Source organism: Sorex araneus, chromosome 3, assembly GCF_027595985.1.
Source record: "Sorex araneus isolate mSorAra2 chromosome 3, mSorAra2.pri, whole genome shotgun sequence".
Taxonomy (NCBI): Eukaryota; Metazoa; Chordata; class Mammalia; order Eulipotyphla; family Soricidae; genus Sorex; species Sorex araneus.
Genome location: NC_073304.1, coordinates 124,281,236 through 124,352,501, shown reverse-complemented (window position 1 = coordinate 124,352,501; position 71,266 = coordinate 124,281,236). Strand labels below are relative to the sequence as shown.

Below are 71,266 nucleotides of genomic sequence, written 5' to 3'. Positions count from 1 at the left end.
ACATTGTGTTGCTATCTTGCAGGGTAACTTTACCAATGACTTCCTTTTAACCTCATTGCCTATTTAAATATCCTATCACCTTGGGCCAGAAAGAGTACAAAAGTGGGTAAGACACTTGCCTCGTATGCAACAACCCGGGTTCCATCCCCTGTGCCACATATAGAACTCTGAGCACTGCCAAGAGTGATCCCTGATGGGCTGGAACAATAGCACAGCGGGTGGGGCGTTTACCTTGCATGCCACTGACCCGGGGTTCAATTCCCAGCATCCCATATGGTTCCCTGAGCACTGTCAGGAGTAATTCCTGAGTGCAGAGCCAGGAATAACCCCTGTGCAAAGCTGGATGTGACCGCCTTTCCCCCTCCAAAAAAAGGAAAAAAAAAAAGAGTGATCCCTGAGTGCAAAGCCAGATGTATACCCTGAGCACTGCTGGGTGTGGCCAGCAAACAAAAAACTAATATGCTCTACTAAGAGACCTTCAATTTTTGAACTTGGGAAGAAGGAACAGAATTCAACTCGTAATACTGGTTTCTCCCCAGCCTTATTAATTGACATACTTCATTGTATACATGTAAGATGTGAAATAAAATAGATTATGAAATTATTATTTCATTTCACTGTCACTGTCACCCCATTGTTCATCGATTTACTTGAGCAGGCACCAGTAATGTCTCTATTCCTCCCAGCCCTGAGATTTTAGCAGTCTCTCCTTACTCGTCTTTCCCAGCGATTGGAGGCTATTTCAGGGTCAGGGGGATGAGACCTATCGTTACTGTTTTTGGCATATCGAATATGCCACGGGTAGCTTGCCAGGCTCTGCCTGTGTGGGCGGGATACTCTCAGTAGCTTGCAGGGCTCTCCGAGAGGTGAATATATATATATATATATATATATATATATATATGCATATTACTCTCTATGATTTGTTGCCTACTGCCTTAACTCCACCAAATATGGTATGATAACTATGGAAAATGGGTATGAAATGTCTTATAAGTGTCTGGAAAGCTGGGCTGGAGGGATAGCACAGCGGGTAGTGAGTTTGCCTTGCACGGGGCTGACCTGGGTTCAATTCCCAGCATCCGATATGGTCCCCTGAGCACGGCCAGGGGTAATTCCTGAGTGCAGAGCCAGGAGTGACCCCTGAGCATCGCTGGGTGTGACCTAAAAAGCAAAAAAAAAAAAAAGAATGTGTCTGGAAAGCAGCCTGGAGAATGGCAGTGGTTGTGTAGTGGAGGTCCGCTGCCGGGGCTGGGTCCCTTGGGGCGGGAAGGGTTCTCAACCCCCCCTCTGGGGCACCCTGAGTGATAACAGCCTGGCGTGGAGTCCCAATTACTTCATTTAATTCATTCAATTTCACTTAATAGGTTTAGAGAGCATCTATTGTTACATTATACACATAAAATGAAGAACAAATTTTTATGATAATAATTCTTACTATCAACCTTACTTTCTTTTTCCCCTTTTTAATTGCATTTTTCCCATCATAGTTTAAGTGCTATGCTTACACTAGTATTAATGTTTATGGTCTTGATATACAAAGTTACCACACCTCACCCCGATCAAAGTGCTCAAGATCCTCCACCACTGGCCTTGCATCACTTCTAGTGCTCCTCTCCATTCCCTCTCACCCCTCCTCCCACTGCTTGGTGATCTGAGTTTTGTAAAATCTGCTGAGTTTTGTAATCCAGCGCCAAGGGCCTGTCATTATTCAAGTTTCAACTCTCTTAACGACTTTGCCATGTGCCACACAGCTGCATTAGCCACCGTTAGCATGTTGTCTATTATATGCTACGTTATCTCTAGTATTTATCTTGTAACTGGAAGTCTGTACCTTTTAACCACCTTCCTCCACCCCACCCCACCCCAATGAGCACAAATCTCCTCTCTTTTCTGTGTTTGAGGGGTTTTCTTCTCCTCCTCCTCCTCCTCCTCCTCCTCCTCCTCCTCCTCCTCCTCCTCCTCCTCCTTCTTCTTCTTCTTCTTCTCCTTCTCCTTCTCCTCCTCCTCCTCCTCCTCCTCGTCCTCCTCCTCGTCCTCGTCCTCCTCCTCGTCCTCCTCCTCCTCCTCCTCCTCCTCCTCCTCCTCCTCCTCCTCCTTCTTCTTCTTCTTCTTCTTCTTCTTCTTCTTCTTCTTCTTCTTCTTCTTCTTCTTCTTCTTCTTCTTCTTCTTCTTCTTCTTCTTCTTCTTCTTCTTTTTCCTGAACTGTATTCCACTGTGTGACCTTCCCATGATTTATATTTATTCTCTTAGGATGGGTATTTGAATTATTTCCAGTTCAGGGATGCCACCACTTTCTGATAACAACCTCTCTAGTATGTGACTTTGGGTGCACAATCTCCATCATTTCCAGCACATATATGCCCAGGAACCAAATCCCTGGGTCAAGAGTAGAGGGATGGGGCCTGTATTAAATGGTGCCTGTTTTCCCTGTAGATGCTCTGTGTTGCTGCACAAACCCATCAGCAGTGTCAGAGAAGACTGGTTGCTCCACATCTTTGTCAACTCTGGTATTCTCACTTCCATTTATTGACTTTCTTTTTAAAATCCTTTGAGGATATGTTGGAGGTCCACAGGTAGTGACCCTGAGGTGCTTCTTCCACTCCATTGCTCAGGAGTCACTGCCAGTGGTGCCCGGGGACCCTGCCATGTTGGGGAGGGGGATCCCATATGCAGAGCATGCACACTAACCCTTTGATATCTTCCCTCGGTGTCTCATTTTTTTCATTTCTCAGAGTCTCTTAAAGATGGTTTCAAAACAAGACCATCTGGGAAAAGCATGATCCTGGGAACTGGGAAGGGATTTGACATAGAAAACCGTGGATAATTCCAATATCCTTTGTGTCAAAAGTTCTGATCATCTGTTCTCAACCCACTACTTCTCAGGAAAACCCTTGTTTTGAAATGTTCATGGGAAAACTCTCTTGTAGGCTCTGTCATGGGTGAAGAACTGACAGAGGCCTCGGGCAGGAAGGACAGAGGAAGAGAGGATGCAAACCCAAAACACAGTCACCCAGGGCATAAAGGCTGTTTGCACCTGTAAGAAAGAACTGAGACAAGTACAGGGAGACTAGCTGATGTTTCCTGGTTGACAACTCTGGCCAAGATTTTGTTTTGTTTTGTTTTGTGGGGCCACACTCGGATCTGTGCACAGGGATCACTCCTGGCAGACTCAAGGGCCAAATGGAGTGCGGGGATAAGACCTGGGTTGGTTGCATCAAAGTAAACACCCTCTCTGCTATACTATCTCTCTGGCCAGTGGCTAAGATTTTTAATTTTTTTAAATTGAATCACCACGATTCACAATAACCAGAATCTGGAAACAACCCAAGTGCCCTAGAACAGATAGGATAAAAAAAAAATCTATGGTACATCTACACAATGGAATAGTACGTAGCCATTAGGGGGGAAATGAAGTTATTAAGTTTGCTTATAGGTGCCTGTACACAGAGAGTATCATGCTGAGTGAAATAAATCACAGAGAATGAGGCAGACATAGAATGATCACACCCATTTGTCAAATTAAAAAAAAAGTCATATGAGAATAATACTCAAAGGCAATAGAAATGAGGGCCAGAAGGACTGGTCCCTGGAATGAAACATGGCTAAGACTTTGAGAGAAAAAACCCTCACATCCTAGCTCCACAAGGAGATTTTCAGAGCAGGTCCTGAGGGTCATGGATGAGTCCAGACCCTCAATTCCCCAACTCTCTTCACCACCCCCACCTTCCCCTGCCTGGAAATTCCCACAGAACAGCATCCCGTTGAGTCACACATTGTCTCCCTGCACCCCCACCCCTGACCTCTCTCTCCAACCCTACAAAGACTAACCGGATGAAAAGGACACAGGAACCTCCACACAGAATCTGTTGGGGAAAGCATAAAGCAAATCTGGTTCATATTCCTTCTGGTTCATATTCCTTGGACCAAAACAAAATACAATGAAAGAAAAAAGAATTTTTTAACTTTCCTGCTTCTGATCATTTATCTGAAAAAAAATGAAAACATTAAGACAAAAAAGGTGCCCCCTCCTACGCTCATTGATGTAGTTTATCATAGCTGAGATATGGAAGCAGTCTAAGTGTCTATTTGTGGATGAATAAAAAAGAAACATAGTATATATGTACATAACCATATATACACATATCTATTTATATATACATACATCATCGGTGGAATATTATTCAGCTGAAAAAAAGAAAAATTACAATTCTAGCAATAAAGTTGATTAGATAACAAAGCAGCAGTATAAAACGCAATAGGTATAGAAAATCAATTTATTTGAAAATTGTTCTATCTGATTGCAGGAGCATTAATTCCTTGTGAAAACATTTTAATGTGAAAAAAAGGAAGAATAAAACTTTAGAGGAAAACTGGTTAATGTATTTATAATTCTGGAGTGCAAATTCCTTTCTAAATGAAAGTAAAAGCCCAGACGTTGAGGATCAGAGAGAGAGAATAAGGACAAGGGCAGTTACCTTCCTCAAGGCAAACTCTGGTTCAACCCCCCAAACCACATGTGGTTCATGAGAACTGACAGGAGTAATCCCTGAGCACCACTACATGTGTCTCGAACTCTGCCCCTCACTCCCTAAAAAAAGCCCAGAAGCCATAAAGGAAATAATTGATACATACAATTACATAAAAGCTAAAATGGTCCCAGGCATAAATATATGATATACACATATATTCAAGAAAGGTTAAAAGGTAAACAGAAAACTGGAGGTAAAATTTGCAAAGGACTGATTTCTCAAATTCACACAAACATAAGCACTCTACATATCAGAAATCGCCTATAACCCCCCTAGTTATGGAGTAAAAGTGAAAGACAGAAGATTATCAAAGATAAAATGTAGACATCTAGCACACATAAGGAAAAAATATGCCCCTTAACTATGAATTATTAAGTGAAAACTAGAACATAAGATATATTTTTTAAGTGAAAGTGTTATCAGAATATAGACATAAAGCAGAAGTAATTTGCTGAGAATTTTTGGAAATAAGAATGCACATGCTCTTTGAGGGGTATGTACTTCGATGGAGCCCTTTGGAAGACAATTTGGCAACAACCCCCCCCCCATCTTAAAACTGACAAAACATTTCATTCAGAAATTCCACTGTTCACAATTTAACCTCCAACACATAGATAAAAATTAATGATGCACATGGCTGAAGAGGTACAAGAAAACTCTGCATTGTAGAAACTAAACATTGGAAGTCATTATCAGGAAATGAGCAATAAACTATAGTATAACTACTGTAATTGAATAATTGATGCTTATAATAGCACTGTAGCACAGTCATCCCGTTGTTCATCGATTTGCTTGAGCAGGCACCAGTAACGTCTCCATTATGAGACTTGTTACTGTTTTTGGCATATCCAATACACCACGGGTAGCTTGCCAGGCTCTGCCACGTGGGCGGGATACTCTCGGTAGCTAGCCGGGCTCACTGAGAGGAACGGAGGAATCAAACCCGGGTGGGCCGCGTGCAAGACAAATGCCCTACCCGCTGTACTATCGCAAATTTGGCAAACCTGTGATAGTGATATGAATAAATCTCCAGGCTATATTAAAGTGAAAATCCATGAATATTTGAGTAATGAACAATAAGTGAGGCTTTGTATAGACTAAAAACCCGATGAGAGATAGTAGAGGGGCTATGGCAGTTGCCTTGCACACAGATCCCCCGCACCCCCTCTAGTGCCCTGATCACTTCCAAGAGTGATGCCTTGAGTACAGAGCCAGAAGTAAACCCTCACTACCTCTGAGTGTGGTCCAACAACTAAACAAAAGCAAACAATAAAGAAAGAGCAGAGTAGGAATGATTTTAGCAAATCTGAGAGTATAGTAGGCATGATTTTAGCAACAAATTCTTCAGAACCTCAGTAAAGGTGACTTTAAAAGTGAAGATGTTTTCTGTGGAATGTAAAATAACAGGGGGAGACTAACACCCAAGATTTGTAGAGATAAGGATTAGGAGGTCTGCCCCATAGCTCGGAAACTGGCCTCACATGCTAGGGGAAAAGGCAGCTCAGATAGAGAAGGAAACACCAAGTAGAGGATGTCGGGGGGACCCATTTGGATTGGAAGATGCGAGCTGAAAGTAGACTACAGACCGAACATGAAGGTCACTCAATACCTCTATTGCAAACTACAACACCCAAAAGGAGAGAGAACAAAGGGGAATGCCCTGCCACAGAGGCAGGGTGGGGTGGTGGGGGTGGTGAGAGGGATACTGGGATCATTGGTGGAGGAGAATGGGCACTGGTGGAGGGATGGGTAAACAGTCACTGTATGAGTAAAATGCAAACACAAAAGTTCATAAGTTTGTAACTGTACATCACAGTGATTCTCTAATAAAAAAAAATTTTTTTTAAGTGAAGATGTTTTTAACTGACTCACAAGAAAGCTAAGGAATAGGTATTCAGTGGCGGTAACAAAAGCATAAAGGACCCATCTCTCTGTTACTCCAGCTCCAGGATATTTGATCTTTAATTTTTTTTTCTTTTTGGGTTACACCCGGCAATGCACAAGGTCACTCCTGGCTCTGCACTCAGGAATTACTCCTGGCAGTGCTCAAGGGACCATATGGGATGCTGGGAATCGAACCAGGGTCGGCCGTTTGCAAGGCAAACACCCTACCTGCTGTACTATTGCTCCAGCCCCAATATTTGATCTTTTATTGTCACCTTTTGCTACAAAAAGACTACCTCAGCTCTAGGTACCATGTGTCTAAATGCAAGGCAAGGAGGACAAAGAAAACTGGCTGTCAATGAACACTCTTCTCAGGCTTCTCTTACTCATACACGTTGGCCAGAACTTTGACCACCCCCAGCCCCCTCCACCATCCAGTTGCCAGAGCTTTGGAAAAAATGAGCATCTTGCAAAAAAATTAAAAAGGAAACGCTTACTAAAATTGGCTTAGCTATCTATGATTTGCTTTCTGAAACTAGGCCCACTGCCACCCTAAACAAATTCCATGGGGATTATCATGGTGATAATCAGTACTTCATTATAATAACAGCCAATTATTTTATGCCTAATCATGAAAATGTTTTAAATGAATAGATGACTAACCCCACTAAATGGGCTAGAGGTACGGTCATTTTATTGACTTTATTGAGAGTCAGAAAACGTTAATTACATTTTTGTTGGTGACCTCTGGTGGGAGCAATTTAAAGGATCTGCCATAAAAAAAAAAAAAGTTGGGGGCCGGAGCGATAGCACAGCGGGTAGGGCGTTTGCCTTGCACGCGGCCGACCCGGGTTCGATCCCCGGCATCCCATATGGTCCCCCAAGCACGGCCAGGAGTAATTCCTGAGTGCAAAGCCAGGAGTAACCCCTGAGCATCGCTGGGTGTGACCCAAAAAAGCAAAAAAATAAACATCATTGGTCTAAAAAATAAAAATAAAATATTAAAAAAAAAAAGTAATTTTTCTCCAAAAGGTGCAGGCCTCATGAGTTCACCAACAAGACCCAGAATTCACCAGTAGCCTGGATCTTCTGCCAGGAAGACATGAATTGGACCCACCTCTCTTCCCATAAGTGCTGGCCCTCCCCACAAGGGCCCAGGTAAATGAACGTGGAATTACCCAGGGTAGTTCAGCTCTGGCAAACCGTGGCTCGTGGCCCTGCTGGAGAGGAGAATGCTGCCACAGAACACACTGACCCCAGGCGGGATGTCCATCCTGGCCGGCTTCTCATGCCTTCTAAAGAGCCTCTACTCCTGGGGCGGCACCGGACCCGCTCGCCTCCGTGATGTGATCCTGGGGGCCGCACATGTGCAGCCTCTCCGCACCTGCACGAGCATGACTCCAGAGGCCAGCTAAACTACTTTTAGTATGGGCAGCTCCTTGCAGAATGTCTCCAGACTGAGAACTAAGCCGCAGCCCCATGCCTGCCCAGGAGGGGAAAGGTAAAGGTATTTCTCTCTCTCTCTCTCTCTCTCTCTCTCTCTCTCTCTCTCTCTCTCTCTCTCTCTCTCTCGCCTTGTCCTTGCCGGGGGGGGGGGGGGGGGGTGGGGTGAAGGGCGTGGCGACCGCCATATTATGAGGACCACAGATGAGAGTTACAAGCTTGCAGTGATCCAATATCTGGAAGAAATCTCCCGAACTTAATTGCTAAAATACAGAAATACAAAACTGACCTCATATCTCTTCACAGCAGGTCTGACTCTAGTGGGGAACTCCGAACAATAATAGTGTGGTTTTTGTTGAAATATTGAGTGTAACCAAAGTAAAGATAAAGTAAAGTGAAATTTATCAGTTCGGGGTTGGGGGGCAGGATGGGAGGTATACTGGGTTTTTGGTGTGTTGTTTTTTATTTCTTTTTTGGTGGTGGAATGTGGGCACTGGTGAAGGGATGGTTGTTTCAGCATTGTATAACTGAGACTTAAACCTGAAAGCATTTTAATTTTCCACATGGTGATTCAATAAAATAAATTTTTTAAAAAGGAGCCTCTTCTCCTGAAAGACAGTCATTTTCCTCTGGAGTAACATGGGGACATGGATCCAGCGTCTCAGTGGCCCCTCCCAGCCAGGCAGCAGTTCTGAACATTCTTCCTCAATCACTGACTCTCTGAGAATCATTTTCAGAGATTCTCGGTGACGTTCAGAGCAAATCCCAGCTCCTACCTTGTTCCTTGACCTTTGTCAACTTACTGAACTCTGCTGTATTCATTTACTCATACAAATAGTAGGGGAAAATAATACTTCTCCGGAGGGAGGCTCACCTGCTTTCGACTCCATTAAACCTGCTTTCTGAACTCTCAAATGACCCTCACATTGGCAAGCCCCAGTGGACACCCTTTTGCCCTTGTCTTTCCCCTTTGTCATCTCTGAGCGTCCCTTCCAGCCTTCTCCCCTCCTCGAAGTCTCTCCCTCCCTTTTAATTCCCAGTCTCCTGGTTTCTGCCTCCCCCCCCCCAGCCCTGCTTCTCATTCGCCCTGATGGGATCTTCTTCCATCACCCTTTAAATGCCAATGCTTTTAAGCACATAAAAAGATGCTCCACAGGCTTCCAATAAGAGGAATGCAAATTAAAACAATGAGAGATCATTTTTTCCCCATCAGATAAGCAAAGCATGAAGACTTCAGCAACAGTCTGAAGACTCCTCAGGCTGAGATGGGGAACAAGCATTCTTGGGGATTGAAGACATATCATTGTAAAACTCGGGGTGATGGGACTGTTTGACACAATCAAAGCTGTAAATGCTCACAAGAGGATATAATCTAGCAATTCCATTTAAAGAATTTATACTCAGGGCTGAGGAAATAGCACTGAAGTCAGGGGTACATGCTTTGCATGCACAGGACTCCAGTTCAGTTCCTGATACTGCATGCCTTAGAGACCCTTCTATTCGCCCAATATCTCCCTGGAGGCCCTTGAGTACCAAAGGCACAGGGGTGTTGGTGGTCCCCTGAATCGCAGGGCTCAAGCAGCATTGCATCCTCAGGTCCTAACATTGAACCATCCAGGCTATTGGGTCAAGAAATTATAGGAAATGACATCAGACCCCCTATTTCGCTAAAAATAAAAAGTTTGTACTAGAGGTTTTGGGGGCTTTTTTTTTTAATCTACTAACCATCAACCTAATGCCCATTCTCTCCTTTCTTGCAGAACCTGATTTTGGGGGCAGAGAGCAATCAGCCAAACTAAAATACATTCCCAGTCTCTCTTGAGCCAAGGATGGTTGTTCTATAGGGTCTAGACAGAGAAACGTGAGCAAAAATTCACTGGAAGGGTTTCCAGGAAAGATTTTTAAAAGGATAAGACTCAGTAGAGGATTTACTCTTTCCCCCTTTCTGTCTTCTCTTCTGCCTTCTGTCTGGGATGTAGATGTGGTGGCTGGATCTGAAGCAGCCATCTTGTAGTCATAATGAAAAAGTCATGGAGATTTTTCCATGATGTCACAGAGTCCCTCAACTAATGCCAGTGTTTGCCTATCCCACAAGTTGCATGGCATGAGAAAAAAATAAACCTCTACATTGCTTAAACTTTTGTTGTTTATGTTTTCTTTGACATGCCAAAATTAATCCCTAAATGATGTTTATATATACAAGGATATTTTTGCAGTATTTGTTTATATGGCAAAAGGCTAGAGACATTCAACTCCGATTTGCAAGGAACAGGTTAAAAAATAATGGTTATGACTGCAATGGAATATTAAGCATCTGTATGAAAAAGTGAAACCGATTTTTAGAACTCCTAAGAACTGAACACTAAGACGGCTTAATGTTAAAAGATATGGAAAGGTAAAAGCAGAGCACTCACATTTATAGATTTAGAACCTTTGCAAAACATAAGAAATCAGCATGTCTCAAGCGACTGGGTTTGAGATACAAACTAGACTTATAAGCAAGAAAGAAACTCTCAATTCATTCACCGTCTACACCCTTGAACCATTTGAATGTTCATCCTGTTCACCATGTGTATATTTTGTCTTTCCCAAAGTTTGTTGACTAGATTGGGAGGAGGAGGTGGTGCTGAAAGGTGGTAGATTGTTATGTATAAAACCCTATCCGCAGCAGTACTGTAAAATACAGTGAAAAAAACCTTTTATTTTTCAGTTTCTTTTTGTGTGTGTCGGGGGAGGGAGGGGGGAGGGTCACACCCTGGCTCTGCACTCAGGAATTACTCTGGCGGTGCTCAGAGGACCATATGGGATGCTGGGAATCGAACCCAGGTAGACTTCATGCAAGACAAATGCCCCACCCACTGTACTATCACTCCAGCCCCTTTTTATTTTTTTAAAGAGCCTCTAGCAGAAGCAGACTGGTGGATGGGAGCCAAACGGGGGGGAGGCATTGATGGAGGGAAGTGGACACTGGTACAGGGATGGTTGTCAAAACACCGTATGCCTGAAATCCAGTCATGAACAACTTTGCAATTTCACGGTGACTAAACGAAATACCAAATAAAGTTTGTTGACTAGACTTGTGGTGTTTTTTGGCAGAAGGCAGGGATAGAGAAGAGAGAAAGGAAACGAAGATAATTTGGGGATCATTCTTTTCATTTTTATTTTTGGTGGGGGGGAGGGAGTACCTGCTCCTACACGGTGGTGCTCAGAATTTACTCCTGGCTCTGTGCTCAGGGGACCATATGTGGTGCCAGGGATTCAAACTGGAGCTGGCTGCATGCAAGGCAAGAGCCTTACCCTGGGGCTCTCTCTCTCTCTAGCCTCTTGACTCATTCTTCTCCCTTCATCCTTTCACCTTGACTACATTGTCTCTATTAATGAACCCACACCCAAACATTCAATAGTACATTCTCTGATGAAAGCCATGACCGTCCAACGACCCTCTGCACATTGCCTGTGAAGGAGCCACATTTAGCAAGATCGAGCCCCTTGCCGCCCTTCCCACTATATCTTTGGGAAAGCGCCCCTGGTTTGACTGGTGGTGCCCACCGCTTTCCTCTCCTACAGCCCCGAGGGACCCCCAGCAGGGCTCAGTGAGCTCCTAAAGCCCCCTTAACTGCTGCCTTTCCATCACTCCTCAGCTCCCAGGGCCCTGCCACAGAGCTGCTGCTCCAGCCACCTGGAGGCCAGGACAGGGTCTAATTCCTTCACTGTTTCCCTTTAAATCTGAACCATGACCGAGATCAAAAAAATAAAAAATAAAAGCCACCACAGGAGAGAGTAGGGAAGCACAGGAAGGCCTTCTCAGCTGCCTCCAAGTCTGTCAGGAGTCTATCCAAGAAGCTTTAATTGGTCAAACTATGTGTTTTTCATGGGGGGGGAAATGCTATTAATGAAAGATGATTCACATTTGGCATCATGGGATAGGGGAGAGAAGGAGCCTCCAATGTGTCAGGGGAGATGTAGACTCCTCCCTAGGGGCCCCTGGAGTCTAGGGCCCGTGTCAGGCCCCGCTGGTCTGCACAAGGTCCTCACTTCCGGGCTGGATGCCCAGCACGGCGTGAGCCCTGCCCGGCCGCAGCACCCTGGGTATGTGGGAGGGGGGCTGGGGACCAGGAATCAGGAGGGCCTCCAGCTGGTGGGGTTACATGAGCCATGAGCGGGGCTATCTCCTCCCCTCATCTGCTTTCTCTGCTCCTCTCAGCCTCTCTCCCTGCTTGAAGCCCTTTCAAGACCCCGGATGCTCCCTTCCTCCTTCCTGCAAGACTTAGGGATGAAATCTGTGCACACGAGACAACGGGGGGTCAAGCCAGCCTATCACTAGGGTCCCATCACCTCTGGCAACCTTGAGGAGCTCCAGACAAAACTGTCATCTCACACAAACCTGCCATACCTGACAGAGTCACAAGCTCCTGTCCCTGGGCAGGAATCCAGTCACTTGGGACAGGGTCAGTCAGCTTCCTAGAAAATTCGAGTGGAGAGAGTAGGAAGGGGAGCCAAGAGCCCTGGAGATCCACCAACAGCAACAGGAGGATGGTGGAGATAAGGTGGAGGTGTGGGGGCTGGGGAAGGGGGAGAAAGGAAGAGTCCAAAGAAATAGAAAGGAAACGAGGGGTACCACCACCCAACCAGCCTCATTTCTCTGAATGTCTCAGCCTGGCCTACATGGCCTGAGCTGGAAGAAACACTTCCGGGTGCCGGGGAGGGGAGTCAGAGAGCCAGAGCTCACGCCTTCCCTGCATGAAGCCCCAAGTTCCAGCCCCAGCACCTCCTTGTTCCCCAAATACCACCAGGATGGGGGCCCCCCCATAGCATCATATGGCCAGGCCCGAGCTTTGACCTCTCAGCCTGGCTGGGTGAGTCTCACAGGGAATGGCAGACCCCAGACTCCCAGAACGCTACCTGGAAGCGCCCTGCTCCCCACATGTGAAATAAAAAGACTTCCTGGGAGAGGAGGATTCTGGGAGTCCCCCACAGGAAGGGCTGCAGAAAGCAAACATTCACAGGACAAGAGAGGAACACCTGCCTGAGGAGAATCCTGTGAGCTCAGTTGCACGTCACCTGAGGAGATGCCAGAGAGATACTTGATGTGAGCAAAGAAAGCCTGCTGCCCAGAGGATCCATGGGCAGGGGTTCCCCCTGGGACCAAGGGAGTGGAAAGGGGAAGCCAGGAGTAGGAGGTCGTCAGCAGGTGGCAGACAGACGAGTGGGCAAGAGGGAGGTCAGCAGGCAGGAAGGGTGCGGAAGAGCCCTAAGACTGCGGCACTTGCCCACTGACAGATCCAGGGATGCTCATGGAAGACAAGCAGGTGTGGGGCCTGCAGGCTTGCTCATGTGACCATGGGGACCTGGGCCCCTGTGAGTCTCAGGTTACCTCAGTTCAGCCCCTTCAGAACTCGATTCTCTAAGCCCTCAGGACCTTCCCCAAGTGAATGTTCTGGAGTCTCTGCCGAGTCTGTTGCCCCGTGGGTCCCCCCAGAGAGCTCCTCACCATCTCTTCCTCTCTCAGTGTCTCTCTCTCTCATGACCCTCACCCCAAAAAATGCGGGAAAAAAAGTCTCAGTCTAGTCAGGCCAGGAGCCAAGTCCAGACCTCCAAGTTTCCCCTAAGCTAAGTGGCTTCCGTGTCCCAGCCCAGCCAGCCTCTGTCATGGTGAATGGAACGAGGCCCGGGTACGGCGAGCGCTCTGGAAGCGTTCCCCTGCGAGGAAGGTTTATTATGATTATTATTCATGTCTGATTTTGCCGCCTCTGTGGAGCCCCAGCTCTGGCTCGTGCCCACATGAGGCCAAAACAACCAGTCACATCTGTCAGAGTCTGTCAGGGCGGGCGGGGCTGCGGCGCACTGACAATGTGTAGTGGGTTGCTCTAGACACTGGCTTTTTTTCCTATGACTTCCCCCCCCCTTATAACCTCCCCCTTCCCCAATAAACAGAGTGAAGAAGGAAAAAGTCAAGCCCAGGAATGAGTAGGGCTGCAAAACTCTAGGCTGAGGGAAGAGATATAGAAAGTCTTTTTTGGTTGGATTTTTATTTGTTTTTTTTTTAACTTTTTTCTCTTTTTTTAGGTTTTGGGGACATACCCGGCAATGCTCAGGGGTTATTCCTGGCTCTGTGCTCAGGAATCACTCCCGGTGAGTTGGGGGACCGCATGGGATGCCGGGGATTGAACCTAGGTCAGCTGCATGCTAAGCATTCTATGTCCTACCCGCCATACTAAAGCTCTGCCCGGATACAGAAACTCTTGCCAGGGAGAGCCATTGCACTCTCAGCCCCAACCAGTTCAGCCTGTCACAGGTCTGAGAATTATCATGTGTGGGCAAGGAGCCTTTCTCCAGCAGTGCACCTTACCCAACAGTGCTCAGGGCTCCCTCCTGGCTCTGGGCTCAGGGATCACTCTTCGCGGTGATCTCTTCTGTGCAGTGCCAGGGATTGCAAGGGTTAAGGAGGGAAAAAAAACAAGACCCAAGGACAGTCTGCCAAACCGAGCTGATGCCCAGGACACAGGCAGACAGGCAGAGCTGGCATCTGGTGGGGGAAGGTTCTGAGATGTTTTTACAACATAAATTCCCAAGGTGGTGGCTTCAGCATGGCGATTAGCTCAAGACACTTCCTTTTGCTCCCTGCGGGTTGTTTTCAAAGCCAAGTATTCTGCTGGGCTGAGGGAGATGGAATTTGTTTGTCTGTCTGTTGGTCTGTCTGTCTGTTTGTTTGTTTGTTTTATTGCAGAGCTGGAGGTGTAACCCAGGAGCCTCAAGCCTCCAATGCACGTGCCCTTCCACTAAGCTGCTTCCCTGGCCCAGAATCTAACTTTTCTGAGCAGGCTTGGCTCTCCTCCATGAGTTTTATTTATCCAGGACTCCCCAGCACTCACCATTCTCCCCGGGAGGTGTCTGCCTCCTGAGGTGAAGTTTCTGGCTAGAATTAGGAGGGGTAGAGAAAGTTGGGAGCTGAATGTAATTCTCTCTGGCATCTGTGTATTCTCAGCGCCTCGCTGAGGGGGTTGGAGGGCGGCAGGGAGGAGGGAGCGTCAGGGAGGAGGAAGTTTGAGAAAGGCCAAGTCAGGGCTATGCCTCGTGCGCGGAGGCTGAATTATGAGTGGGCTGCAGCTGTCAACACACAATAGGGGTTGACATGGGATGGGAGTGGGGGTGGTGTCACACCCAGCGATGCTTAGGGGCCACTCCTGGCGGTGCGAGGGGAACATACAGTGCCTGGTATCTAACCCCTAGGCTCCCACATGCAGAGGGGACAATATGAGATGCCAGGAATCAACCCCGAGTGCAAGGCAAGCGCCCTACCCACTGTCCTAGAGTTTTGGGGAAACATAAAGTGCCTCTTTCCAAGGATCTATTTTGATGGTGAATGCTACTGTCCAATACGGACCGATAGGCAGTGAATGCTGTCAGTTCTCCACCTGAATCCTCTTGAACTAGGACCATGAAATCTACCAACCAGGGTCTATAGCACCTTTCCTACAATGGACTCATTTGGACTCCAGAGCTCCCCTTATTCTCTCATCCTCCAGAGAGGCCAAGCTGCAAGTGACAGGAAATTAACACCCATCCCCAGCAGCTACGCCAGTGACTGATGTTCCATCCACCACCCTCACCTCACTGTAGGACATTCTGAGCTTCCTGTTCTTCACAGTCATCCGGGGCTCCCAGAAGGACTGGCCCAGGCTCCCCCAGGGGTAACTGGCCAAATAACTCCCCTTTAATGATTCCTTCCTTTCTCTGTCTTCTTTGCCCACTCCTAAGTTATATCTCTGCAACCTAGAATTCTCCAAATAATCTATTTGTCCTCAAGTTCGAATCTCAGTCTTTCCTCCATGGGGGATCCTCAAGTAAATTATGCAGACTATTTTCCAATCATCCTTTCACATTCCATGTGATTTTTAAACTACTAGCAGTCTAAGGAAATAGGGGTTATTCTTATTTTTCAGATGATGGAATTAAAACCCTGAAAGTTAGGGGGGAAAAGCAGCTAAAGACCATGTGCGGAGTGACTCACAGCCAGGGTGATATTTAACATTTCTGGTCTCTCCATCCTGCCCCTCACTGTCTCTGGTCATCCCCTCACTGTGTCACTGTCATCCTGTTGCTCATGGATTTGCTCAAGCGGGCACCAGTAATATCTCCACCGTGAGACTTGCTACTGTTTTTGGCATATTGAATATGCCACGTGGAGCTCTGCCGTGCAGGCGGGATACTCTAGGTAGCTTGCCAGGCTCTCCAAGAGGGGTGGAGGAATCAAACCCGGGTTGGCCTCATGCAAGGTAACCGCCCTACCCACTATGCTATTGCTCCAGCCCCTACTTTAAATAAATCACTAATGTAACCCTAGAGTTCATCTTGGTAAAGTCCTTGTAAGTGAGATATACAGAATAATACATTTTCTTTGAAGGAGGAGAGGTAGAGGGGAACCCAGTGGTACTGAGGACTTACTCCTGGCTCTGTGCCCATGGGTCTCTCCTAACAAGCAGTGCTCTTGGGACCATGTGTGGTGTTGGGAATAGAACAGGGATTGGCCATGTGCAAGGCCTTAACCCCTGTCCTATTTCTCTAACCCCATAGAATAATACATTTTTCAAATACTGCATAAGTGGGCTTCAGATAATATATTCTTGTTGCCTTCTCCTAGGAAGAACTTAGTGGAGCCAAGACCTCTTAGGTCATAGAACTTTGCTACAAAATAAATACCCAAAAAGAGGTTGGTGAACCTCTTTTCTATGGATATTAATAACAGCAAAATATTTGTTACTCAGAGAGATGAGTAAACAAAGATAAACTATTTTTCCTTTGTACATTTCAGAATTTCAGAAGGAAGCATGTCTGAGACATGTGTCTTTCTTATAAAGCTTACCCAACACTGTCTCCCCAGAGAATAATTAGCAGAGCGTCTGCATTGAAGAAATGGTGCTTTCACCTCACATTTTTCAGGAAAATTCTGAATCCAGACTGAATTCCTTTCTTCTGGGCCAGGAATGAAGGTAGGAGGTAGAACATTTGCCTTGAATGTGTGAGGCCTCAGGTTCAATCCCTTGCACCACACACCAGCAGACAAATCAAATAATCAAACAGAATTGCTTTGCATAAAATTATACAAAATCGTCATGGGGATACATTGAAAAAACAGTTATTTCATGTCCATGACTCAAATTATTATTATTTTTTAAAACATAACTCAGAACTAGAAATATAGTACAGGGGTCCAGATGATTGTCTTGTAGCTGCAGACCTCCATTAACATCATACAGTCCTCAGAAAACAGAGCTAGTTGTATCCCCAGCTTTGCTGGATGTGGGTCAAATCTCACCCCCAAATAAATAAACATAGCTCACTTCTTTTGATCTTTATCATAGCTTATCTCAGAAAAGTAGTCTTTTATGCCATCAGTGATTGCTTCCGTTCCATTTTTATGATGAGCCCCACATTTTCTCTTCAAGAGTTATAACCTCTCTCTCAATTTTCTCCCTGTGACCCATTGCAGAACAACCTTAGAGAATTTCCTAAATTCTCCTGTTCCATTGCTAACTTTATTTTCAACAGTGTCACTTAAATTCTTTACAACTCCCAACACATACTTTGACTCTGCTCTATTAAGCTTTTATCTTTCAGTTGAAAAAAATATTTTTAAAGGGCTTGCGGAGTATGCACTCTGGCCCCGTGAGCCGTCTGCCAGTCTCAAGTCAACTCTTTTATCCTCTTGAAATGCCTGATGATTTCTGATTGCATATTGTCTTTGTTTGAGAAAAATTACAGAGAGGTCTAGAATATACTATATATTTTTTGCTTGTCGCAGGGCACAGAGGAAGATGGCCTGAATCTGATCAGAGGCTGTTTCACAACAGAGTGGCAGTCTCTGTATCTGCATCTATTTCAATTTACCTTTACTTAGGGGGTGGTCCCTCTGGGGTCTCTACTGAAATTCTGGGTATTTTCAAGTATCCATTCTAGTAGAAAGACTTTAAACGTTTCTTTTTCTCCCCTCAGCACTGAGACTCCAAAGGTTTTGCTTAAGTTTCAAAGTCAGAGCCTCAATAAATGAAGAAAAAGCATTTTATTTATTTTTTACTTGTGTGTGTGTGGCGGGGGGGGGGGGGGAAATTTTGGACCACATTGAGATGTTCCCAGAGGTTATTCCTAGCTCTGTGCTCAGGGGTGACCCCCAGCAGTGCTTAGGGGACGATATGCAGTGTCAAAGATTTGAATGAGGGGGCTGGAGCGATAGCACAGCGGGTAGGGCATTTGCCTTGCACGTGGCTGACCCGGGTTCGATCCTCAGCATCCCATATGGTCCCCTGAGCACCGCCAGGAGTAATTCCTGAGTGCAAAGCCAGGAGTAACCCCTGTGCATCGCCAGGTGTGACCCCCAAAAAAAAAGTGTTTAAAAAAAAAAGATTTGAATGAGGGTTGGTGGGATGCTAGGCAAGCACCTTAGCCCCTATGCTATCTCACTAGCCCACAGTTAAATTTTTTAATACCTGCACATGATTTTAAAAACATTTAGTAAACCAGCTTTTTAATTTTATTATCTAAAAAAGAGTACCAGCAAAAAGTCCTACATCAAATGAACGCTGACAAATTTAAAGCTTTGCCTTCGGATCAGAAAGGGGGCACAGATCTCATTTTGAGGGTCTCTCTTTAGCTTTCTGTAGTGAGAGCCTTCTCGGAGCTTCAAGCCTTAGAAAATCCATGGTAAACCTCCCCGAGAAACCTTCTCAGCTCCTCTGGACAATATGACTGTCCCCTTCAAGCAGAGATTGAAGCCCTGGTCCCCAGAGCAATAGCACTGGTGCCAAGTACTTTGGGAGGGAATTAGGTTATGAACGTAGATCAGGTATGGGGAGATTAGTGCCCTTATAAGGCAAAAAAGGGACAATGATCTGTCTCTACCATGTAAGAATGCAGCAAGAAGTCTCCATCTGCAATCCCTGGAATGGGCATTACCAGGAAGCCAACTGGCCATCAAGTCTTTTGATCTAAGACTTCCCAGCCTCCTGAACTGCGAGCAATGAATGTTGGTTGCTGGAACCATCCAGTCCCCGGAATTTGTAACAGCAGCACCAACAGATTAAGACAGCAGCATTGAAGTGAAAGGTCAGTCACCCAGCCCCCTCCAGGGGGTGCACTTTGAGTCACACTTGACTTGCTCAGGGTTTGCTCCTGGTTCTGTGCTCTGAGGCAATGCCTGGCAGTGCTCGGGGGATCATATGTGACTGGGGATCAAACCTAGGTCAGCCACATGCAGAGCAAGCACCTTACCCTCTATACCATCTTTCCGAGAACCAAGGTTCATTGTCTAATCTGTAAATCTAAGCAAAGTAAAGGTTCAGGCTTTGAAGGAAAGGATAAACTGAGCGCAAACTGTGCTTATCTTTAGACCTGGGGGCAAGGCCCATTGCCCCTGTCTAATAGTGATCTTCAGCCCAGATCGAATACTACTACCTAAAATCCCTCACTGACTTCCTCTTATGTTTGGAGTTGGACCAGGCACCTTTCTGCCCCTCTCTGCACCTCCTCCTAACTCTGACTCAGGACCCCAGACATCCTCTGAGCTCTCAACCCCAGTGCCTTTCTTTGGTGTCAGATCGCCCTGATCTGGCAGTCACCTCCTTGCTTCTGTCTTAGATTCACTTGTCTGCTCTTCAAAATCTTTGCATTTTCTGAAAATGCAATTGCAGTTGAAGCACACCCCCTTCCCAAGAGGCCTGCATTAAAGAGCACAGTGCCCTCCCCACTCTGTCCACGTGGCCCTGCCCGCTCCCTCCATCATCCTGTCACACTGCCCTGTGGGGCTCCTCGTTGCACAGGAGCCATTGTACTTTTGCTTTTATCATCTGCCACCCATGATGGATGATAAGATCCATGAAAGTCAAGACTCCATCTTGCTCAGTATTTTTTATCCAAGGAGCTGATACATAGCACGCACTTGTAACAAATATTTGTGGAATGGATGAATGAAGAAGAGGCGGGCCATGTGCAGACTCAAAAGACAGCACGAATCGTGTGGCCTTTCTGTCCTCTGGCACAAAACTTTTGCGGGTAGAATCTTGTGGGCCCCCTTCATTTATTCTGGATAAGCAATAATGGGAGATTGTGGGTTTGTATCACCCCAGAGCCAACCTTTTAAAGAGAAAGAAATGCATTAAACAGCACAACGCTATTGTGACTAATGCTTCAGTAAACACAAGTAAAAATGCCTTTCAAAGTAATGTCTTTGGACCATTGGAATAGAGGCTTACAAGTGGAATTTCTGTGTTATCTGAAAGCTCAATTCTTAATTTTTTGACAAGTCTCTATACTGTTTTCCACAGAGGCTCAACTACATGGCACTGCTAGCAATGGTAGATAAGGTTTCCTATATTCCCACTTCCCCACCAGCTCTAGCTATTTCTATTGTGCCAAAACCAAAAACAAACCAAAAAACGTAGTAAAGAAATACCAATTGGACAATGGTAACAGACCAAGGGCTAGCCAATGGTCATTGCCAGTGGAGTGGGACGAGAAAGGGCTTGGCAGGGGAAGTTGAGGCATCAGTGCAAGGACATGGACACTCAGGTGGCGGACGTGGAGTTGGAACACTGTATGTCTCAAGCTTAATTGTAAGATACGACAAATCATGGTGCCTAATTTAAAATCAGAAGAAAAGAGCACAGCTGGAGAAGAGAGTACAGTAGGTAGGGTGCATCCCTAGCACAGGGTAGACCCCGGTGCTGTCCCTGAGTACCACGGGAGTGATCCCTGTGATCCCTCCCTGAGTGCAGAGCCAGAAGTAAGCTCTGAGCATTGCCTGGAGTGGCCCCAAACACACACACACACACACACACACACACACACACACACACACACACACACACTCACACATGAGCACAATGGAAGGATTAAGTTCCTGCCATTCCCACCCTCTCCTCCCCTCCTGCATCCTGGGATCCCTGTGGCTTGACGGCATCATGAATCTTAACACAATGGCCTAGGGGTGGTGCCAGCTTGTCAGAGCACAGGCTCGGAAGCTTCTTTCTAGATGAATAGTCCCCACTCTGCAGGAAGTGAGCAGCCCCTGCAGAGGCTGTCGTTTGCCCGACCCCATGTCAAAGCCACTGCTTCCTCTCCAGCCTTAGAAAGCACCTAACACGTCTTCCAGAAGGAATGGGTGCACCCGGGGCGGGTCTCTTCATGCCAAAGATGGTTAGAGTAGGAAGAGCACAGATCTAGTCGGGCCAGCATCTCTGGGTTCGCCTTGCACTAGTACTCTGCCCCTGAAAAGAAGTTTCTGGCAAACTCCCTGGGCCCCTACCACAGCCCAAACTTGGACTCCCCAGTAAAGTGTCCTCCATCCACAGCGTGACCCTCAGGCCCTGCTCACTTCCTAGCTGGACTCAACAGTGTTTCCCAAAGTGATGATAAGACCCCTCTGAGCACTGGGGCTGGAATAATCCAGGAGGCCAGGAGTAGCCCCCCGTGCCATTGGGGGTGCTTTTTGTTTGTTCAATTAAAGGTAGATTTCGAGGGGTACACTGAGTAACATTTTTCCCCTGAAAATGTGTAATTATGTCAAATAAGTTTGAAAACCTGTGCTCTAAAGCCCCCCTCCCCACGGCCCTTTTCTAGGGGGAAAGTGGGGAGACGGAAGCTGTCCATGTGAGTGCTCAGGGACCAGAGCTGGTAGTGCTCATTGGGCCACACCATGACAGGGATCCAGCCCAGGGCCCCCCTTTGCCAAGTATGGGCATAGTCCTTTGGGCCCTCTCCATCCATCCCCCAGTCAGCCTTGGGCTTGATGCAGAGTTTATTTCCTTTATCAGATTATGACCTTTCTGAGACAAAAACACCAATATCTCTTCAGAGGGTGAAAGAAAAGAGAAGCAGAGCCAGACCATATAAGATAATAATACACAGACAAGGGACGCTTGTCTGTGGCAACCGGCCCAGACGGCCATCCCTGCAGCCGTCAGCACCAGAGTTGGGAATTGTTCCATGGCTTACAGATATCTTCATTTAGTACATGCTGCCAGCTCAGGGCCCTGCCAGGGCCTCCAATCAGAGTACTTCTGAAACCTACACACACACACACACACACACACACACACACACACACACACACACACTTTTATTTTTCCTACTCTTTCTATTCCTTACGTGTTGGAGGACTCCCTTGCTATAGCAAGCTCTGGACAAACAGTTCCTGTTTGTTCCTATTTGCTCTTTACTGATCCTCATAGATCAGGTTCCTGTCTACCGTTTATCCAAGTCATTCCATTCAAACACAGCCTAGCACTGCCGGTTGCTATTACCTACCTCCAGTCCCCATCCAAGCCTTTGGTCAGGTACATGATGTGACGATCACATAAGGACCCTTGCTCACGTCGTGTCAAATTCATAATCTAGCCCAGATCTCAATGACTATTTCACACTCACTTCTGTTGTTGGGTCCCACTTGTTTGCATCCTTGGTGGAATCCAGCCATTAATTTTCATCTCTTTGGGGCTTCCATTTGAGGCTGTGCTGCCAAATTTCTCATCTGTCATAAGGAGGATCACAAGTTATAACACAGGCCAAGGGCCCTTGTAGCAGGGGATCAAGCAACCTCAGAGGCCAGAGAGTATGTGGCTCTCACTGTACCAGAATGCATCCAGACAAACTTTGCTCTGTGTCCCAGAGTCATTAGAGGGCTAGAGAGAGAGCTTCGTGGGCTAGGGCGCATGCTCTGGATGCACGAGGCCCGAGTTGATCCCTGACAGGGTTCCCCCAAGCAAGAATAGGAGTGACCCCTGAGCAAGCAGGTGGGAGAGCCCTGAACACCACAGCCGGGGGCGGGGGTGTCAAGAACCAGGAATAAAAGACAGTAAGTGGAGATCTTCTCCCATTGCTCTCTACATTGTCCAGAAGGAACTTCTCTCTAATTCTAGAGCAGAAGGGTTGGATTGTCAGGTGTGTGTCTACTGGGAACCAATCGTCCAGCTTGACCTAGAACAGCAAATTCCTGAGGTCCTATTTCAGCCCAACCCATGGGCCAACTAGGTCCACTCCTCTAGGAGAAATTCCTGCTGCTTGTTCAATATATTCTCAGTAGGATCCTAACTGATGCCATTTTTCTGAATGGCCTGACTTGACCAGCAATCATTTGTACTTTCTGGTGCCACCCCGGGGTAACATGTGACTTGAACAAAATTGTTCACTTGATGGTGCTTTGGAAAACAAAGGAACTGGAGTGTTTTAATTGGTGTGCAGAGGGCTCTAGAGGAAATGCTGATTTTTAAATGGCTTTACTAAGGCATTATTTGGCCAAAGCATACCAGCAATTTGAAAAACTTTATCAACAATGAGTAGATTCATTTCCTTAATGAACCCCACACACTTCCAAAATCTTCCCAAGATCCACTCCTGCCTCTTCCTCCTTACTTTTCCAATTGTTCTCCATCCTTGCCTCAGTGACCTCTCCCTCCAACCCAGTCCCCTGTCCTCCCCTAATGACTCCTCGAGACTTCAAGGTCAATTGCCTCCAGGGATATCTTCCTTCCAAGAGACAGATAACACAGACAATTGTCAAAGTTTAGTCTTATGCCAGAGCTAGATTAATAACCATCATTAAGGATTTCCCTAAACCCAGACCAGACCAGCAACTATTCACATAAGAATCAGCTTCTCTGTAAACACAAGACCCAGGGTTACCTGACCTACATCCACTGTCTGAGGTCGGTCTTAGATGGCAAAACTGATTACACTGATCCAGATTCCCACTGCCATAATAGAGCTAAAGGTCAAAAACTGACCTAAATAATTTGGCACACTCTCCTAAAAGCTATACTTGAAAATCATTTAATAAAAGGTCTATTGGACCTTAATTCAATTTTTCCAAAGAGGGGCTGGAGGGATAGTGTAGGATAACATTGGTTTGTCCTTTCTCCCTTGCCTCAGGGAGCTTAGGTTTATTGGGTTACACCCATCACAGTGCTCCAGAAGCACTCCCATTCCTCTTTGTCTTTAACCTCTGCTCTGTGCTCTGCTTCCCTTATCGGTTAATCACCTATACCCCCAAATCAGACCCTATTTATAACTTGTAAGGACTTCTAAGGACTCTGAATTATGTATTTGTAAGTGAAATGTTGCTTTTCTCTTTCTTTTATGTCCTTTGCATAGTTTACTTTAGAGCTTTAGGAAGACAGTTAATGGGACGACTGGAATGGGAAGGAATGGGAGCGAAGATAAATGGTCGGCAACTACACCACCTCCGCTTCACTGATGACATCGTTCTAATAACAACAAACATTAGCCAAGCGGCACAAATGCTGGCCGACTTCCACCTTGAGTCTGGACAGGTCGGACTACAGCTGAATTTCACGAAGACAATGTTCATGAGAAACGGACTAGTTCCTGATGTTCCATTTGCCCTCAATGGAACAAAGATCTCCAAATGCAGCAGTTATGAGTACCTAGGTTGAGAACTCAACATGACAAACGACCTGGCACCTGAGTTGTGCAGGAGGAAGAGAGCGGCATGGAATGCTGTCAAGAGCGTCAAAGAAGTTGTTAAAAGGACAAAGAACCCCCAGCTCCAGGCACATCTTTTTGACTCCACCATTTTTCCTGTACTAACATACGCCTCAGAGACCTGGGCCCTACAAAAACAGGATAAGAATGCTATTCAGGTCTCCCAAAGAGGAATTGAAAGAGACATGCTTGGAATACCACATTTCACTCAAGCGAGAGAAGGAATCCTAAGTTCCAACCTCCGTTGATGATCTAGAATCAGGGATGCTGTCTCATTTAAAAGGCATCAAAAATCAGATGGGCCAGACATGTAATGCGATTTAGAGACGACCGCTGGACTAGAGCTATTACCGACTGGATTCCACTGGACGTCAAAAGCCCGAGTGGCCGCCCACCTACAAGATGGTCAGACTTCTTCATCAAGACCCTGAATGAACGGTTTGAGGCTCTTTGTGTTCCTGGAGCAAGCAGATGCCATTGGGCTACACTAGCACTTGACAGGGATGAATGGAGACGTTACTGGCACCCGTTCGAGCAAATCGATGAACAACAGGATAAGTGATACAAGTGATCCAGGAATTGAATTGGTGTCTCATTTTTGTTTTCATTTGTATTTCCCTAATAAAAAGTGATGTTAAACATTCTTCATGTGTCTATTTTTTTAGGGTCTTAGTTATATTTTCCCCAGTATCACTTGTTTACAAGAGTTCTTTTCTCCATTTTATTAACTTGGCTTAGATTAGATCTTTTAAAAGTGTGAATTCATTTCTGGATTTAATTCTATTCCATTAGTCTATGCATTTTTTTCTCCAAACCATACTCTTAATAAATACTTGTAATATAATATGAAGTCAGGGAGCATGAGACTTTTAGTTTTATTTTTTCTTATTTTGTTATCCAGGGTCTTTTGTTTTAATATGCAACGTTTAGAAGTATTTATTCTATACCTCTGAAAAGTGCTGTTGATATTTTGGTAAGAATTTTGCTGAATTGCTTTGGGTAAAATCACCATTTTAATCTTGTTTATTTGTTCAATCCCTAAGCTTGAGATGTTTTTTCCATTTCTTTGTGTATTCTTTTTCTTTTTTTAAGAATATCTTATAGTTTTTAATTTTGGATTCTTTTGGCTTCTTTGTTATGTTTACTCCCAGTTTTTTTGTCTTTTTTGATACAATTATAAAATAGCGTGTTCAATTTCTTCCAGCTCATTATTTACATATAGAAATGCAATATAGTCATAAACATTAACTTTATATTTTACTACTTTACTTAACTCTGTAGATTTAGTTGTCATCTCTATGGTTTTCTACAGATATTATCATGCTGTCTGTAATGATAGTTTTACTTCTTCATTTTCTTTTTATTCAGATTATTTTTATACATTTTACTTACATAATTACCTTGAACAGGACTTAGAAACTCTGTGAGAGAATCTGGACTTCATTATCTAGCTTTTAAGAGAAAATATTTCAGTCTCAGTTTTTCACTACTTAGGTGGCAGGTTTGAATTTGCCGTAAAAATACTACCACTTTGAGATGTTCCACCTATTTCTAGTCCAGTAAAGATTTTTAAGTTTTTTTTCACAAGGACTGCTAAATGCTGTCAAAATCTTTATCACATCTGTTGATATGATCATTTGATGTATAACTTCCTTTTTTGTTGATGTGGTAAATGCATTAGTTTATTTGCTTACATTGAATCAATCTTGTATTCCTATAATGAATAGCACATAGTCATAAATGAGTCTTTTTGTGTATTGCTGAATTTAATTTGCCTATATTTTGCTGTGGATTTTTACAACTATGTTCAACAGAGGTACATGTATATAATTATCATAGCGTGCTTTTTTTTTGTTCGGAAATTAAGTCATATAGATATTAAGAATATAATTAGAAGTGTTTCACCCTCTTCAATTAAAATGCTTGTTTGAGAAGAATGGGTATAAATTCTTACTGGGAGCTTTTAGATCTCATTGTGAATCCATCTTATCCAAATTTTTGTTCTTAGGGAAATTTAAGATTACTGTTTCTGCTTCTCCACATGTCTTTTATCTCCTAAGACTTTTAATTTCTTCATAGATTTGTTTGCAAAAGTTGCATGACTAAATATCTGTTCATTTTTTTCTCTCAGCTATTCTATGTTTGCATTATAATTTTTATGATCTTATTATTCCCATAGAATCAGTTGCAACTTCATCTCTTTTCTTTCTTTTTTTTTTTAACTAAGGTCTTATGTGGACTAGAATGATAGCACAGCAGGTAGGGCGTTTGCCTTGCATGCAGCCGACCCGGGTTCTATTCCTTCGTCCCTCTTGGAGAGCCTGGCAAGCTACCAACATTGCAACAGTGACAGTGCTACAGCAGAGTTCTAATCCAGTTGTTACTTTCTGGATCATGACAGAATTTATCCATGACCATGCTCTTAACTTACAGTTAAGTATTATGACACTTGGCCTGTCCCGTTTCGATGCCAGGGTAACTCACAGCTTGCCCTGGGTCCATCCAGTCCCTCATCAGGACCCTGCTTTTGGGGTGCTAGGAACTAAGAGCGAATATTATTCGGAGTCAACTAACTCCCAAGTTACAAAAGCATAGCATTAACTGTCTTCCTGTCTACACAAAAAGGACATTGCTCTGAAGTAAACTATGCAAAAGGACATAAGGGAAGGAGAAAAGCAATATTCCACTTACAAATACAAAATCAGAGATTTCTGAGGAACTTGACTTTACAAGTCACAGGTACTGCTTAGGGGAAATGAGTGATTAACAGACAATGGGAAGCAGAACAAAGGAGAAGTTAAAGGTGAATACTGAGGAAATGGGAGTGCTTCGTGAGCACTGTGATGGGTGTAACCCAATAAACCTAAGCTCCCTGCAGCCAGGGAGAAATGACAAACCAATGTTATCTTACAGATGGGTCTTAGAAGCACAAATTAAAGCTTCTCAGAAAGAAGAAATTCTACCTCAAGACTAGAACATAAAAATTTTGCCTGAAAAGGGCTGGAGCAATAGCACAGCGGGTAGGGTGTTTGCCTTGCATGCCGCCGACCTGGGTTCGAATCCCAGCATCCCATATGGTCCCCTGAGCACCACCAGGGGTGATTCCTGAGTGCAGACCCAGGAGTAATCCCTGTGCATCGCCAGATGTGACCCAAAAAGCAAAAAAAAAAAAAAAAAAAAAAATTGCCTGAAGAGGCCATCAGAAGTGATCCCTAAGTACAGATCCAGGAATAAGCTCTGAGCACTGTTAAGTGTGGCCCCAAAACAGAATACAAGAAAAAAAATCTCGCCTGAGTCTGACCATAAAAATTTTGAGTTGCTAGCTTTCACAGTTGAGAAAGGCAAATTCCTTAAAATTAAATTTATGGTAGTGCAGGGAACAGGCATTTTGTCCTGTCCACAGACAATCATGGTTCAATCTCCAAAACTACATATGGTCACATGATCACCATCAGGAGTGATCCTAAACACAGAACCAGGAGTAAGCTCAAGTATGACTGGGTGTGGCCCAACATGTGCCAATTTTTTTTAATTTAATTTAAATTTAAAAATATACACAGGGTTGAGGAGAGAGCTCACAGGCTGGAGCATATGTTTTGCATGCAGAAGGCCCCAATTTCTTCCCAGCACTAGATGGTGCCCTGAGCACTGCCAGGAGTATCACCAAGCATGCACCAGGCCAGGAGTAAGCCGCCAAAAAAAAAAAGAAAAATGCTTGCACCCTCACTCACAGCTCCAATTAGTTGTTTCTCTGAATGATCTCCATATCACAACCTAGCAGATTAAACCTCTTCTCAACTGACTACCTTTATTCACAAGAATATGTGCAGCTATTATAAACAGAAAACACCGTGTAAAAAGACTTACCCGCATGAGTATGAAAACCCAAGACAGGGGCCAGAGAGAGCCTGGTGGGTAAAATGCTTGTGTTGCGTGAAGCCAACTGGGATTTGATCCCCAGCACCCCGGGTGGTGAGCACTGTCAGGAATGATCCCTGAGCACAGAGTCAGAAGACGTAAGCAGTGCCCTAATTTTGAAGCCAGTGAGGACTCTGGAGGACACATCTCCCTACAACACCCTGAGGACAGTGATGATGCTCCAAGAAAGGGAAAAGTCCCCACTATGTCTGTCACCTGAATATACAAGAGAGCCAAGCTGCAAATACAGATGGTCACCCTGGCCGATTCCTAGTAGATATGATGCAATGAACCCCACTTGGTTCCACTTCTGCCACAGGTCAGGTGTCTCAAACGGCCTTTAGAGACAGTACAAGAGGTGGTATGTTAGTATTTCTCTACACTACAGGAAGCAGGACACTTGCCTTGCATGCAGCTGGCCCCAGTTTGATCCCTAGCAATGTCGGTGGTCTGCAGAGTACCATCAGGGGTGAGTCCTGAGCACAGAGACAGGAATGGCCCTGGTGGCACACAGGTGTGGCCCCCAAGCTCCTGAACAACAGAGAAAAAACTGCTCTGAGAACTCCAAATCTCACAACCCTTGGTGGTAACTGTCAGGTCTGTGACCAAGTAAAATAAGGAGCATTGGAACCAAAGAGTTAGCACGGAGGGTAGGGCATTGGCTTAGCATGCGGCTGACTCAGCTCCTTCCCTGGCATCCTTCCCTGGCATCCCATATGATAGGGTCTCCTGAGCATCGTCAGGAGTGATTCCTGAGTGTAGAGCCAGGAGTAACCCCTGACACAGACAGGTGTAGCCCAAAAAGGAAAAATAAATAAATAAAAGGCGCACCCAGGAAATGTGCAAGGGTCCTGGAGATGTGCAGAAAGTCCCCCTTAGATGTCAACAGAACACTCTGAAGGACATGAAGGTGAGGCGCTCCCTTCCCGAAAGCAGTAGAGACCAGGGTTCTAACCCTCAGCAGCATTTTCAGAAAGAGAACCCGCTTCCAACCCAGTAGACTGGAAAACCTCCTCATTCACAGCTCAGTAGGCAGAGTTCAGATGGGTCTTGGCTCAATAACAGGACAATACGAGCCCTGTGCTAAGCCCTGCTCTGATCCCACTTAACAGAATAAAAACATAGAGCAAATGGTCTCCATTTAAACTTAACTGTCCCAGATCAAAGTTCAAGAATATTTGTAAGGATATTTATCTGGAGAGATAGTGCAGTGAGTAAAGTGCTTGCCTTGCCCCAGCCGACCCAGGTTCAATCACCAGCTCCCCACCTGATCCCTGAGTCCCAACAATGGCCCCTGAATGCAGAGCCAGGAGGAAGTCTTGAGCATGGACAAGTGTGACCCAAAAACAAATTTTAAAATAATAATTATCTTTATAGTTCTATCTCCCCCCAAATTCTGCTTTCAAAATGGTAAGATCCATAATGCTTAGTATCTGATTAAAATTGATCAGGCATCATGGGGTCAGAAATATAGTATAGCAGGTAGGGCACTTGCCTTGCATGCTGTCAACCTGGATTCAATCCCTGGCACCCCACACAGTCCCCTGAGCACCCCCAGACCTAATTCCTGAGTGTAGAGCTAAGAGTAGTCCCTGAACATGGCCAGGTATGGCCCCAAAACAACAAAAAATTACCAGGCATCCAAAGTAGAAACATAGGACCTTTTAGGAATTAAAAAAAGAAAAGGAGTCATCAAATTTTATAAACGCCATAAGTTCACCAACCTAGGGCATATTGTAATCAAATTGCCAAGAGGAAAAAATAAAACCTAAAAGTAATCATCTTAATTTTTGTTTTTGTTTGGGGACCATACTTAGCAATGCTTAGGGCTTACTGTGGTATCACTCCTGGCACGCTTCTGGGGACCATACAAAATGTTGGGGGTCACACTCTGATCAACCACACTCACCTGTTGGCCATGTGCAAGGCAAAAACCCTACCCATTGTACTGTTGCTTCAGCCCCCAAAAGTGATTGATGTCGGTGGGCCCCACGTGTGACTTACGTGAAGCGGGGAGGAGAAAGACGGTCACTTTCTCCCCAACCGCCTCTACCACCCGGGACCCAGAGATACTGGGTTCTTGTCTTCGCTCTCGGAAAAGAATTTCAGGAGTAGACAAGCAGTGAAATAAACAGATTTTAAGAGGCTTCTGAGGGAAGAAGGAAGGGATAAGTGGGAGAGAGAATAATAAGAATAATGCGCTCAAGAGAGAACTCAGGCTTCTCCAAGGGTGGAGAGAGCTCTACACACATCTTAGCACTGGACATGAAAGCTTGAAAGTACACATCTCAAGAGGGGAGATGCGGACGACACATGTGCTGGGCCACGTGGGTGCAAGCAGCACATGGGCTCAGGCAGCATATGCGCGCCCTTTCTTTGTTCAAGGTGTCTTTTATAGGGTTTCTTCTACCTGCCCCCACGTGGGGTTTCTTTCCAGGTAGAAGTTCATTGCTAAGGTTACCAGGGAGGTTGGGAGTGGTGCTGGTCTTCTTTGGGGAACTTCCTGGGGAGGGGTCCATTATCCTCAGGGTCTGCTGATGGTTTCCTCAGGTCTTTTGTTTTCTTGAACCTACAAGTCTTAAGAGTCTCTTTCCCAGAGACTCGGTTAAATCTAAATTTTCATTGTCAAGGGCCTTTCCCTATCTACCTGCCTACATCACGATCATCTTAAAAGTAGCATAAACAACTAGTGAAGGGATGGGTGTTTGAGCATTGAGACTTAAACCTGAAAGCTTTGTAACTTTCCACATGGTGATTCAATAAAAGAATAAAAAAAAAAAAGAGAGAGAAAAAAAAAGTAGCATAAACAGTGGGTAGGAGTGGGAGTGAGGAAGAAATGTCTTCCATGAAGGACCCAGAGAGACTGCACAGGGTTCACGCATTTATTGGTTTATGCTTCCATCCACTGTCTCAAGGAACATTCCCTATGCAGCTTCACTAAGCCAACATGGCACTAGTTGCTGAGCATAAATGACAAATAAGCCACAGTCACCAACAAGCCCAAGAAAGTCACTGGCTCGGGTAACAAGGAAATCATAAAATGCTACAGAGGAATAAACTACAGACTACGGGGATCCAGAGGAAGTGATGCCCAGGGTTTTGGCAAACCCTTAATCCTCGCATGGAACAGGATTCTTATCAGCACTTTACACTCCTAGAGGAATGAAGACTCAGAGAGATAAAGTTCTGAACCCACAGAGCATGGAGGTGGGAAGAACTGGTAGGAACCCAGGAGTAAGGCAGGGAGAGCAGACAGGGAAGGAACAGTTTCACTTCCTCCCCTCCACCCCACCCCATCCCCCCAGACCCCCCCCACCCTAGGGATCTTTTGCTTCCTCCATCCTTCCACTCCTCCAGGGAATCATCATAAAGGGAAATCCTTTTTTCTTCACTGGCTTCTCCAGAGATTGAATTTCGGCCCAGAAGAAAGGAAATGGAAAATGGCCTGAGGCCATCTTATTTGTGAGCTTTGAGCGGGAAGATTCACTCCCAGCAGGACCTGTGTCAATGTCCCTTAATTGGGACTGGAATCAGACAGCCTTGCCTTGGCCCCTTGGGCTGATTACAGGCCACTTCCTCTGAGCTGACCAGCCTGTTTTAATTGTGTGTTATGATATCTCCCTCATTAGCATTTGCTGCCCCATTTCATTTGGAGGTTAGCGCACTTGTTGGGTTAGCAACAAAGATCCCTGGAACTTTCTCAACTTTCCTTTCATCATCACAAAACATACCCCAGGGAACAGGAACCCTCTTCCCCAACCCTCAGTTCACAATGGGTAATCAGATCCCCTGTGTTCGATAAGATGCTCAGTCTATCTGCAGGACAATTTGTGATACAATAGGAAGTGCTTGTTCTTGGATTTAGAAGATCCCCCTGTAAGGGTAGAATTCCTTGCACTGGTTAAGGAAGCTGACAAATTCCCATTGGCACATAATCAAGAGATGCCACAATCCAGGGACTGTTTATGCTCACTGATGGTTCAAGTAGGCATGGTGGCAGTCCATCCTTCATTCCTTTGCTTTTCCAGAGCTGAATGGGATGAAATTGGCATTCCCAAATAGCCTTGTAAACTCTAACCCTTTATTAGCGAGCTGTTGTGAAAATGTGGATCTGGCTCTGGTCTGGAAAAAGAAGCATGAAAAATTACAAATCATTCCCTTGAGCCTGGTAGAGCGCTATCTGGGGGATTATGAATAGCCAATCTATTCTGATCTTTTTGCAATTTCCTAGACCCTACATCTTTCCTTAGCTTCTTGAGAAATAGGAGGCTAGAATTCTTTCCCCCAGAAGTATATTGAGCAAAGGGAGTTGTGGAAGGAGGGGATGCACAAAGAAAGTAGCCTGTGGCCCACAGGACCGAGTGTTATCACTGGTTCCCTGAAGAGAGACCAATGAGGGGACTTTACCTCTCAGATTTCAGATTTGAAAACATCCATCCCATCTGCGCCTTCCCTGCCTACTGCCAGGAAATGTTGCACCAGCTCCAGCATGAGTTGGAGCTGAACTAAACTCTGCTTAGTTTTCTGGTCAACCCATTCCCAACAAGGGTTCGCTTCACAGATCCCTGAGATTGGCAACTGGCTGTGTAGATGAAGTGTGCTAAGTAGAGATCAACGAATAAAGGATCAGATCCCACGCAGCTGTTCATCACTAACCCTCATCATCACCAAGGTCTCAGAGTGGACAGGCTGCTCCCCCTCGGCCTTGCTAGGGGCCATTGGTTGTTAGGTTGGATCACAATCAGCCTTTTAGAGGTCCTGTGGTAGGAAAGCTTTTAACTTTCTCAGATGGATTTATAGGCTAGGCTGCTTTATTGGGATGAGAAATCAAGCCAAGTGTTTATTCTACGGCATTTGTCTGTCATGCATTGCCTAGCTAATCCCCAAATCCACTCTTTCTGGGACTCTGTTGCTCCTGCAGCCGAGACAGGCTGGGTGGTCATCAAATCCGTTCTTTCCTTTCTGGGCACTTAACTGAATCAACAGTGCATTTAAGGAAGGAGCATGAACACCACGGATCTCGTGTTTGCTCCTGAAGGTTGAGGGGACATTTATGTTGAGTTTACACGGAGGCTCGTAGCCCCCTTTGTTCTTTGGAAGTTGGATAGAGCTGAAGTAAACAAAATTAGAATGCTCTAATCCTAGAGGATTCCAAGGCGCTAGGAAAGAGTGCACCTACGCTTGGGCAGGAGTCCTGATCCCAGGGGATCCCTGAGGATCTGCCTATAGAGCTGCCCAATCAGATCGACTCCCACTAGACTGGAGTCAGTTTTCTCGGATTAGGTCACTGGGGGTTTATTTATCATGGCTTTAACCTACCCAAACTAATCTCTGCCCTCCTCTGAGAGTTTTTCACCCTAGTGGGTCTTCCAACTTTGTCCAACATCCTGCTTCCCAGCTTATTTCCTCTCTTGAAGAAAACAAAAAGAAACAAATGGATATCTCTTAGGAGCTGAGGCAAACACAGCTGCAAAGCAAACAGTCACCCCAAGGGTCCCCAGAGAAGTGGGCTGCTTGCCAGGGTCCATGCTGGAGCATCATCTCACTGGCATCCTGGCCAGCCTCCTTCACACCCACTGCGGGGAGACCTGGAATCCCTCGTTTCCAACCCCATTCATTTTCGGTAGATAGTAACATAAACAAATCAAAACCCGCCTCAACCCCACTGTGACCTTTGTCAACATAGGGATGAGGCTGGGTCACTTGGTATCTCCTTCCTGCAGCAGCAACAGTCCTTCCCCTACCACACACTCTCCCTCACCTGGGACAGCAGAGATGGTCAACCCCAAGCCCCAAACGGCAATGCTGAGGGGAGAAGAGTGGGGGCTCCGCACCTCAGCTCTTCACCCAGGACCCTTGCAGACGACAAGGAGCATGGAAGGGGGAGGAGTGGAGAGAGAGTACAGCCGGAAAGGCACTTGCCTTGCACACAGCTAACCCAGGTTCAATCCCCACTGCCACCTGATGGTCCCTCTCCCAAGCCTGCCAGGAGTGATCCCTGAGCACAGAGGCAGAAGTAAGCCCTGAGCACTGCCAGGTGAGGCCTAAAAATAAACAAAAACTGCATCTAAAGTAATAATGAAAGGGATCAAGAAGGCTTAGGCTGAGGATCTGTTGGGAGTAGGGAGCAGGTTGTAGAAGGGGTAGGAGTCAGGCTACGTGAGTTTAGAGGTCATGACAGGGGCTGGAGCGATAGCGCAGTGGGTAGGGTATTCGCCTTGCACGCTACCACCCCGGGTTCAATTCCTCTGCCCCTCTCGGAGAGCCCGGCAAGCTACCAAGAGTATCTCGCCCACGCAGCAAAGCTTGGCAAGCTCCCCGTGGCGTATTCAATATGCCAAAAACAGTCACAACAAGTCTCACAATGGAGATGTTACTGGTGCCTGCTCGAGCAAATTGATAAGCAATGGGATGACTGTGACAGTGACAGGGACAGGAATGGAGCGCCTGTGGCCACTGGAGAACAGAGAGGCTGCATCAAAGAACAAGATTCCAGAAGTAGCAGTTTACACCCTGTTTTGCTATGACATGCTTGGGTTCGAATTCTACTCAGAGGTGTGGGGAAACTGGAATGAGTTCTTGTGGATTTGGACTTTCTTCAAAGACTGAACTGAAGTATTTCCAGCACCTAGATATCACCCCCAGAGGAAACATTTGTCCACAGCCAAAGGAAAGTCCTCCTCCTAACCCTTCTGGGTGGCACTTCTGCCACTGGACTCTGAACCCCAGAATAGCAGGAGTTTTGCTTTGTTAGGCATCCTAGCACCAGAGCAAGGATCTTAACCCACTGGAGTTGGACAAACGGCATCTAACAGTTGCTTAGTCAACGAGAGTTGAATGAATGATTAAAGCTTGCTCAGGTCTGGTAGGGAGGGAGGGGACCAGAGTTGAATGTTCGATGCTTCCATTCAGGAAATGTGTCAGGAATGTCTTTCCCATTAATCTTCCCTCCCATTTCACTTCCTGATGGTGAGAGTGACCACACACCCCGTGTCTTCTGGGAGAGGGTTGGGTCCAGATGTATTCAAACTCCTCAGGGCCTCTTGCAAGGATCCTTCAAGCCTCTTTAAAGGCTTAAAGCTCAGGTTTATCAGCGCAGCGGTTGACTCCTCCACTGTGGAAGAAACCTATCCATTTTCCTTACTCTCATTCCAAAGGGCTCTCCTTAGAGAGATCAGTTCTACACAGAGGTTTCATTTGGCCTCTTAAACCAGTGTCATCACACAGCTGGATGGCAAAGAACCCCAGAATTCCCTGAGCCTCAGAATTCCCTGGGCTGGTAGGACAGTTCGACTCCTTCCTGACCTCAGCATCTGATGAGCTGAGGCGGGAGGCACAGAGATCACCTCACGGTGCCTGTCCTTCCACACTCTGCTCTTTCCCCTTGAGTTTCAGAACCTCCCAAAGCCTCTTACAGGCCATCTGAGAACCCTCAAGACAGGAGACGAGGTAAAGTTGCCTGTCTTCTTTAGGCACCCTCTCCCACCTCTCTTCCTCGACCCTGCTGACCTCCTGGGGGCTCCAGAGAACAGAACCAGGCCCAGATATGATGCTTATGGTAGCCCATCACCCCACCCCCCACCCCCGGCTCAGGCTTAACTGCCTATCCTTGATAAAGGATCAAGTCCAGAATCAGCTGGACTCGGTGGGGCTTCCCCTGTTCCACACTGAGCAGGCAGCCAGCGACGGGCACCAAGCCTTCATCCCACGCTGCCATGACGAGTCCTGGCGTCTTCTTCCCAAGCTGCCTTCGGAAAGGCAGCTCAAAGTCAAGGTATTGCTTCCGATCACCTGCCCAGCACCTTCCTATCCTTCCAGTGAAGGGAAGACGGAAAGTGTGGGGAAAGAGTTAAAGGCCTGGGAAAAACTCTTTTCTTTTTTTTTCTTTCTTTCTTTTTTTTTTTAAACAAAAATGTTCCTTGGAAGGGGGAGTACACCTGGCGGTGTTCCTGGGGCCATGGCAGTACTCAGAGGACCATCATGTGGTGTCAGGGATTTGAACCAGGGTCAGCAGGAAGCAAGGCAAATGCTTTCACCTCTGCACTTCCCCATCTGGGCCCTGGAAGCTTTTTCTAAGCTAAGATGGTCACAGTTCGGGCTTCCTGGCCTGGGAAAGGCCATGGGCAGGGGGCTTGCCCAATTCTCAGTATTTCTCCCACCTCCTGCAGCTTCTCCTAAGCAACTTCTCCATGAGGACTCTCAGCCTCTGCCCCGAGGTACCAAAAGTCAGTGTGCCCCGCCTCACTGTCCTCTGCCAACACGCCCTCAACTCCCTGAATGGCTCAGGGAGCTTCACCCGCACCCACATTTACAGTGGCATTATCCTTTCTGCTCCCCTTCCTCTGACACCCAGCAGTGTCCACCAGCAGCCTGGTGCGGACTTCTACAATGACCAAGTCTTAGAAGTGACTTGGGGGGCTCCCAAAAAGTGCTCAGGAGACCCAGAGGCCACCCCCGCTCCAACAGTTCTCTACTAGCTGGACCGTGGTTCAGTGAAAGGCTGGAGGATGAAAGACCGCCAGGCCTGAGGGACAGGAGATGACCTGGACCACCCAGGCAGTGCTGGGGGTCTCTGGGGTTGAACCCGGTGATGCCCAAGGAACCATATGGTTGCAAGAATGGAACCCAAGCTGGGTGCATGGGGCCTCTATCTCAGGGCCCTGGATGATGGCTTTCTGTCTCTCCCTATTTGCTGCTGGGCAAGAAGCTTCTCAACTCCTCTCTCCACCTGGGTCCCCTCTTCTCCATTCTCTCTGCACAAACCCTGTTCCACCAACGCCCCCGCTGGGCTGACAAAACTAGGGGCTGCTCCGACACTTAATGCCAGACTGCTTTTGGACCGTCCTGTTAGGTAGACACCCCAAAGAGCTTCACTTTAGTGAGATCTGAGGCACGGAGGGGATCACCCGGCCGGTTGGAAGCATAGCCTAGATCTGGAGCTAGATCTCCCTCCTCCCACCCCTCCTTCCCCATTTAACCCAATCACCACACGGTTTTTCCCACCCTCCTGCCCTAAAATCCTCCCTCCGCGGGACGAGGCGGCTTATGTAGTGTAGCAATGAGAAGTCGTAGCCCGACATCTCACGGAGGATAAAATAACAGCTTCGGCGTAGGTCCGTGCAGACCCCCGCGCCCTGGACACAATCCGAGGGCTGTATCCATAGACTCCTATTTCTGGGTCACTGGGTCCTTCCCGGGCTCTCTCCACGCCACCGCTCTGGACTGGTTGCCCCGGGACCCTCCCGTGGTCGGCGTGGCGGCGGTGCGGCAGATCCACCAGGGCGTCCACGTCCGGCCGCGGCGTGGAGCGGCTGGGTCTGCAACCGGCAGATCCCGGCCTCTTGCTGCTCTCTGGCGGCCGGATCCGGGAGCCCAAGGACCCGGGAGTTGCGACTTGAATGCTCCGCGCGCCCAAGGGCACCCGCGAGTGACCCCCAGGATTGGGGAAAGGGCGGGGGCCCGGCAGAGGAGAGGAGCGCGGTGGAGGGGAAGGGGTGAAGGCGAGAGGGTCCCGGGGAGGTGTGGCAAAGGACGCCGGGCAGAGAGCGAGAGGAGGCGGCGAGCCGGGCGCCCGCAGCCAGGCGGGGTGGCAGCTGCGGGGCGGCGGCGAGAGCCCCCTCAGTGCCCCACCACGCCCGTGTGCCCACAGCGCAGAGCCCCCGCTCCCCGCGCGCGCGGCGCCCCCTCCGTCGACGCCGGCCGCCCCCTCCTCCTTGCCGCCGCTGCCCCTCCTCCGGCCCGCCCCCCGCGCCCAGGAGCGAGCGCCGCAGTGGCCGCCGCCTGCACCGCCCGGCCGCCCCCCGGAACCTCCGCTTTGCCGGCTCTCCGGGGCACGCTCGGAGAGCGCCAGCCGCTCGCCTCCAGCCCCAGCTCTCGGGTGCGACTCCACGGCCGGACCCCCCGGGGACAGCCCCGGCCGCCCGCCCGGCCGGCCCCGGCTCGGCTCGGAGCAGCCGCGCTCCACCGCACCAGGCGCACGGACCGGCCCCCGACGGGACCGGCGCGCCGCAGCCTGCAGCCGCGCGGCTATGCCCGGTGCCCCCGTCCTCGCCCGGGCCCGGGCCCCGACGGCCGCGCCTTGAGATGACTTTCCGCCACCTCCTGAGCGTCAGTTTCCAGGGACCTCGCCCGGACAGCGGCGCCAGCAGCTCCCCCACGGGCGGCGGGGGCGCGGGCGCGGGCGGCACGGCGGCCCCGGAGGGCCCGGCGGTGGGCGGCGTGCCGGGGGCCGCGGGCGGCGGCGGCGTGGTGGTGGTGGGCGCGGGCGGCGGAGACGACAACCGGACCTCGGCCGGGGAGCCCGGGGGCGCGGGGGGCGGCGGCGCGGTAAATGGCACGGCGGCGGCCGTCGGGGGGCTGGTGGTGAGCGCGCAGGGCGTGGGCGTGGGCGTCTTCCTGGCCCTCTTCATCCTCACGGCCGTGGCGGGCAACCTGCTGGTCATCCTCTCCGTGGCCTGCAACCGCCACCTGCAGACGGTCACCAACTACTTCATCGTCAACCTGGCCGTGGCCGACCTGCTGCTGAGCACCACCGTGCTGCCCTTCTCGGCCACCATGGAGGTGCTGGGCTTCTGGGCCTTCGGCCGCGCCTTCTGCGACGTGTGGGCCGCCGTGGACGTGCTCTGCTGCACGGCCTCCATCCTCAGCCTCTGCACCATCTCCGTGGACCGCTACGTGGGCGTGCGCCACTCGCTCAAGTACCCCGCCATCATGACGGAGCGCAAGGCGGCCGCGATCCTGGCGCTGCTCTGGGTCGTGGCGCTCGTGGTGTCGGTGGGGCCGCTGCTGGGTTGGAAGGAGCCGGTGCCGCCGGACGAGCGCTTCTGCGGCATCACCGAGGAGGCGGGCTACGCCGTCTTCTCCTCCGTGTGCTCCTTCTACCTGCCCATGGCGGTCATCGTGGTCATGTACTGCCGCGTGTACGTGGTGGCGCGCAGCACCACGCGCAGCCTCGAGGCGGGCGTCAAGCGCGAGCGCGGCAAGGCCTCCGACGTGGTGCTGCGCATCCACTGCCGCGGCGCGGGCGCGGGCGCCGACGGGGCGCACGGGGCCATGCGCAGCGCCAAGGGCCACACCTTCCGCAGCTCGCTGTCTGTGCGCCTGCTCAAGTTCTCCCGGGAGAAGAAGGCGGCCAAGACTCTGGCCATCGTCGTGGGCGTCTTCGTGCTGTGCTGGTTCCCCTTCTTCTTCGTGCTGCCTCTCGGTGAGTGACCCCTTGGCCCATCTTCCCATATCCTCCCTGAGCCAGTCTGTGGCCATCTCCACCTGGGCAGGGAAGGTTGATGATGAACCTCTCTCTGGCCTCTTAGGTGCCCCCAGCCTGGTCTAGTTCGGGGGTGCGTGCAGGTTCTCTAAGCTTTCGGGATTGGTTTCACGGACTGCTGTTCCTTCTTCTCCCTCTCTGTGGCCATTTCAAGCCACAAGGGCTATTTTCACCCTCGACTCCTCCAAATAAACACAGGGCAGTGGGCATCTCGCCGTGGCCAGTGGCGGGCAGCGTATATGCTCGCCTGCATGTGCTCCCTCTGTCCCCCCAGATAGGAGCAACCCCAGAAGTGATGGGAGGGCTTGCAGAATGAGTCAGAATGCAAGAGTTCATCCATTCAAATGCTGCAAGGCCTGGGGATTGCGCCCCTCCAGCCCTCCCCCCACCCCCTGCCAGAAGACGGTCACCTACTTCCTCCCCACTCCCATTGAGGTTGGACATCACCCCCACCCCTGCTGCCCCCCCTTCCCTGCCCTGAGATTCTCCACTGCTGGTGTCTGTGATTGCCCGGGGAACTCCCTTGGGGGTGGGGTGGGTGAAGGAAAGGTAGGGGCTAGACTAGGGATCGAAGAGTCCTGCTGAGAATAGCCATGTTTTCCACTCCCCGAATCCTTTTAGCTCTTCAGAGAACTTTCCTGTTTTCTTTCACCGGCTTCGCTGCAGGGCTGGGAGCTAAGCAGCTATCCTCAGGGGCTTCCTGAACCCTCACGGAGCCCTGTGGGACTGTTTTTGGGGGGGAGGAGATGGCATCTCTAGGGATGCGGTCACCCTAAGTCCCTTGACTCACGGCTGCAACTCCAGCCAGCCCAGCCCCCGCCCCCCCACGCCCCCACCTTGCTCCTTCCACATGCTGCAGTTGAGTTGGAGCATGCTCCGGCCTGCTTCCCTGGAGGGCCCTCTCCACGCAGTGGCCGGAGTGACTGACCACAGGCACCGCCAGGACAGCAGGGGCCAAGGCCCGGTCCCCCTCCTTTAAGGAAACCCTGAGGGAGAGCGCGAGGGCGACCTCCCTTCTGGCCCCATGGCTTGTGTCCTCCCTCCGGCATGCTCTGTCCCCTCTGACCCTCTTCCGGCTCTTGTCTTCACCCAGTCCCTGCCCTTGCACTTGCTCTTCTCTGGCCCACCCACCCTTCCGGTTGCAGCTGCTCCCCTGGGGTCATGTCCTACTGCTCCCCCCACCCGCTTTTCAGGGTTTTCCCTGTGTCTTTGCCTTTTCTCCCAGGGCCAAGGCTCCCTCGCCTGACTAGCTCTCTGATGGTAACCCCATAGGTGCCGGGTGTGTCATGCGCCCCAGGGCCCCAGGAGCCGCCTGGGGGAGCAGCAGGGAACAGCCACGAGGACATGGGCACTGGTGCCGGGGGTCTGGGTTTGAAGCCCAGCTTCTCCCACATCCCCCTCCCTGGGCAGCCTGGGCAAATCTGGGAACTACTCTGTGCCCGTCTGGGCATCTGTAAAATAATAGGGGTGGCCAGCGCCCCCTGGAGGGCTGTCCCGAGGCGTCCGTGAAATCAGTCTGTGAGAATGAAACCTGGGGCCCAGGACCAGCTCTGAGCTGTTGCTTTTGGGGGTGGGCGGTAGAGCAGAGATAGTCAATGTCCAGCAGGAAGGAAAGAATGAAAAATCTACTAGCTTGAAAAACGATCAGCAGGAATCATCGGCTGCTGGGGAGTGGGGCTGGGGAGCAGCAGGGAGGGGGCAGGAGAGGGCCGCTCTGCCCGCTTTGAGAAACCTGCCCACCCACGTGCCTTTCCCCCACCCACCCGCTGCGCCAGCCGGGCTCACACCGACCTCCAGTAGGAAGTGATGTCCTGCGTGTGGGGTGCCGCCGTCCTCAGTGGGCGTGTGGCTACGCTGTAAGGTTTTCCAGGAGAGAACACACAGATGTGGAGGGACTAAGACAGGGAGCTCCGTCCCCCTAGTCACCCTCTTTGAACAGATGTTACCTGTGGCCATATTTGCCTCTGGTCTCCTCCTCTCTTTTCGAAGAAATAAAATGGCCCCAGTGAAGCCATCCATCCCACTCCCTTTCCTCATTTCCTCCCTCTTTCCCCAGAGGTAAATCTAGTGTTTTTCACCCGCTCACAGAGGCGTCTGCTCTTCCCACCAACCATCTGCCGCCTGGACAGAGCCTGGCGTTGCTGGCTGTGTCTTTAGGGTTTGCACCGAATCTGGTCAGCCTTTGCTTGGCTTTTTTTCAGTGTCTGTCCTTGAGATTTTCCTGTGCAGGTTCATTTTGATGGCAGTCTAGTATTCCAGTAGTTCCGTGGCATGGTGCCGTCTGCTGCTGAGTGCTGGGCCTTTCCGTTTGTTTGGTGTTCAGTAAACCGCCAAAGACTTCTGAATCGGGAGCTCCAGGTCGATGCGGTGCGTTTCAGTCTTTCTCCGCGTGAGAACTGATCCATGGACTGGATCAGCTTTTCCCCTTTAAGAAAGGTCTCCAGGACCTTCCACCAGGGAAGGTGAAAATCATGGAAGTGGGAGGCCAGGTGAGACTAGGAACCTGGTGATAGGATTAGGGGACCGGCGGGAAACGAGCTTAGGAGGAGACCCCAGTGGGGAATAGGTTGAGAAACACTGAATAGATTACAGGTCCCCCTCTTCTGCTAAGTTATCCGTAAACTTCCCTGACCTTTGCCTCTTGGTCTTCCTCCAGCTTCCCATGTGTTCTGTCCCTCACACGTAGGAAGGGGTCCCAGGGTGCTCCTTGTGCCCTCTTCCTGTTGCTGGTGGAGCTGCATCAAGTGCCATCTGGCAGCAGTGAGAAAAGAGGACGGAGGCTGAGCAGAATATGGGCACGAGCTTTGCTGAGACTGGACTGGTGGGCAGCAGAGGGGCAGGGAGGCTGCGGCGGTGGGCACAGGAGCGACCCGGGGGCATGCAGGCGGGAGGCGCTAGAGGAGCCCAAGAGCTCCTGGTCCTGCCCGGCTCCAGCACGAGCCCAGACCTGGGCAGAGGGAGATGCCTTGAGGCAAAGGAAACATTCCGAGAGGCCACTTGGGGGAAAGAAGGTGGATGGAATCCAGGGCATAGGTTGGCACAGAAATGCCAGCGTGTAGTGGGGTGTGGAGTGGAGGGCATGGAGAATTTGGTTAAGGAGACCCAGGCTGGGGAAATGGTATCCCCCCAAAGGAGAGGATCTGGACGGATAAAGAGAAGAAAGGAGAGATAGCAGCGAGTTCAGGTGCTTGCCTTGCGCAAGGCTGGGTGTGGCTCAGTCCCTGCCTATGCTCCCACCAGGAGTCAGCCCTGAGCACAGAGAAGGATCTGTGTGCTCAGACCAGTTTTGCACACCTACGCACTTGTGCGTGCATGCATATACATGCCACAGGCTCACCACCTTCTTCTGGTCACAGCCAGACCCTCATCTCTGTGCTGGGGGGACAGGCTGCTGACCCTCCCCATTGGCCTCTGTTTGTGATTAGTCACACGAAGCAGCCACAGAGCCCAGCGGCCAGCCCCTCCCCAGCACCTCCCGGGGCCAGACTGTTCATGTCTGACAGCAGGAGTCTGTCTCGGGACAGACTCACCCAGTCTGCACCCGGAGGCCTTGCTGCCTTCCATGGTCCCCATCCCAGGTTTGCATGCCCACCTCTCAAAGGACAGTCTCCGAGAGACAAGAGTTGATGTGGAATCAAAAAGATTTTTTCAGGGACTCGCGAGCCAATAGGGTGGACTCATGTATCCCAGAGAAAACCATCTCACCCTCAGACTGGAAAGAGGGTTTCTGGGGGGACACTGGGATGGAAAAGCAGTTTATGGCTGTGGACGGAGCAGGGACTTCTATCTCCAGAACCTTGCGGCTGGCATCGTGGCTAATGGGTCCTTGGAGGGTGATGATCATTGACATGGCAGACCACCAGCCCTCTCCAGGGTCTGCACGACCACCTTGAAGAGGTGGCTTGTGGTTGACTCTTCCCCAAGAGAGAGAGGGGTCCAGAGGGCTCCCAGGGGACCTGTTGTTTCCTCTCTCCCCCCTCCCACCTCTCCTGGACCTGGGTCCACTCCAGACACACAGAGTGTGAGAACTTGTCTTAGAACAGAGGGACAGGACAAAGGACTAAGTGGGAAAGAGAGGTTATAGAAATCTCTCTTTCTCGTTCTCTCTCATCCCCCCCACTTCTCTCCCCCTCTGTGTGTATGTCAAGATGGAGTCACTAATGCTCACTTACACCCTGCCCACCCCCAAACTCAGTTAGGTTCCCCCAGACACTTCATACACATCTTTCACCACTCACGTCATTGTCAATATGGCCAGCACACAGCATAAAGGAAAGGGCTCCTGCACCTGTGGAGGTAATGAAGGGCCGCGGTGACAGAGGGTGCCCTGTGGTGTGGTGAACCTGAGGATGGGGTCTGTGACAAGAGGGACAGAAGATGAAGCATGATGCCACCCCCGGGAGGAAGGGCGGGGCTCACTGACAAGACTGCAGCTAGGAAAGATCCCCAGCTCAGGTCTGCAGGAAACGGAGGGGCTGCATAGATAGCGTAGAGACAAATGAGTCAGGACACACCCCGGCAGCTGTGTGCCACACAAAGTCCGTGCGTCTGCAGTTTCAGAGCACACAAAAGTCACGAAGGAGGGTGCAAGAAGGGCGATAGCTCCAAGGTCTAGAGCACATGTGCCTCGCCTGGTTACGGCCCCACGTTAGCTCCCCGGCATGGCTTGGTCCCCAAGCTCCACCCAGAACAGCTTGGTGGCTCCCAGCCTCTCTGATTCCAATCAGCACCTCGCTGCCCGGCCCAAGCATTCAGCTGTCTCTGTTGGTCCAAGAATCCCCGGGAGTCGCCAGGAGTGGCCCCAGGCACTGCCTGGAGTGGGAATCCACCTCCTCCCGCCCCGCAAAAAAGAAAAAAAAAAGATAGTTTTTTTGGTTTGTTTTATTTTTGCTTTGGAAGGCTCCCCCCAGAGGTGATGAGGGCTTACTCCTGACTGCACTCAGGGATCATTCCTGGTGGCACATATGGGGGTGCCAGGGATAGAGCCAGGCTGAGTCATACACTGTCACTGTATCACTGTCATCCCGTTGTTCATCGATTGGCTCGAGTGGGCGCCAGTAACGTCTCCATTCATCTCTGTCCATGCTAGTGTAGCCCGATGGCATGTTGGGGACTCTTTCAGGATCAGGGGAATGAGGACCATCGTTGTTACTGATTTTGGCATGTTGAGAGTACGCCACGGGTAGCTTGCCAGGCTCTGCTGTGCGGGTGGGATATTCTCGGTAGCTTGCTGAGACAAGCTGAGTCACATGCAAGACAAAAACCCTGCCCACTGTACTCTCTCAGCCCTAATTAGATTTTTACCTGTGTGGGTATGCATCTCTTGGGGGTTGTAGCGGGGAGTGGGTGGTGGCAGGGATAGTCGAGGAGTTAGTGTCCGGTGGGATAGCAACCTGTGGCGACAGGTCCAGAGGGTGTAACCTGGGAATCAAGTGCCGAAGGACCCCTCTCTACAGGCTGTGTCCGAGACCAATGATGCAGTGTTAGGGCAAAGAGATGGACAGCGGAATTGGAGACAGTCCCAGTAACATCACTGACGCCTGAAGGGGGCGCTCACGTTTCGTCTCCTCTGCCAGGCGGTGCTTGCCCCTGAGTAGGTGCTCAGTAAGTGTGGGTAGAGGAGGACATGGCAGCACCCTCTACCGTGCCATGCGGGGTTTGGCTGTCTGTCTGTCTGTCTGTCTTTATTATTGCCATAAGGACCCTTCAGAACACCTGCCCACTTTAGTGTCCAAGAGTTTCAGCATTGACCGTTGTTGGTCAACAGAGCTGGAGAATCTTACTCGCCTTGCTTAACTGAAACCTGGCACCTGTTAATTAGCAGCCTCTCCGCTGCCTCTTCTCCAGATCCTGGCAACTGCTCTGCCACGCTCGGGTCAATGAATGTGTCTGAGGTGCCTCGTCAGCATGGGAGCTGGCAGCCCTCGAGAATGGCTGGATTTCTCTTACCACAACAGCCAGTTAGTCCATTTCTTTGTGGTTATATTCTGTTGGGGGACCACAGCTGACAGTGCTGGGAACTACTCCCTGCTCTGTGCTCAGGGGTCGGTCCCCTCAGTATTGGGGGACCGTGCAGTGCTAGGGATCATCCCCAAGTCTCCTGCATGCGTGGCCAGTTGTACCATCTCCTCAGCCCGTTGTTCTTCCCCAGCCCGTTGCTCGTGGCTTGACTCCTCACAGCCGCTGCCACTAGTTTCCCACCACCGCGAATTATTTCAAAGAAAATCCCAGACATCTTCTCAGTTCATCTGTACCTTCTTCAATAGACGTTTCTTGGAGACAGGAGCATTACTTTTAAAAATAACTGCAGTCCATTCAAACACATCAAGATAATTTTTTTTTTTTTGGTTTTTGGGTCACACCTGGCGATGCACAGGGGTTACTCCTGGCTCTTCACTCAGGAATTACCCCTGGCGGTGCTCAGGGGACCATATGGGATGCTGGGATTAGAACCCGGGTCGGCCGCATGCAAGGCAAACGCCCTACCCGCTGTGCTATCGCTCCAGCCTCGTCAAGATAATTTTGTCGTATCATTCCATGGCGACTTGGTGGTATTTGAGTGCAGCCCATTTGCCTCGAAGATTTTGTTTATCAGAAAAGGGGTGTCCATAGCATGTGGTTGATCAGCCTCTTGGTCAGGTATTGCCAATCAGGTAATTAGTCAGGGATTATTCATTCAATCTCCTACACACACACACACACACACACAGACACACACACACACACACACACACACACACGCACGCACTACCACCACCACCACCACCTCTAAACTCCCATCTGTTGACCCAGCGAGCATCCCACGGTGTGGAGCTATGCCACGCCATGTGTCCCGCCATCCCAGTGCTTCCCATGCACTGGCTTGATCAGATTCAGGTTTTGTGTGTTACGGACTAAATCTCACCACTTTGTGTCATTAGAATGCACCAGGCACCCAGGTGCCAGCAGCCTGATCAGTCCATTATAAAGTGACCCAATCAGCCATTGTCCTGTGATGAGTGGGCCTGTGATTCACTATCACTATCACTATTGTCCCATTGTTCATCGATTTGCTCAAGCAGGTGCCAGTAACGTCTCCATTGTGAGACTTGTTGTTACTGTTTTTGGCATATCGAATACACCACGGTAACTTGCCAGGCTCTGCCGTGCGGGCAGGATATTCTTGGTAGCTTGCTGGGCTCTCCAAGAGGGACGGAGGAATCAAACCCGGGTCGGCTGCATACAAGGCAATGACCTACCTGCTGTGCTGCCACTCCAGTCCTGACCTGTGATTACACTAAGTAATACAAGACAGTAGAGGGAGGTGGGGGGAGGTCGCCTGTCCCGACTCCAAGAAGGCCTGGAGTTTTCAGCCATAAGGACCCATGTACCTAAAGTTTTCGCAGGTTAGATTCTCCTTGAGTCTCAGTCCTGAGGCGAAAGAGTCCAGCCAGAGCATGACAGTGGCTTTGGGGTGTGGAAGTGTCTGCCAGGACTTTCTTCGGGTGGGAGCTGGCTCCTTGCTCCAAGAGAGCCTCAGAAATCTCAGCTGGGAACAGGTGTCCAAGAAATTTTTGCAGCGAGGTAATCTCCTTTGAGATGTATTTGAGTCCCTGGAACAAGGTGGGACATGGGGTGACTGCCAGGGCTTCCAGAAGTAGAGGGAGGTGTGGGGAGGCGCCCATCCTGACTCCAAGAAGGCCTGGAGTTTTCAGCCACAAGAACCCGTGTTAATGATAACAATATTAATGTGTGAGGTATACAATGTCAGTATCCCATCCCCAGCCCTCCCCATTACAATATCTCCCCCCACTGTCCTTAGGTCCCTTAGCTCCCCTAACCTGCTCCAAATTTAGCACTTGGCTCTGTAGGCAGAATCTCAGGGTTTGTTTTCATTGGCCATTGCGTATTCCCTACTTTATTTCTATATACTCCACAGTTTGTTCGCTTTCTCACTCACTTGCTCAACATGATGTCTTCCATTTTATCTGAAAGTTACAGTGAATTACAACAGTCTTTTACTGATAGCTGTGTAATATTCCATGCATGTATATCCCAGTTTCTTAATCCATTCATCCGTCTTTGGTGTTTGGGTGGTTTCAATATCCTGGGTGTCATACTGAGCACTGCAGTGGACATAGGTGTACATAAAGCTCTACGAATTATGTTTTTGTGTTCTTGGGGTTTATGCCAAGGAATAGGATGGGTGAGTCACTTGGAAATTATAGGAACCTTTTGAGAGATCCACATCCTGCTTTCTATAGATACTGAGGCAGACAGCATTCCCACCAACAGTGAATGAGGGTTCCTTTTTCACCATATTCCCAACAGCTCGATTGTTTCCAGGCATTTTAAACTAGTCCATTGCCACTGGGATGCTGTGATATTTCATTGTCAGTTTGATTTGCCTGCCCTGGTACTCAATGATGAGGAACACTTTTCCATACACCTGTTGGACCTCTGTATATCTTCTTTGGAGAAGTGTCTGTTCCATTGTTCTCCCCAGTGTGATTCAATTGTGTGGTTTTCTCTTGCTGATCCTTGAGAATGCTCTTTCAGACCTTGGATATTGGCCCGTGCTCAGATGGATGATGCACCAGTATTTTCCCCTAGTCAGTCGGGTGTTTTGATTTTAGTTTCTTTCACAGTTCAGAAGCTATTTAGCACTCTTTCATGAAAAAGTGTGACTCCTTACATTATTCACGGTTTGGGTCTGGCTAGTGGCACCTATTCAAGTTGATATCTGAGATCTTTGAGACAGCCAAATGACAAGCAGTTCCTCGCTTTCTGGTCTGATGAGATGAACCATCCGATTCAGCTTGTGATTTTTTTTCTCTTTGTGATCTAAGAGTCTGGTTCCTTTCAGGAAAGATGACAAGTTAAAAACTAAATCTGAAATCTCAGGTGTCCTTTGATACAGAGTCAGTTACTAACCCAGTAGACAGAGCTAAGAAATATTTTCTTTTTAAAAAAAGAAAAGTACAGGAGCTAGAGCAATAGCACAGTGAGTAGGGCTTTTGCCTTGCACGCGGCCGACCCGGGTTTGATTCCCAGCATCCCATATGGTCCCTGAGCACCGCCAGGGGTAATTCCTGAGTACAAAGCCAGGAGTAACCCCTAAGCATCGCCAGTTGTGACCCAAAAAGCTAAAAAGAAAAAAGAAAAGTACAGGCTGGAGAATACAGTAGGTAAGGCACTTACCTTGCATGCAGCCAACCTGGATTCAATCTCCATCACCCCAAATAGTCCCCTGAGTACCACCAGAAGTGATTTCTGAACACATAGTTAGGAGTAAGCCCTGAGCACTGCTGAATATGCCTCCCCCGCAAAAAAAGGAAAAATATACACTGGTGGGTGGACTTTGTCAGTGAGTACATATCCCACTTCCTCTGAGGATCTTGTCCTCTACCCAGTTCTTGTCCCAAACACCCAATGAACTGTTTGATCGTTCTGTCTCACTCATTAAGGCTAATGGGATAGAGTCTTTCTATCTTTCTCCCCACTCTTTTTACTTTGGAGTGCAGGGGTCAGGGTGCACACCTGGCTGTGCTCAGGGCTTATTCCTGGCTCTGCACTCAGGTCACTTCTGGCAGGGAACCATGTGGGGTCCCAAGGATAAAGCCCAGATTGACCATGTGCAAGGTAAGTGTCCTATCTGCTCTTCTGTTGCTCCAGCCTCTCTCCCACACTCTCATCCCCACCTGCCTATCAGTGTAATTCTACTGAGGCTGACCCATGCTAACACCCTGGGGACTCATCTCACCTTCTCTACAACCATTTCCTGGCCCATCTAGATTTGCCCCCATCCCAAGTCCCCAGTGATTCTCTGCTCCCTCCCGCCCACCTGCCCGCCCTCCGTGGCCCCCACTCTACCTGCTCACTGACTCCAAACTTGACCAAAGTTCCACCTCTCTTCCCCTCACTTTGCCCTCTGATCATTTCAACCTTGATTCCCCACCAGCTAGTCCCTGGACACTGCCTTCTCTATCCATCTTTAGCTCCTTCACCTCTCCCCGCTTTTGATAAACCCCAAACCTTGAATTGGGTTGTTTCCCTGGGTGGCAGTCGGGGGTGTACCCATGTTTAACAGTTGGCTTTGGGTGGGATGCTGAGTTGCATGATCTTCCATGTCCATGGTGTCGATACCCCCATCACCGTCCATTCCAAGGGAGCCAAAAACATCAGCTAGCTTGCAAAATTCCTGAAAGTTCAACAGTCAGTTCTCATGAGTTGATACAAACCCATGTTTAACTGAACGTCTGCTAAAGGAAAATCACTGCCCGGAGTCAAGTCTCCTCCTTGGGACAACCCCAAGGTGTCCCCAGAGTCCTGCAAGTGCCTTGTTGCCTCTGAATCTCTCTCAACCCTCCTTCCTTTCTGAGGACTCTAACTCCATCAGCTATGGACTAGCCTGCCTTCTCCCCCCGCCCCGCCCCACTTCCCTTCTGCCCACACACAGCCCATAGATGCATCTATAGCTTCTCCCTCTCCCTGGGAACAGGTGTCCTGTGCCCCATCCTCCCTCCCCTCTCACCTGCCCTCTCTCCTCCTCTCCTATTTGCACAAATATCCCCTGCTACTTGCTTTAAAAGATAATCTAGTGTAGAATCTTAATCCTAAAGGTCAGAACTGGGATTAGAACCCACACACTTCAGAGTCCTTGATACTTCCGGTAGCAGAGGTCAGCCCGGGGTTAAGAGTCACTTTCCTCCCGTGTTTTATCCTCTAAAACTCACCAAGCCTTTTGCCCCTGCATTCACCTCAGGATCGTTAACTGTTTCTGATACAAGGGCTGCAGAAGCTGCCCCTCCCCTGCAGGGGATGCCCAATGTGGGACCAGGAGTCCTGTGCCAGCCCCTCAGGGCCCACGGATCCTGAGGGAAACAGGGCATTCAAGGACCCCTGAGCTACATCCAGACCCAGCAGAGCTGCCAGTTACCGAGAATTGCAGTGCAAGGAATCAAGACGTTTGTTTGTCTTTGCACCACGCCCCCAGAGGAGTCTGCCATGCCCCCCACACCCTTGTGAGACTTGGACCCTCTCCAGGCCACCTCTTCCAGGTGGCTTTCCAGTGTTTCCGCTTCCAGATGTCCCCAGCTTTGACCAGTGGCTCCTCCCCTTGTCTGTTTCAGCAGCCCTCACTCCACCATAAACTGCCTCTGGGCCTTTGCACTTGCCCCTTGCTCTGTCTCAAGTTCTCTTTCCTAACATGGATGCTGGGTTCACTCTTCTGAAGTGTCCTGAGCTCTCAGCTCAATCCACTTTATTGCCAAGCTTGTCTGATGCTTTACAGTACAACAAAGAGGTCTGCCAGGCTGAGAGGCCCAGGCTCTTGAGAAAAGACCTCGGGGTTAGAGCCACCAAGCAATGGGCTAGAGAGAGAATACAGGCAATGGTGTGCTGGCCTTGCACACAGCTGATTTGAGTTCAGTTTATTTATTTATTTTTATTGAATCGCCGTGAACAACAGCTACAAACCTTTCAAGTTTGAGTTTCAGTCATATAATGATGGAATACCCATCCTTCCACCAGTGTACATTTTCCACCATCAGTGTCCCCAGTATCCCTCGCCCCACTCCTGCCCCACCCCTCCCCCAGCCTCTATGAGGGACAGTTTCTCTCTCACACTCTCTCTACTTACGGGCATTATGGTTTGCAGTACAGATCATGAGAGGCCATCATCTTTGGTCCTTTATCTACTTTCAGCACATTCGTATGGGTTCCCAAGCCTCTCCAGGAGTGATTCCTGAGCCTGGAGCCAGGAGTAAGCCCTGAGTACCACCAAGTGTGGCCAAAAACAAAAAGCCACTTTGCGAGGGAATGAGAATGAGAGAGGCCAGGAGTCCCGAGCTGGGAATCCCTATTCTAGTCCTGCAGAGACCTGAGTATCTTGTCGGAGGCTGTGGCCTTTTTATCCCCGCTTAACTCTTTCAACACCTGGGGGGTTTTGTTAGGGGGCAAGGAAGTGCCACGCCAGCGATGCTCAGGGGTTCCTCCTGGCCGTTGGGGAAGGACGTCACTATGGACGGAGGGTGGGAAAGGAGAAAGCGGAGGTGCAGCTGATGTCAGGTTGGCTGCACGTCATGTGCACGGCTGGCTGTGAAGGCTGACGATCTGCCAAAAATAAGTTTCCTTCTGGAGATCCCAGAAGGGCGCCATTAATCACACAGTCCTCCCACCCACCTGCCTGTGCCCCCAGCTTGGATTCAGAGTCCCCCTTCATGGAGAGGCTTGACCAGTTTAACCAGCATGTCAGTGGCTCCTGGACCTCGTCACCCCTGTTCCTTAGGACACAGGACTGACTTGTGGTCATCCAGGTGACAGACATCCCCTCCCAATCCCACGCTACCTGTGACCATCCTGACCCAGGCAAAGGCCCTGCCTCTTGTGACGAGTGGCTGCCCCATTCACCTGGACATCAGCTTCAGGTCCTGACAGAGGCCCCCCCCTTATTAAAGGGTGTTGGGGGTGGTGGGAAGCAGGTGGGAGCAAGCTTGCGTAGACACAGGTGAGAGAGCAAAGTCAAGGACAGAGAGAAGACGGTTGAGCTGTCTTTGAGGTCACCTGATGCCATCTGCACCCTTCAGAGGCAGAAGCAAAAGCCCAAGTGCCCACTCGTGACTGCCGAGTGGTCCCCACACTGGGCAGAAGTGTTTTTGAGTGGTGAGCTGAGCCTTGGGGCTGGAGGGATAGCACAGGGGGTAAGGCACTCGGCTTGTAAATAGCAAACCCAGGTTCAATCCCCAGAACTCTGTATGGCCCCCCAAGTTCTGCCAGGAGTGATCCCAGAGTGAAAAGCCAGGAACACTGCTGGGTAAGGCCCAAAATTCGGGGGCTTTATTAGGAGGGACCATCCCCAGTGATGCTCAGAGGTTACTCCCGGCTCTGCACTCAGGAATTATTCCTCACAGTGAGTAGGGCAACATGTGGGATGCTGGGGATCAAACCCGGATGAGCAACTGCAAGGCAAGTGCCCTGCCGATTGTAGTCTCTCCAGCCCCCAAAGTTGGGGGGGGGGCGTTTCTTGTTTTTTTTTTCTGTTTGTTCTGGGATCACACCCAGAGATGATGCTCAGGGCTTACTCCTGGCTCTGTGCTCAGGGGTCACTCCTGGCAGTGCTCGGAAGACCACATGGGATGTTGGGGATTGGGTCAGCTGTGTGCAAGGCAAGCGCCCTACCCACTGTGCTCTCTGGCCCCCAATCTTTTAATTTTGAGGGGCCACAGCCAGTGGTGCTTGGGGCTTATTCCTGGATCTGTACTCAGGAGTCACACCTGGGGGGCTCGGGGGACAATGTGGGGTGCCAGGGTGCCAACTGTTGCGTGAACGTTCGTGCGGTCGGAGGCGCTGAGATAAGGAACGCGGAAGAAATATGTTTCATGGAGGACCAGGCTCGTTCTGGCTCTTGGCCAAAGCAGAAGGCCTCGTGGATCTCCTTTTATTGATCATGGCACTTCCAAAGGGCGCAATACATTGACGTCACCAAAGGCACCAAAAGATGTTACAGGAACAACATTGAGGCAACATTATTCTCTTGTATCTGCAGGCCAGTGATCTAGGCCTCGGGAAAGAAGATACAAAACCAGAACTGAAACCTTCCTTGGGCTGAAAGCACTCGGATTTACATCCCAAAGACCAGGCTGGGCTGCCACAAGAAATCTACATGTTTATTACAAACTTGGCAGCATCTGAAATCTACATCCCAAAGACTAGGTGCCACTTGCCCTTGAGGGTAACTAGGATCTCTGCGAAGTGGGGTACCCTGGGCTAAATGAGAAAGTCGTGCTGCTCAGAGCTCAGAGCCAGCAGGCACTGAACACCCAGGAAGTGTCACTCCCGTTTCCTCCCGTGGGGCTCAGGGCCACCTTCCTGAACACCATTTCCACATTCATATAACAAGTATTTCCCAAACTACTGGGGCTGGTGGGGAACAGGCACTGGTTAGAAAGAGTTGTTCAGGGGTAAGTGAGCGAATAGCAGGCAGGAGTGTGTGCACCGCACGTGGGAGGCCCAGGTTCCATCTCTGGCACCACCGTGTCTCCTACACAGCACCAAGAGTGACCTCTGAGCACAGAACTGGAAGTGGACCCCAAAGATCAATGGATGTGACCAAAAAAAGAACAAGTAATTCAGATGAGCTGTCAGGAATCCGACTGTACAGCTAGATTGGTAATAAATTGTAATAAAATGCAGGGGATGGAGGGGCCAGAATGATAGCACAGTGGGTAGAGCACTTGCCTTGCACGCTGGGTTTGACCCCCAGTATTCCATATGGTCCCTTGAGCACCACTGACAGTAATTAATTCCTGGGTGTAAAGCCAGGAGTAACCCCTGAGCATCACCAGGTGTCACCCAAAAAAAGCAAAAGGCAGGAAGGGAGAGAGGGAGGCAGAAGAAAAGAAAGAAAGAGAAAGAAAGGAAAGGGAAGGAAGGGAGGGGAGGGAGGAAGGGAAGAAGGAAGGAAGGAAGGAAGGAAGGAAGGAAGGAAGGAAGGAAGGAAGGAAGGAAGGAAGGAAGGAAGGAAGGAAGGGAGGGAGGGAGGGAGGGAGGGAGGGAGGGAGGGAGGGAGGGAGGGCTGCTAAAGGTCAGGCACTTGCCCTTCCTGTGGCCACTTTGGCTGTGACCTAGTTCAATCCCCCAACCCCCCCAGGTATGGTCTCTTGCTCACCACCAGGGCTCAGTCCTGAGCACACAGCCAGGAAGACCGCCTTGAGCACTGCTGGGTGTGACCCCCCAACCCAACACAAAGTTAACTCAAATGCAGGGGCTGTGGAAGGGCATCTGAGCCGGGTCTGGTGGAGAGGAAACCCCGCCCCAAGCAGGGGGTCGAAGGAGGGAGCAGAAAGGCAGGAGGACCGGGGTGTGTGTGGGGTGGGGGGTGTCTTTCTGGTGCTGAACGTGGAGAGGCACTGGTGGGGATGCAGACAGGAAGGCCGGAGCCGACCCCGCCAGAGCTGGGACCCACTCGTGGCTCGCAGAGGGAAAGCAGAGACGGCAGTTTGAGGAGAAGCCACTGAGCAGTGGAGGGGCCTGAGGCCTGGAGAGCTCGGGGGGGGGGGTGGTTTCTCACAGAGCACCCCAACCCCCACGGGTTTGCGAACAAACAAGATGCCAGACTCCACAGAGGCTTGAGGTCACACGGCACGCGGGACCCACTAAAGAGGGGGCCCATTGTGCTGGACAGACAGGGGAGAGAAGAAAGAAGGGGCGCTAGGCAGTGCCTGCTGTGTGCTCCTGTGCCCCTGGGGTCTCCGGGGGTGAGCGGTGCCCCGTGGACTACTGCAGGGAGGGTAGGAAGAGACGGAAGGAAGAGTAACCCAGCTGGCACCACAGAGGAGATGTCACAAAGAGTAAATTGGGCCACAAGAGCAGGCTGGGGTGCATGGTGGAGAAAAGAGAAGCGTGTGTGTGTGTGTGTGTGTGTGTGTGTGTGTGTGTGTGTGTACATGTATGCATGCACTGGGAATCAAACTCACGCATGCAAGGCAAGTGCTTAATCACTAACCTAGACCCCAACAACATTGCTTCTGGTGGTTGTTTGAATTTTTTCCATTTTTTTATTTGGGGGCCATACCCAGTGGTGTTTATGTCTTACTCCTGCTTGCTATGAGCTTAGAAATCACTCCTGGCCATGTTCCGGGGACCATATGGAATGCCAGGGATTGAACTTGGGTCAGCTGTGTGCAAGGCACACTCCCTACCTGCTGTGCTATCTCTCCGGCTCCCTCCCTTCCTCTCCCCTCCACTCCACTCCAATCCCCTCCCCTCCCTTTCCCATCCCTCTCCTCTCCTCTCCCCTCCCCTTCCTTCCCCTCCCCTCCACTCCCCTTCCCTCCACTCCACTCACCTCCCTTTCCCTCCCCTCCCCATTCCCCTCCCCTTCCCTCTCCTCTCCTCTCCTCTTCCCTCCCCTCCCCTTTCCTGGGTCCACACATGGTGCTGAGGGTCAAACCCAGGTTGACAGCATACAAGACAAGCACCCTCCCCACTGCACTGACATTGCCGCCCCGCCCCCACCCCCTGCCCCACTCTGCTACTTTTCGTGGGATGTCAGAGGCCCCTTGCTGGGAAAGTGAGTGTGAGCATGTGAGTATGGGGGGAGGAAGGAGGCAGGGGCAGGAGGACATGGATGAAGGCTGGGGGTGGGGAGGAGGGCATCTGGTCTCTCCAAGAAGCAACAAGGAACACGGGTGTTGTGACTGGAACAGAGTGAGTGTAGCAATACAGTGTGTCAGAGGTTGGGGACCTGACACTCATACCACGAAGAGGAAGGGCAGTTTTGGAGGAGTTTGAACTCGAGGCACAGGATCCGTTTATAAATAGCCATTTGCATTAGCAGGTCAGAGATACATTGCTAGATGCAAAGGGGCAAGCATGGCGATTAAGTTGCTCCCAGGTAAAGTGACTATACAGTTCAGACAGGGCAGAGCATAGAGGTGGAGCACTGGCCTTAATCTCTCAGCCACTCCATTCTGCCCACCCACCCTCACCATTGTTTTATGAACATACAAGGGTAAAAGGGCCACCTCAGGGCCTTTGCACATGTCATATTCTGGTGGAGCATAGAGGTGGAGCACTGGCCTTAATCTCTCAGCCACTCCATTCTGCCCACCCACCCTCACCATTGTTTTATGAACATACAAGGGTAAAAGGGCCACCTCAGGGCCTTTACACATGCCATATTCTAGAATGTTCTTCCTTCCACAGGCTTCCTTCCCCTCCTTTCTCAAAGGTCACATTCTCAGCAGAATGTTAAAGACATTATCAAACCCCGCACTCTCAATCCCACCTCCAACCCCTCACATACATCCTCCTACTCTCCTTCCCTGCTCAGTCTTTCCTCCTTTGCTTGCTTTCCTCTTCACTACCCTTTCATCTTCTTGTTTAACCTATTTATTGCCAGCCTTGCCCTATGAAAGCTTCCTGGGGCCAGGATAAGGGGGAGGGGCCAGGCTGGCCAGCAAGTTTGAGAGGCCCTTGAACAGACAAATCTGAGCTTTGCGAGAGCAGGCTGGGCTGAAGATAGAAACACAGGCGTCAGGCAGGAGAGATATCACAGCAGGTGGGGTGCTTGTCTTACACGCCACTGACCTGGATTCAGTCCCCAGCACCCCATATGGTTCAGGAGTGATTCCTGAACACAGAACCAGGAGTGACCCCTGAGCACAGCCAGGTGTGGCCAAAAAATTACAACAAAATATATAGGAAGAAAGAAATGGCCAAAAATCATGGCCCCAAATCAGTACTTTAAAAAAAAAAAAATTGAATCACAGTGAGATACAAGGTTGTTCAGGACTGAGTTTTAGTTATATGATGTTCCAGTACTTGTCCATTCAACAGGGAAGCCGTGGGTGGGTCACGTGAGATCAGTGTCCTCAGGATTGGGGCTTGGTGGTAGCGGGGCTGTGAGGTATAGCAGCAAGTGAAAGCAAGTGAGACCACAGCCAGGAACACTCTGGGGCCACAAGGTAATGATGCTTAGGTGCCAGGAGGTGCTGGGAATTGAACTCGGGGCACCTTGAACATACGAGGCACGTGCTCTGCCTCATGTAGCGCCTCCCGAACCCACACATAATGTTCTTGGCACTTGAGAGTCAGTAGGTGTCCCCGGGGCTGGGGAGAGCAGTGGCATGGGAAGATACAAAATGCAAAAAAAAAAAAAAACGGAAAGGTGCTGGGAGAGCAGCAGAGCTGAGAGGCAGCAGAGGCTGTCACAGCGGGAGGGTGCAGTGACACCACACCTCGGGGACACCGCTGCAGTGCAAGGAGAGAGGCCCTTCTTGCCCAGCAGGAAGAGAAGTGAGACTTGAGCCCATCACCCTGGGGAAGGAGCAGGGCTGGCTAGAAGGCTCCAGCAAAGGGGCCGGGCCACGCCAGGGTGAGGATCTGGCTGGACTGGACAGTCCAAACCCAGTAGGACGTGGACGTGGAGGGACTGAGCAGGGCTGAGGTGTGAGTCAGAGTCACAGCCGAGCAGAAGGAGGATGATCGGAGAGATCCGGAGGCTGGCAGGTAGTCAAAATTCTGATGAAAGAGAGAGGGCAGGAAGTTACAGTTCGCAGCAGAAAACGGTTTTATATGGAACCAAGTGCTCAGCTCACATTTTTATAGGTTGTTCCGGCTGCTGTGTGTGGACAGAATTTGGCGGCATGAGGCAGGGGGCCCACTTGGAAGAGCACGAGTGATGTTGGTAACTTGGACCAGGGTTGTCAGGAGGGGTGCCAAGTGGAGGCGGGTATTCCAGGACCAGTGGCGGTTGGTGATGGAGCCGTGGCAAGGGATGGAGAAAAAGAAGAACCCAAGAATGTAGGGGGCTAGTGAACAGCCCGTTGGCTGTGGTTAATATGGTGAGCAGTAATTCTGTCACTAAGACTCAATCGGCAAACCTCATTCCAAGAAGGAACTTGTGATGGTTTGTGGGGGAGTGAGCTAGACCTAGGGTGGGGACCATCTCATGAGATCCAAAATACTGAGTCATTATGTTGAACCCCTGAAGCTAATGGCCCATGTCAATTACATCTCAAGTTTTGGGGTGGGGGGCAGCTGAGGCAGCTGCGATATCCCAGGCATGGTATAGGGACTTTCCTGCTTATAGACAAGAGATATGAAACCGGTCGTTGCTCATGGTGCTTTTATTTATTTTTAATAGAGGCTGCTCCTCCATCCACACAACACACACAGTGGGGTGACTGGTGGGGGTGGAAGGCAGGGCTACTACCCACTGTGCTTGACCTGGCATTGCTCAGGGGTCATCGAGACCACAACCAGAAACACTCTGGGGCCACAAGGTAACGCTGTTTGGGTGGCCAGGAGGTGCTGGGACTCGAACTCAGGGCACCTTGAACATACGAGGCATGTGCTCTGCCTCATGTACCACCTCCCTAGCCCACACATAATGTTCTTGGCACTTGAGAGTCAGTAGATGTCCCGGGGCTGGGGAGAGGAATGGCATGGGAAAATACAAAATACAACCAGCTCTGCTGGTCAGGAGGGGGTGGCATGAAGGAAGGCTTCCTGGAGGAGGTGCTGTCAGTGCTGGCACAGCCAAGTAGAGGAAAGTGGAAGCACGTTTCATGTACAATAGCCCAGAGGCAAGACTGGGAGAGGGCCCACCAGTGTCCAAATGCAGTGAGTGGCCACTTGGCTGAGGTACGAGAAGACAGAAGTCGGACGGCAGGAAGAAGGGGGAGCCACATAAGCAAGGAGACCATGGGCTGCCTGGGTGGACCGGTGAGCAGCCGAGAGAGGGCATCCTACCAAGGTCTGGTTCCAGGGACAGCTGCCAAGATGAGTCAGCCTAGCTGGGCTTTGTATCTGCAAGAGAGGCAGTAGACAGAGTGGAGCGTGGGGGCGAGTGCCAGCTCAGGATAGAGAAGGTGGCTGCCCAGTGGAGGGGAAGAGAGAGAGGGAGAGAGAGACAGACAGACAGAAGCAGAGACAGAGACAGAGACAGACAGAGAGAGGTCTTGGCTCAGACTCCCCACTCGCCATTAAGGCTTTCCTGGAGCAGGGCTGTGGGTCCTGACAGAAGCTTATGCCAGGCAGCTGGAGAGGGATAAGGCGACAAGACGGGAGAGGCAACTGGTCAACCTGAGTGGTCACAACCCAGAGTTATTTTATCAGGGGAGCATCTGAGAAGGGGCTCCGCCACTGATATACCCACAGCATCCCACATGGCAAAGCTAACGCCCTTGAGTCAAGGGCCAGCCTCAGGGGTCTTGGAGCAAATCAGTTTCACCTGCGGCATGCAGAAGGGGAGGGTGTGCCCGTACCCCCTCCCCCACAGGTCCTTGCAGGAGGCAGTGGACTTACTGGAGAATGTGGGGTATTCAGTGCAGTAGGAAAGGCCATGAAGGACATAGGAAGGTCATGGGAGCAGACTGCAGAGATGAGTGTAAAGCCTTGAGTCACCCACCACCTGTGAGGAGAAATCGGGATGCTCAAGGGAGGCTGGAGCCCAAGGCATAGACATCTGTACTGTCCCGGCCAGATGCCTGTGCCCCTGGGACAGAGAGCAGTGAAACAAAGTTGCCAGAGATGCTGCCAGTATCACTCTCTCCGGGAAGCTCGGCTTCCACCAGCACCTGCAAATCTCCATTGTCCTCCAGTGGAGCCAACAGTGCCGAAAATCCTCTGGAGAGCTCTTCACTGACATCCCAGTAGCAGCACACCAGATTGGATGGGATGTAACAGCAGCAACCGACCAATCTCAACTAAGGAAAACGTTCACACAGAAGGCTTAACTTATAACAACAGCTTAGTAAAACCCTCTGACCAAGGACTTAATGTCCCCATCACAAGATACAATTTTCACAAATTTTCTTCTCAGAAATACTTTCCCACCATTCTGTTAGTCATCTAGTGGTAGTTGTAGCACTGTAGTAGCACTGTTGTCCTGTTGTTCATCGCTTTGCTCGAGCCGGGCTCTCCGAGAGGGATGGAGGAATCAAACCCAGGTCTGCTGCATGCAAGGCAAATGCCCTACCCTCTGTGCTATCCAGTCCACTTAGTGGTAACAAGCAATATAAAATAAATTACTGTGGGCCTGCTACCCGGGCAGGCTTGAGGAATGGCTGGGAAAAAGGAGGCAATGGTGGAGGGAAGATGACAGTGTTGGTGGGATTGGGGTTGGAATGTTGAATGCCTGTAACAAATCATCGTGAACAACTTTGTAAACCACCGTGTTTAAATAAAGTGTGTGGGGGGGCGCATGTGCATAAAATCCATACCCAGAGGGAGCGGTGCAGCCCATGACAGATGGCAATGGCATATAGTTGCCCCACCTCCCTCGTATCTCCCGACAAGTAACTCTGACTTCCCTGTTCTATACCATCTCCATGTCCCAGGGCTCCTAGTGGAATTGTCCCAAAGTAATAATCAACTGAATGTCTCCTCTTTGGCTTTTCCTCTTCCCCGTCTCTCTCCCTCTCTCCCTCCTTCCCTCCTTCCCTCCCTTTCCCTCCCTCTGTCTCTGTCTCTCTGTCTCTGTCTGTCTGTATCTCCCTCTGTCTCTCTCTCTTTCTCTCCTACACCCCACCTCCCCGCCCCCGTCTCCACTATTAGTATTTCCTTTACCCCCCAGATTTCCATCTTCCACAAGTCCCTGCCTTGGGTCAGCTCCTGGGAGAATCCCAAGGAAGCCTCAGCTCCAGGCAACTACAAAGCCTGGGCGTTGACAGGCTGTGTGAGCCCCAGCAACTTGGTGTGAAGGAATCCCCTGCCGGCAGCACGCAGGCTGCTGGAGCACAAACAGCCAGGCCGGGCTGTCTCACAAGCATCCACGCCGGCCGGCGACCCACCGACCGATGGCCATGCGAGCCACACTGACAGCCATGCCCTTTGGCCGGCTTCAGGCTCGCTGCTGAAAGCATAGTCCACGGATTTGTCATCCCGGGCTAAATATAAGAGAACCGTGGCCTGAGTCAGAGTTATTTTCAGCACTCCATCTTCCTTTGCAGTGTGCAGGGATGCTCGTGGGGCCGCCGTCTTGGAGTCTTGAGGTCAGCTCTGGTGGCCCCTACGTTCCAGGGACATCTGCTCAGCATCTCGCCCCGGGGGACATGGTCTCCTCCGCACACCGGGATTGATGCCCTGCACCCCACCCCCCAAACCCACCAGGTCTCAGTCTTTGTTTCGGGTCTGGAAAGGAATCTGGGTCCCTTCCCAGGACTGAGGTTTCTCTCCAAAGGAGAGAGGAAGAAAGGGGGAGTGAAACATTTGCCAGTAATCAGGAGGCCCGGCTGCGGGCTGGGCCCCAGACGGAGGGAGCTTCCCCAGAGAGTGTTATCTGCAGCCCACAGCAGAGGGAAGCAGAATGTTCTGGGGCCAAGAGTTTGCCCAGGGCTGCCTGGCGAGGCTGGAGAGGCCCAGGCTGGGCGACGCTGCTGCCTGATCCTCTTAGACCGGGAATTCTGAGGTGGTGGGAGGGGCACAGCCATGGCCCCCCAGAGCAAAGAGGAGACAACGGTGCCCTTCACGAGGTGACACTACTGCCCTCTTTGGGGGGCTTTGGGAATAGAGAAAAGAGTTTGTGATTTGTCCGGGACCCCTACCTCCTAGGTACCTGCAGCTTTGACCCCTTCCACCAGTCCTATGCCCTGCGCCCTCTGACCTCCACTCTGTCCTCTGCCCAGGGTCGACAGGCTGGAAGTGTGGCCTTTGCTGCCTAGATCATGCTTTTGTGTCATGTCAGAAACAACAGATTATACTATGCCAGGTCCATGGTGGGGGTGCCAGGCAAGAGAGTCTGGAGGGTTGGTAGGGGGGGCTTCCTGGCACAGCTCCGACTCCAGTGCTGCTGACCACCCCCACCTCCCTGGTTGCTCCCTCCAGGCCATCCCAGAAACCTGGACCACTTTCTCTGGGGATGGGTGCAACCTCTCTCATCACCAGGCCGCCCTGCAGCCCCTGGGCTTTGTGTTCCTGGGGCTTTGCATTCCCTCCCTCCGCTGACCACAGGCTGGGGCTCCCACCTCCCACAGAATGAAAGCAGAACCTGCCGGCACTTCAGGGAGCTCCTGAAGGCACCCCTGGACGCTGGCAACGAGAACCTGACAGTGACCCTTCCCTCGTGGCATTTTCTTCCTGCTGGTTTCTGTGTGTCCCCTCTAGGGGACAGTCCAGGCCTCAAACTGCTGTCCTCTCGCCCATTTGTCCCTACCACTGCTAATACATGGCCTCCTCGATGACTCCCTGGAGACTTAAGCCCCCTGCCACCAGAGGAGCGAGGCCACGAGTGCTGGGAGCTGGGCCAGTGCCTGGCCTGGGGCAAGCCCTGCCAGTGTTTGACTCAGAGATCTCCCTCTTGTGTGCCCAGCACTGCTTGGCATCTGCAGAAGCCCACAGACCCCTTCTCAGAGTCAGCTTTCCAAACGCATCCAAGCACAGAGGGTCGCCAGGAAAAAGAAGTTCACTGAAAACTGTGTCCAAAGGTCTTTTTTTTTTTGTCTCACAAGCAGTGCTCAGGGGGTCCAAAGGGCTCTCCTGATGGTCTCCAGCCTGCTGGGTCGACAGTCCAATGCAAGGTCCGGAGGGTCTAGTGATGACGGACCCTGCAGTACTAGGCATCACTCTGCCCACCCTGACGGTACGGGGATGGGGGGCAGTGCAGGTGCAGGGGTCGAGGCATGAGGAGCCTCCAGGGGGACCTCCAGGGATGCACCTTGCAATGCTCAAGGGGCCCTGTGGTGGTGGTGGTGGCACTGGGCTGAAGGGATCAAACGGCCCCATGCGAGGCATGAGCTCTAATGCCCATATGGTCTCTCCGGCCAACAAAAAAATTTTTGATCTGGTTTTGGGATCACAGACAGTGCTCAGGGATTACTCCTGGCTCTGCACTCAAAAATTACTCCAGGCAGTGCTTGGGGAACCATATGGGATGCTGAGGATCAAACCCAGGATGGGTGCATGCAAAGTTAATGCCCTACCCACTGTACTCTATCGTTCTGGTCCCTACCAAAAAAATATTTTTTAATGAAAATATGGGAAGTGGTACTAAATATGCATCTGTGCTCAGGTATTAAGTAAGCAGATGTGTTCTGATGGTGATCATTTCCAAACAGCAATAGACTTCTTTCTTTTTTTAGAGTGGGGGCTCCCAGACAGTGCTCAGGGAGTCCTGGGGCCACTCTGTCCTAGCCATCCACATACCCAACCTGGGAGTTTGATGCTAGTATGGAGATGCCAGGAACCATGAGGGTCACACACAGCAGTGCTGGGGGTACCATGTGGTGCTAGGGTGGAACTGGGCACCGCTGATGACCCTGATCACTGAGCTATCTCCTCAATTCCAGGGACAATATTTCAAAGTGTGTGTGTGTGTGTGAGAGAGAGAGAGACAGAGAGAGACACAGAGACACAGAGACAGAGAGAAAGGGAGACGGACAGAGACAGAGAGAATAACCAGGTGCTGTTCCTGGCTCTATGCTCAGGAGTTACCCCAGTGGTGCTCAGGAGACCATATGGGGTGCCTGGGATTAAACCTGGGTTGGCTCCATGCGAGGCAAGGAGTATCTCTCCAGTCCCTCGTGGCGATTTCACCTGGTTTCATCACATTCTATTCTGGCTGGTTGCCCACAGCCATGGTGGGAAACGCTCTGTTCAGGGGTTGGAAAAGGACACCTGCCCATCCCTATGCATGGAGCCCCTGAACCTACCTGGCTCCCCCCACCCCTACATCTCGCTGGGCAGAGACCTTGGTGACCGTGGGGAGGGCGCGCGCCTCCTTCCCGGGGCCCTCACCCGCCTGGGTCTCTGCTCCCCGCAGGCTCGCTGTTCCCGCACCTGAAGCCGTCAGAGGGCGTCTTCAAGGTCATCTTCTGGCTCGGCTACTTCAACAGCTGCGTGAACCCGCTCATCTACCCCTGCTCCAGCCGCGAGTTCAAACGCGCCTTCCTGCGCCTCCTGCGCTGCCAGTGTCGCCGGCGCCGGCGCCGCCGGCCCCTGTGGCGCGTCTACGGCCACCACTGGCGGGCCTCCAGCACGGCCACCCCCGCCGTGGGCGCGCAGCCCGACGACGACGACGACGACGGAGGCGACGGCGACCACCCCGGCCCGGCCGCCGCGCCCCCCGGGGCCCCGCTGGCCCTGGCCGCGCCGTCGCCCGCCCCCGCCTCCCCCGACGGCGCGAGCCGGCGCAAGCCCCCTTGCACCTTCCGCGAGTGGCGGCTGCTCGGGCCCTGGCGGAGACCCACCACCCAGCTGCGCGCCAAGGTGTCCAGCCTGTCGCACAAGCTCCGCGCCGGGAGCGCGCCGCGCGCAGAGCGCCCCGAGGTGGAGGCCGTGTCCTTGGGTGTCCCCCAGGACGGCACTGGAGGCGACCCCTACGACTTGGCAGACTGCAGCAACCTCAGGGAGACGGATATCTAAGGACCTGAGCCCCCGGTGCGAGGGGTGGGGGAGGGAGAAGGTGGGAGGTTAGGGGATTTGGGGACAAGCGGAGGAGGACCTGACTTGTTCCACATGATGAGCCCCATGGGGGGGCTGTGAGGGGGGTCGCAAGTGATCAGGAACTGGAGCTGGGGTCAGGGACATCCCTAAGGACCGGGTCTGGGCTAGGGGGAATTCCCAGTAAAGGACCCCATCCAGGACATGGGGACACCAACCCAAACCCAGGACTTTCCTCCACGGGGACGTTTGCTCTTGTCCCTGTTTGAGACACACTGATCCATCCATGACCTGAACCCTAGCGGCGGCCACGGCTGACCCCCAGGGCCTCCCCTTAGGAGTCAGTCCATTCACCCCTAGCCTCCGTGGACATGGTTTCTCCTTACTGCCTATGGGAGGACCCAGAGGGCCCCCACTCCAGCGTTGGGGGTGTCAGTCCCACAAGCCTGATGTACCCCTACCTTGGCCCACTCTGCCCTGCTCAGGTTCCTCCTGCACACCCCCTCACCTGGCCCTGTCCCGCCCTTTACTCCCGCCCGCCCCCCAGGGCCTTACTGTTTACACTGTACATAGCTCCGTCGGCTATGCCCTGGCTTCTCCATCAGTAGGAAGAGCTCTGTCATTCTGGGACATATTTATTGAGAAGAGTTGTTCTATTTTGTCCAGGCTGCAAACTGTCCCTCTTTAGTTTATAACCCATAAAGACCTCTCCCCCTCTAAATTCCTTCCAAGTACCAAAGGCCCACAAATGGAGTGAGTGGGTCTGTGTTCACCGTTCGGGTTTCCACTGAACTGTCTTCATGGATGGCTGCTGACCTTGGGACATTTCGCATGAGCAAAAGCCTAAGAGGTTTTCTTGGCTTTGAAAATGTATGTGATTCATCTTGGGAACCACATGGTCATCGTAAGCACAAGTTTTCTTTCTTTTTATTCCCCCCCCCCCACTTTGTCCATCTCTACAGATCCACCTGTTATGCTCCGAGGGCCCTAGTGAGGAAGGCAGACACCTGTTAAATGGGTGAGACAATACAGGAAGGAAATGACACCTGCCCAAGGACTCGGGTATTCAGTGAGAGAGACACACATGCCCCTTCACCTAGGGGCCATGCTTGCTCGATTTGAGTAAAAGCGAGGCCTGCCCTTGAAATATTCCCATTAGACTGCTGACACTGAAGTCACTGGAGATGTCAGTCACGTCCCTCCAACCGGCTGGGGAAGGACGCTGTGGCCCCGTGGGTGAGGAGATGCCCAGATGAGGCTGTTCTGAAGCTGGAGCCAGAGCCAGCTGCGGAGGCCAACCTGGGCTGGGAGTTTGGGACAGTTGTTCTCTCCTGACACCAAGGATATAGAAAGTTTGAAAGTCACTGCCATTTCTGACAGCCCTCCCCTTGAGAGCATTGAAAAGGCAGCTAGTGGCAGGGCTGGGGGGTGGACACATGGGCCTCCAGCAGGAGCTGGGGTCAAGCTTGGCATCCCCCCTGAGACACTGGAAGGGCTGGTTCCGGCTGGTGCTGGGGACATGCCGGACACCCCAAGGAGGGCCCGGATTTGTAGGTCCCCAGCCATCCTGAGGCTGAGGTGCTGGGCGACAGCCCTCACTGACTCTCACAGAGGCGTGGGCCTTGGGTCCAAGTCCCCTTCTCTGGACACACCCAGGTCCCTGAGCTCTGCACACTGGCCGGTTTGGGGGTTCTGCAGTGGGCAGCTCCACTTCCAGGGGGCCTCTGAGCAAGGTGGACATTGGTTTGCAGCTGCCTGCACAGCTGAGTTCTTAGAGGTGCACAGTGGGGCTGAGAGGACGCTGCCTTCTGAGGAAAGCAGGCCAGAGAGGGAGCTCGGGGCTTGCGCATTGGGCCTCCCACCAGCCTTGGTTTCAGTCCCCAGCACTAGATGGCCACTCAGCACCTCAGAATATGGCCCAAGGCACCTACTCCCCCCATAAAAAGGTTAGGGGACACCTCCCTCCTAGAGAACAGTGGGTGGACGCAGGTGAGGGCCTAAGGTCAGACTGCAAAGTATGTCTGATCAAACCCCAGCCCGTCCGTCTCCTGCTTCCAGAGACCCGTGCACATGGTCACCTTCTCGCGTCCTCTCTGTTTGAGAAGGGGGGGGCTTTGGGAGTGGGGAACGGGTTTAGAAACCCCCAGACAAGCTCTGAGGCAGTGCGGGAATCAGACCTGGTTCTGACGGTTAACGATGAAGCACCACGTTGCTGACCTCGGTCTCCAGACGGTGGGAACTGGCAGCTGAGCTGCGCGCCAGACAAAGGGAAGAGCCTCAGTACTGGACTCGGGGCCTCCTGCAAATGTTTTGGGGGCATCTGGGGTATGTGTATTCAGGGCACCACTTCCGGGGTCCTCAGGTGTCCCAGCCCCCAGCCCATTCACCTAATTCGAGACTGTTCCTGCGACTCAGAGAAAAATGTGTCCGTTGTGCAATGCGGCCAGAGGAGAAGATTCAGCTCCCGTCAAAATGAGAACAGTTTCGTTCCCAAAGGTTCCCGGGCTTACTTGGCTACCACCCGCTTTGAAAGAGGATAAGAAGTTGCTCCACACCCCTAGAAATTTTCCTCCTTAAAGTGAATGAACAGGAAGCGCCCCCTAGTGGCCTCTAAGGCTACTACAGTTTTTCTGGGAGGTGCCTCCCGGGGCTGCAGGCTCTTCCCAGGACACTACTGTGTCCACAGTGGACATGGGATAATCCTAGATGAGATGGAACCAGAAACAAGCCGCGAAGACACCAATTGGCATTGGCCCAACTGCCCACCCAGCATCCTTAGAAAGCTGCCTTCCTGCTCTGCCCCCTCCCCCAAGCCCCCCACCCTCCTCTCCCTCCTCCCAGTTGGGCCCCTGCCACCCACACTGCCTGGGTTCCCACACTCTTTCTGGGACCTCTGTCCACTGCATCCCCCAAGGTCCTTTTTACAAGTCACCTGGGACCTTCCATTTCCCCACAGCAACTTCCCCTGGGGCCCTCTGGTCCACTTCCTGCCTGAGCCCTGCCCTGGGGTCTCCCCAACCCTGGACCACACAGGGCTCCCCTCCGCCCTTAAATGGCCCCTCCCCGCTGTCTGCTCTTTCTCACTTTGCTCCGAGATCTCATCAACTCCAGGGCCTCTTGGCCTTAAACGGCTCCGCAGCGGTTGATGGTTGTTCCAGATGTGCGTGTCCATCCGCCCTGGGGGGGGGGCTGACCCCCAGACGCCCCACATGCAATACTGATGACCTTTCCCCTACTCTCCCTGGGTACTTCAGTACCACTAGGAAGAAGCTGCTGCCCACCCTCCCTTCCCTGGCCCCCCAAGTCCTTCTGGAACCCCAGCTCGGAATCCAGCTGCTCTGGACACCTTGGCTGGCCCAGGTCACTGTGGGGTGCTCTCAGCGCTGGAGCAGCTCTGTCCCCCAGGAGAGACGTCTGTCCCAGGGACCTGAGTGTCCTTTAACACTGCCTCCTTGGAGCTGGCCCTGCAGACCCATCCCTGAAAACTGTGTCCCCACCCCGTTGCCCACCTGGGGGCTGGCTCAGCATCACCTGCTTTCAGTCATCCTGGTTGGTCCCACACATTCCGAAGGGATATGGGCCACACCCCGCCCTGCAAAGGAGGCAGCCGTGCCCTGGCCATCTGCAGGAATTCCTGCCCTGGTATGCCCCAACTGCCCACCTGGGAGTCCTGCCCCTCTGTCTTGCCATTCCCTCTGGCCCGCCTGAGGGCACTGGCAGGCCCCAGGGAAAGGTTTGGACCTGGTCACCCTCCCTCTCAGTGACCCCACCACTCTGGTTCCTCAGAGCTCCCCTGACCCTGTTTCTATTCCTGTCCTCACACCCCCCAGCGGGACCCATGTGCACCGGGACTTGGAAAGAATTTCCTCCTTTTTAAAAAAATTTTAAACTTGTGGCCCCAGCGAAGCACAAAACCAGATGCTGGTAAAGGCTGAGCCAGTCGCACTGCCTTGGGCGTATGTCCCTGGGGAGCCCACTGGCCCAGGTGGTGCCGAGGGGGGCTCTGGGAAGGGGGCTGCTGGAGAGGCTCTCCTGCAGGTCAGGGGGGCGCCTTCCCGGCCCCCACCACCCCAGGGCAGAAGCCGGGAGCAGAGCATTGAACAGCACCACAGGACCTGACTTGCACTCCCGTTCACGTCGCCCGCGTCTGGGAAAGAACCCGCCACAACCACATTCGCCACCAGGAAGAGCTTCAAGAATTGGGTCATGGGGCTGGAGCGATAGCACAGCGGGTAGGGCGTTTGCCTTGCAAGTGGCCGACCCAGGTTCGATTCCCAGCATCCCATATGGTCCCCTGAGCACCGCCAGGGGTAATTCCTGAGTGCAGAGCCAGGAGTAACCCCTGCGCATTGCTGGGTGTGACCCAAAAAGAAAGAAAAGAATTGGGTCATGGCCCACCTGCTGAGCTTTCGGAGCAGGGGTGGTGAGGGGGGCTTTCATGCAGCGTGTGTGTGTGCATCAGGGACAGCTCCAAGGACCTGAGCAGTGACCTTTTGGACATTCCTTGGGAGGGTTGCCTTTCACATGACCTCGTTCCTCAATGTGTGGTCCTCCTCTTTCCCAGCTACCAGAAACCAAAGGGTTCTCCCTTCCCCTTCCTGGAGACACTCAGATGGGCCCTGCTCACTGACTGGTCCAGCCCGCACAGGTCACTGGCCAAGCTTTATGGATTGGCTTATTGGGGGTCAAGTCTGACCAGCTGGGGAGGAAGATGCACGTGGAGGGTGTCATGTGGTACAGCACAGGGCAGGCAGCTTGGAGTGAGGGGAGTGAGTGTCTGAGATGGAGGAGCAGCAGGCAGAGAGGGAGGGACAGCTCTAGTCCCTGGTCCTCACTTCCAGTCTGCTGACCAATGCCCCATTCTGCAGTCATTAAAATGCTTGAAAAACAGAGAGAGAGAGAGAGAGAGAGAGAGAGAGAGAGAGATCAAAGGGCTGAGTGCAGCATCACGTGTGGGAGGGAGGCCCGCCTGATGCTGGCACTGCATGGTCTTCCAAGTACCATAGGGAGCCGCCCCCAACACAGAGCTGGGAGAAGTTCCCCAGACTGTCCGGTGGGACCCCTGTCCCCAAATAATGTTCTTCTACTACAGTCGCTGTTAACTGCCGTGCTAGTGGTACTTGGGTACATGCGGCCTCGGGTGTAACGAGGCCAAACAGCGTCACTCAGGCACACAGGATCCATTGAGTGCACAGCTCAGGGCACTCGGGAAGCTTCTCAGCAGCCACTTATGCGGGGGTCCGGACAAGCTGGGCCTGCCACGGAGCCAGGCTCTCCCTAACTCTGCATCAGTCTTGTTTGTTTGTTTTGTTTTGTTTTGGGGTCACACCCGGCGATGCACAGGGGTCACTCCTGGCTCTGCACTCAGGAATTATTCCTGGCGGTGCTCAGGGGACCATATGGGATGCTGGGAATCAAACCCAGGTCTGCCGCGTGCAAGGCAAATGCCCTACCCGCTGTGCTATTGCTCCAGCCCCTCTGCATCATATAGTCTTGGCGTGTTGAGTTTTATTTTCTTTTGTAGATACAGTCACTGATGCTCAGCTGGCAATTCCGGCTCAGTGCTCAGGAGACACTCCCAGTGGGGCTCAGGGAACCCTGCTGTGCCGGGAATGAAACCCAGGCCTCCCACATGCAGAGCCTGTGCTCCTCCCTGGCCTGACGTGCATGTTGGCCCTTATCCCCTGCTGTCTCATCAAGGTCAGTGGCTCCATAATTCCCATCCTTCCTCAAGGCAGAGAAAAACTGAAGAAGGGTCTGGGCTCAAGCGAAGAGCTTGCTCAGAAGGTTGGACCCCCAGTACACTTCATGGCTGTCTACTGATCCGAGCTGGGTCTGTTGATCACCCTGAAAGGTAGAGCAGCAAAGACTGAAGCAGGATGGCAGAGACTGTGGGTCCATCGGGGGTGAAGACTTTTCACACCCGCAGAAGAGCAGCACTTGAAAGTCACGGCTTTAGAGCCAAAGTCTTCCAAATCAGGGGCTGGAGCAATAGCACAGCGAGTAGGGTGTTTGCCTTGCATGTGGCCGATCTGGGTTCGATTCCCACCATCCCATATGGTCCCCTGAGCACCGCCAGGGGTAATTCCTGAGTGCAGAACCAGGAGTGTCCCCTGAGCATCGCCGAGTGTGACCCAAAATGAAAGAAAAAAAAAAGAAGAAGTCTTTCAAGCCAATCCAAGCCAGTCCCATCGCCGATGTACAAAGCTCAGGACCCAAATGTGTGTGTGTGTGGTGGGGGGTAGTTGGGCCATTCCTGGCAGACTCAGGTACTACTCAGGGGTCATTCCATGGCACTGGAGACCATGCAGTGCTGGTGATAAAACCAGGGTCAGCAGCATGCAAGGCAAATCCTTTAACCCCTGTACTCTCTCGCCAGCCTCAGAGACTCACAGTTTTGCTTGGATGGGAAGAAAGGTCTAAAGAATGTTTTTAAAATGTGTGAAAGTTACCCCTTGGGTCACTGATTCTACATTTTACTTTCTTGCCCATCAGTGAAAAATTGTGTTGAGCCTCGCTTAAGGGCAGCAAGGGCTTGTGTTGTCTACACCTTGGGTAGCTGGGAACTCTCTCTCCCGCCCCCCCTCTCTCAAGATCAGGATTCTGGCAGCAGAAAGAAGCTGAGAATGGATTGGGACAGGCAGTTCTCAGGGTCAGTGACACTGAACTGTCAGTTCATTGCAGTCCCAGATCCCGTGATCTCATCTGCGAACAGCATAGACTTAAGACTTCCCCTTTGCCAAGAGCCTGACACAAAGGGGGTTTTCGGGAAACCTACAACCTCAAGGCCATCTTCCCCAACTGATCAAATATGTAGGATTTTGACAGAGACCTATGAAAAGGAAAGAGGGCCATCAGAAATATCTGGCCG

General features: G+C 50.9%; 1 protein-coding gene across 1 annotated transcript; it reads left to right on the top strand.

Annotated features, from left to right (window-relative positions):
• The first annotated feature begins 38,069 nt into the window (after nucleotides 1-38,069).
• Nucleotides 38,070-65,309, top strand: ADRA1D (adrenoceptor alpha 1D). Its single transcript, XM_004610987.2, has 2 exons — nucleotides 38,070-39,471; nucleotides 63,776-65,309. Exons 1-2 carry the CDS (start codon nucleotides 38,352-38,354, stop codon nucleotides 64,375-64,377), a joined length of 1,722 nt encoding a protein of 573 aa, XP_004611044.2. The 5' UTR covers nucleotides 38,070-38,351; the 3' UTR covers nucleotides 64,378-65,309.
• The last annotated feature ends 5,957 nt before the right edge of the window (nucleotides 65,310-71,266 follow it).

Excerpts from the sequence above, each read along its gene's own strand:
- ADRA1D (XM_004610987.2), top strand. The coding sequence starts at position 38,352 with ATGACTTTCCGCCACCTCCTGAGCGTCAGTTTCCAGGGACCTCGCCCG. Across the intron at positions 39,472-63,775 it reads CTTCTTCGTGCTGCCTCTCG|GCTCGCTGTTCCCGCACCTG; the intron begins GTGAGTGACCCC and ends TGCTCCCCGCAG.